This window comes from Microchirus variegatus, assembly GCF_963457635.1.
Source record: "Microchirus variegatus genome assembly, chromosome: 1".
Taxonomy (NCBI): Eukaryota; Metazoa; Chordata; class Actinopteri; order Pleuronectiformes; family Soleidae; genus Microchirus; species Microchirus variegatus.
Window position 1 is genome coordinate 13,221,907 of NC_139802.1, and position 72,089 is coordinate 13,293,995.

The 72,089-nt window shown below is 40.4% G+C and overlaps 1 protein-coding gene across 1 annotated transcript; it reads right to left on the reverse strand.

Moving 5' to 3' along the window:
* Window positions 1–39,669: 39,669 nt before the first annotated feature.
* irx2a (iroquois homeobox 2a) lies at window positions 39,670–43,271 on the reverse strand (the record flags this gene model as incomplete). Its single annotated transcript, XM_083885927.1, has 3 exons — window positions 39,670–40,601; window positions 41,404–41,806; window positions 43,032–43,271. 3 exons carry the CDS (start codon window positions 43,269–43,271, stop codon window positions 39,670–39,672), a joined length of 1,575 nt encoding a protein of 524 aa, XP_083742053.1.
* Window positions 43,272–72,089: the final 28,818 nt, after the last annotated feature.

Here is a 72,089-nt window from a genome sequence, read left to right on the forward strand (position 1 = left end):
TTAGTTTTTCATTTGGCCCTGAATGTTTTGTGTCAACACAGGTAAACAAGTTGGTCGAAAGGATTTTCTGTGTGCATTCATTATACCCAGATATATACTGTTTGTCCAATTACATTTTCTGTTGCCCTCATTTACAAAATAATAACGATAGCGAGGTGTTCATTCGTGCTAAATTGGTGCTAATATTCCCCTCGTAACTAGCTGCTGTATCAACTTTACTCCAAAAATCAGCAGCTGACTCTTTAAACGGAATCATTTAAATGCATGTCTTGGATCTGTTGTGCCCTTGCTTGTATGGAAGTGTAATCACTTTTGATCTCACCCCAACCCAGACACTCACAGAGTAGATGTGTCAAAACGTGAAGCTCAAAGAAGTAAGAAATGCTAGTTTGCAGCACGGTGCTGATCTGTGTCAAGGAGGAATACATGTGTCAGCTCTCAAAAAAAAAACACACAAAAAAAACATATTAACTGACTATACATGCAGAAGTCTATGATGTCAAGCCGATCGTGAGCTCGTCTCATAGGTCTGCACATTCCTTTACACACTCAAATCTCTCAGAGCTCCTCAGTTTAGAAGTTGCATTGCTTGTTGGAAGAAAATATGCGGAGGCAATTAGTGAACGTAACTTTGTGTACACTTTAAATCGTGTTTTTGAAGTTTTTGAAGCTGTCGAGGAGTGGCTGAGGTACATTTGGTGATATGTATCTTTTTTTTTCTTTTCTTTTCCAACTGTACTGTCACTCTGTCCTGATGATTAATGTAAGAGAAATTGGCAGAACCCCAGGCCTCATGTCCCTCCTGGGCGACAAGTGGTAATCTGCCTCATCCAGGCAGCTCTTTGAGCAGGAAGGAACGCCATGCTTGGCCTCCTGTCCCAGGTGAAGAGCCCCGGGGTTAGGGTGTAGAGCCTGGAGGCTACCCAGGTGTTCACAGTTATTATTGAGTGTCTGTCCCAGCTGGGAGGAGAACAGCACAAATATTAGTGAATGAAATATGTTGCGGTGGCTGTCAGCGTTGTCTGTCTGATTTGCTGCCTCTCCCTCTCTCTTCTTCGTAACACCTTTCTCACACAGACAGAGACAGGAACTTTGTTGACATGACATTTTCATAACTTTCGCTGCTTAGAAGCATTACTAACATTTTTTTCTGTTTGATCCTCCCGTCTTTAAAGGCTTTTTTAAAAAGAATTTGCTATATGTAAACGATACCTGCCTCGAAATTGTTTTTGAGGTAACAAAACACCTTAGCCTTTGCTGTGAAAATTTCACAATTCTTGGAGGAACTGACATTAGGGACCATGTGAGCTTAATGTTTTTTTTTTGTTTTTTTTTATTGAACACTGTGCTATTGTAGCTGTGCTGTGAAGCAACGAAAACTTGCAGAGAGGCAGCATTATTTCTAGGGCACAAAGCTGACACTAGATGGCTGCAGATAATGGAGAAAAGACGCTAATGATACACACATACTGTCGGCAGGGTGAAAGAGAGAGAGAGGTGCGGGAGGAGGTGGGGTGTGAGCGAAGAGAGTCGAGTGAATAAAGCCAAGGGGGAAACTGAGTTGAATAGAGAGATTAAGATGAGCGAGAATGTGCAGCAATGGAACTGAATTTATTCACATATTTTTCCAAATACCTGCTCATGCCAGCGGTCCACATCTGAACATGCAGACAGGTCATTGTGTTTTTATGTATTTATATTGGGATGGGGGGACGGGACATAAGCAATATCAGCCCACTTTGATTATGCACCAGGCCACTCCCAATAGATGTAGGCCAACATATGGTGACACATCGTATGGGCTGATGTGGTACAATGCCAAACTGAATTGTGTTAGAGTTACGCCTGTTTTAAGTTATTAAAAAAATTGGTGGGGGTGGAGGGTAGACGAGTCTGGATGATCTATTAGGCCCATGTCATACTTTTTTGCCTCAGTGTGATTCCGCATGAAGTACATTTGTCATCCACACATTTTCCGCGGTGGTCTGCGTGGACCCTACACAGGCAAACGCCAGCATATCTCTAGTGTGATTCCCCACAGACCGTATGTGCTGACCTATAACACAAAGACAAACCATGGAAAGTAACCATCTTGCTCGAGGTTATGCGAGAAGGTCCGCACATGTACAACTCGGCACTCAAAGAGTACAAGTATACACAAATGAGGTCAAACTCCCCAAAGAAATCACGGCTACTGCAATAAAAGATGAGAATAAGTGCTCATAGACAAACAGTGATCCACTTTTTTGTCCAAAAGTAACATGTAAACGCATGCAAACATTCCAAGAGTCTCTCTGTGGACACTTTAGCAGAGGTTCCACTCAAATTTGACAAGAAAAAAACAAAAAAATGTAGTTCACAATGTCAAGTTCCACAATTTAACCCAACTTAAAGTCTATGGTGACTGACTGACTGGGATATAGTTTGTCATTATAGCTGGGTTACAGAACAATATCTTGCTATATATATCAAAACAAAACATTACATGAAACACACATATGAACAGTAATATTTCAAATGTTTCTAGAGCGAAATGGGTGGCATACTTGTCTTTGTCCACGGGAAGATTAAGCTATTTTACAATCAATAGAGCAGTCTGAATAAATTGTTATTGGGCACATTACACTGCAAATGAATTGTAGAAAAAGCCAATTGGACAGGTGATGGAATATCTGTACGCCTCTGTCTGACAATTGGTTATATTTCCAGAACATGTAGATTAATGGCGTTCACGGCATGCCAAATCTCGGGCATTCATTACACATATACACACACACGCTTGCACTTCATTTCATACCATTCAACGCAAAAAGGCTGTAGCGAGAGGGATAACAAGAGTCATTGATTATCTCTAAAAGGCGAGAGGAGGATCATAATCTCACAAGAAGGGGGAAGTCTTGGATGTGGTTTAAATATGTTCTCAGCACCTCTGAAATATTTATCACTTTCAAAATGCAATTGGTGCATTTGCTTGGAGTTTATAGCGTTTTTCCTTTACTGCTGCTTAGGGAATAAATGGGAGAGGAGGGAAAATAAAGGGTATGTCTTTATCAGGATTGGCTCAGACAGAATTATTAAGGGCTGCAGTGGAGACTCTCATTTAAGGCGCAGATCGCAGCGGAGAGATTGGCGTTATAAACTGTGGGTTAGACTGTACATCTCCATGGCATGGGAATATACAGGATAGAGACTGGTTAAAGTATAGGCATGCTATATAAAAATTATAGTTTCGCTATTCTTCATCCATCTGAGAGGAATGAAAAAACAACTACACAGGCAAGCAACCAGCACAACCTATATATGGTGTTATTACTTATATTGATTATGGTATAAACTGTGACAATATAAGCTACGAAGACAGAACGGTTTAGTGTTCGGCCATCAATTATCAAACTTATCATGAACTCACATCTCGAGTTATCTTGGTGAACATAAAAGAGATGAATATTGGTTGTTAAGTTAAGTGGCTAAGAATGTTCGCCCCTGACTTTCAAATCAACTCAACGCGTGCAGTTGGCACCTTCAGTCAAACATATATTATATAGTGCAATGTTTGGGAAAGCTTTTCCAGGCAGATGAGTGCGGGTATAATTATCTGACAGGATGAGGGAGGAAACTCATTTTAAAGTATATGCTTCCAACAAACAAATGCAAAGTGATAGCAGCTGAATAACAAAGGGTTTTTGACAGGAGGTGTGAGGCAACTAATGTAGAGGCATCTACACCAACTCACACATGCACATATGTTGAAGAGTGGGTTTAGTGTCTAATATTTGTTTGTTAACAATAAATCAGATTTAATTCTAAACCAAAAGTAGCCTAGACTTCACTAAAAAAAATCATCATTGTTGTGGGGTGACCCTCATGCACACATGCACAAGGTATTTCTAGCAAATGGTCTTCACATCGTTCCATATTCTGTTTCTTTCTTACACTTTTTGTATTCAATGTGTAATTTTTAGGGATTTAATTAATCCATATTGCAGTGAACCCATGAAGAGGAATTTGAGTTTGCACACGTTTGCACTATTGTTTTCAACAATGTAGACTGCTCATCTGTCTCAACAGCCAAAATCCACGTGACAGCAAACATGTAGAATATCAGACAAATGTCATTTTTTAATTCACTTTACTAGACACAAAATATGGTCAAAGATCACAGCGAAAGCTACTCAAAACCAAACCGGCCGACATAGTGCATGCTCTTTTCGTGCATGTTCACAATTCAAATGCAATCGCTCAGAAGTTAAATGAAACTCTCCCTGAATGGGAATTTGATTCTTATTCCGGGACTTCAGAGGCATGTTCATTACATCTGCAAACAACATCCAGCTATGGGTGATCTGACATCGACAGGCTTTGTTGTTACAAAAATGCAAATAATCACAACGCAGGACGGGTGCAAATACAGAAACAAGACACATTCCTCCTTTCAGTTTAAATTAAGGAGAAAGCGAAAGAAAAGTGGTTCCACTGGGACGTGTTATCCTTTTCTCTGAGTTTATCCGGGTAAACAAATAATCAGAGGAGCTTCTTTTAGACAAAAATAAACTGAATTAGAGATGGTGATACAATTGTATTTGGGCAATAAATCAATGTATCATTAAGCTTTAGAAGTAAAGTTTTTGGTGGTTAATTTCAACTCACTTTCTATAAGAAAAGAAAATACTTATTTAGTAAAAGTAACACTCTTTTTCTTCAAATGCTGAAAACAACAACAAGATCATTGACCTAGGAAATTTTTTTTTGTTTTAGTAACATGTGGCTGACTTTTGTGGGTGTTGATGTATATTATAAAACACAATCAAACTGAATGAATGGATTTTATCTGCAATATAAAGTATAACCCTAATAAACACTTTGGACCATACAAACAAGGAACAATTGATGGATTTTAATTTCATTAAAAGGTTTGTCTTTTATGTACATGATACAATTACAATTTTACAATAGTTTGGTGACTTAAAAGTTATTTTCCTCAATAGAATACAAACCGATTTTTGCAATTGTTCTGTATTCAGGCAAAAGTAACACAACAGGAAAACGTGTATTTATCTCCTGATGTCAGAAGGAGGGCTCCTCTAGGGTTGGCCTGGGGCCTGAGTACCAGGGAATAGAACAGTTGAGTCCCCAGTTACAGTGCAGTTGGCATATTCAGGGGGACAAAACAAGGCACAGAAAAAAGAAAACTGTTATTTGAGGGTGCCAATAGTTCCTCACAAGGTGCATGGTCACATGTGAAATTTTGGATTACTTCACTCATTTCAAAGTCAAACGCAGGATTTGGCCTCATATCGTATGAATGTCTCACCAATCAAATTAAATATAAACAAACCATCCGAGGTGATTCAATTGAATTTGGCCGTAAAGGTTAACCAAAGAATCACGCTATGCTTTTTTTCATGTCATATGATCCTCGTGTTAATGACCCAAATAACTCACACAGGCACACATAAACCTCTCCTACTTCACACTTGGCTGCCTAAAGAGATAGAGAAACGGCCTTAATTCATCACCATGGGACTCCTATCGAGCCCTGCGGCGTAATAATATAGAATGCATATGACCTATGTTAATTAATGATACAGTCTTTAATATTAACATGCTGTGGTCAAGGTAAACGGGGATCAGAGTTGATTTAATTAAGTGCATGGCTTCACATCGCTCTGGTTATGTTTCAGCAGTTTCATCTAATTCTAGGTTAGTCATCACCAATTATTTCATAGCACAGGTTGGACTAAATCACTTAGTGAGGAAAAGCTAATTAGCATGAACACCTTGCAGAAGAGGTTTCTGAAAGCCCTCAAAGAACCAAACTACATTGAATAAAGGATTGATACGATTTTTTTTACACAAGTTGTACTTACATTGTGGTATTTTAATATCTTTCTTTGATGTTATGAAGTTTAAGGAACAGTTAAAAAAAAAGAAAAGAAAAGAAAGAAAGAAGCACTTTCAGCAGAGCATATGATCAAAAGGTCAACCCAGGCAACTCTTACATTATAGAACAAGAAGTGTTTTGTTCCCTGCGTCTTTTTTTTTTTCCCCTCCTGGGGCATTTCCTTAAGCAGTTTTGACTAGAAACATGTTTAGGAGCCATCTACATCCAGTCCAGTCTATAACTTGATTTTACAGTAGACTTATTCACTGATTGACCTTGTTTTTTGTCAAATCCCTGGAACAAAACCATACCTGACTAATCCTTTCTGACACAAATGACCTTCCGTTTGCTTTAAAAACACACATGCCTTCTGAGTAAAAAAACAAAACAAGACAGTTCGCACCACGGCAACTTTCTGTAGCTTTTTTCCACTGTGCTGTTCTACACATGCAGGGCGGCTAATTCCCATTACTCATAAGAGGTTACATGAAAGATCCTATAAGCCGAGAGAGGAGAGAGAAGGACAACGGTGATATTCTGACACAGGCTTTGGTTTCCAGACCATCTCGTGTTTTCTCTACGTCATGTTAACACCGCTATTTGATATGTTGGGCAAAGTAGAGATATTCGTTACAAACAACCTGTACAGCTTCTAACACCCGTGGCTAAGATCTAGGGCCAGATACCGGACCACGGGAGAAGCAGAGGGTGTCTTGTTGTTGTCTTAACGCAATCATTATAACATTTAAAGGACAAAATAGGAGCGCATGACTTATCGGCATGGTTACATTGTCAGTCATCTTGTAGATTAGTAGCACTAGTAGAGTATTTGAGGAAAACTGATCATTAAACCCCACGTGGGTTTAAGATGCTCATTAAATGGGGGCTTGAGCTCCCATTTAAAGGGACACTGTGTAGTATTTATGGGTTTATATAACCCAAAATCCACTCTTTTATACATATTATGTGCTCCTGCATTGTCTAGTCGCTGTATAATATTTTTTGTTTCATTTTCGTAGTGTTTCAAAAAGTCATGTAAAATAACATGGTCGCGGGCCGTGGTTGCATAGCCACTGTTAGCAGCGAGACGCCATGCTTCTACTGGAGCCTGTAAGGACAAACGCGAGAGAACAAATCAAGCGTCTCTTTATTTGTAGCGGAAGTCCCGCCTCCACTCTCTCCACTTCGTCTGCTACGGCCGCGGTAGCTCGCCCTCTCCCTCCCCTCACGAACCTCATCTGCTGACACGGAGAAAGACGACGAGGACGACATTTGACCGGCTGCGGATACCGTAGCGCTCAGGGAAGGGAGGGGGTGAGCAGAGGAGCAGTTCTTTGTTGTAAATTTCAGCCTCTCCTCTAGATGGCACTATAAACTACTTACTTCACCTCTAACATATATCTGTATCTTTTTTTAATAAAGCAAACCATTATTGTGCCTCCCTATATTCACTGATGTCCAATAGCAACTTATACATCCATTTTTTCCACTTCTGTTTTTATTCTGTCCAGTGTCATATAGTAGGAGCTAGAGGTCAATTCCGCAAGTAAGGGAGCAGCAGAGGTAGTGTCAGCCCGTCAAGCATTGTCTGAGAGGAAATAAACATGCATATTCATGTATTATTTTCTACAGTCTTGGCAATTAAAATGTGTAGTACCCCTGTATTCTACTGAATGGCAATTTAGTAGATATATCTACCTTCTTTGTTCTTTTCTAGTGCTCTACTAAGAGAATCAAGGCCCAAACAAATCAAAACAATTACTCATGCTCATTGAAAGCGGTGATACAGCAGCATATTTTTTCCTCCCCTTCACTCCTTCAGTGAAAAGCGCATTTGTGCATATCTATGCATGGTTGGTCAGCCATATAGATGCTCATCTGTGTCTTTCATCAACTTGACAGCTTTTTTTCTCCTCTGAAAGATAACATTTATTATAAGCGTAAGCAATACATATTGGCCCGGAGTAAGTTTGTGGCACATTCCCGCACCTCATAATCATGGCTGTCTGCCGTTAAGTATCCCCCATGATCTATTGACTCCATTTTTATTCACTGCATTTCTGCCCTGGTAGGTAGAGGCAGTCAGTTAAGCACGGCATGCAGAGTGGCCATAATTCATAGAGTTAAATAATAAGAGGTGTCCACGTTGAGCACTCAATTTACCAGATTTGGTTGTCAGAAAAATTATAAATGAGTTAAAAATCTACTCTGAGCTGTGAGTGTGGTACAACACAAGCTGTGGAAAACGGTAATAAGTCATATTGTGGCTCTGGAAGATGACGAAATACACACATTAAACAGTGATACATTTTCAATAATACACACTAATATTATTCTTAGCACTATTTAAAGAAAAAAATATATATATGAAAGAACAGTGGTGAAATAAATCCTTACATGGCTCACATTGGACTCGTTTGAGTTACCCTTCGTTACAATTACAAGTGATTCTTTTTTTTTGTTTGCAGAATATGCAAATAAGGCCTTGAGAGAGTTGATCCTACAACAATGAGAAAATATAACAGAATTCACCAGTAAATTAATGTTTTATTAATTATGTTTAAGATATGATAGAGCTAATTGTATGACTTTCCATAAAATAAATAAAAAGAGAAAACCCCACGAGATGAACCGCGGCGTTCTTTAATTTATCATGAAATTAGCTTTTCAACGCTAACTGCCGTTGTGCCATGGGACTTCACATTGTGTTGTGTTCCGTTCTCATATTTTTAATCACTCTATTGGAAAAGCCTCCAGCATTATGCTAATATTTATTTTGGTTTATAATACCCCGGTGTTTACAGCAAATACACAAGGGTCAAATGAGAGTCAGTTTTACTAATGTGATCAAGTTTCATATCATTTTCTTCCTTCCTTTTCTGTTTATTTACAGTAAACTGCACCGGTAAATAACGCGTAGGATTGCGTCTTTACTCTGACATTGAAGCAAAATTCCATGGTTTTGAGAGTTTTTCTTGGGCGTGCTTGTGATGGGATTACAAGAGAAGACAGGAAACAAAAACTTGACAATCCACTGCGGTGTTTCATGCACTTAAAAAAAATAAATAAACATAAATAAAGAATGTTCTCAGTCTATCGCTCATAACATCAAAGCCTAATTGCCATGTGGATATGCAACATTTGTTTGGATATAGAGAGGAAAAGCTGCCAGTACGCCATATGGCTTGTGCTGGTGAATCACACAAGTGTCCCTTTTGTATCCCAGTCTATCGGCTTTCTATTACCTAACTGTGGCAGTTCCTTCCCCAAGCTGCCATGACTTCTGGCAGATTATAATAAAGATGACTCTTTCTCAGCATGAACTGCTCTTTCATGCCCAGGAAGGCGCACATACACGCACACTCACATGTGGTGAGCATAGGCTTATAGGACACATAATACACAACTCTATTCCCCCCTCATGCAAAATACACTCGTGCACATCACACAGCGTTAACAGCAGGTTGAGTCTGAGCTGGTCTGCGTGATGACTGACTGGATGAAATGTGAGGATTAATGGATATTTATATTTCATTATGTTTTTATACTGGCCACAGAATAATGTATGACTCTCTGGGAGATAGTGAAACATGTGTCAACCCCTATCCACTTACAGATATAATTCAATTTGATGTTAAACGCACAGATCAAATTTTATTAACGTCTGAAACTGCTTCCAAAAAAAAGGCACACAAATACAATATAACTGTCCTGCATTTATCAAACGGGGAGTTGTAATCCGGTTTAGTGCATCACTTTGGTTGTGTTGAATGACAGAACAAAAGTGATCATGGAGAGCAATGTTAATGTGATGGATTTTTCCTAAATTAAGATGCAGTTGCGTGGTTGTGGACTGTTCACTTTGGATCATATAAGGACCATAAGTGTTATTGAAACAATACTTATTTTTCTATTTATTAGTGAAAAGTGGTGCAAATATGTCTTACAAGTCCCCAGAATTGTACATCAGCAATCTAAAATGAAAACAAAGCCAGGTAATTATCAAAAGGATCATCTGATTATGAAATAATAAAATTTTATTGCTAGAACTACTGGGTTTGTTTTGATTATACACTAACATCAATTGCATATATATGTAACATCAAATATATATATATATATATATACAGTATATATATATATATGTATGTGTGTATGAAGACAATCTTCGTTATATAGTAAGTCAGTAATATTTATTTTAAAAAAGCAAAAAAAGGCAATTCTCTTTCTGCAAATCTATTCATCCTAACACAGCACCACCCTAGGCACCAATACTATTTTATAATATTTCCCTCAGCTCAGTGTCATGAACTCAGCACAATGCAGATGTTCATAACCTCAACCTGCATGATCGGCATCACAGTGCCATATCATATTCCTGACTGAGTGTAACCTCAGCCAAATGACTCACCTCAGTCAAAAAAAACTATCACCAGCTTGCACAATATGGTTCAAAGGCAATGTCAATGACCTTTGTATATGGCTATGGTCTGTTTGTGTGTGTGTGTGAGAGTGTGTATGTATTCATGTTTTGTTCAACCGTCACACTACACTTGGCTCCTGGTGTTGCCAGTAATCAATACAGGCCTGAAATCACCTACTGTTACCCGCCTCCCATACTGCCTGTTTTGTCTCTGACTTAATAATGAATTAGATCCCCCTTCAAATGCAGTGGTGACTCACTTTGTAGCCTATCATGACACAAGCGTGCACACACACACACTGAATGCATAATTTGTAAGTGCACACTTGCAAACACACGCTTGGACTTGTGACTGTGTGTGTGTGTGTGTGTGTGTGTGTGTGTGGAATCCTACTTTCTGTAGCTGCACACGTGTTTCTGATCATACAAAAACAAACATGAAGAACATTGTTTTGTTGTAGATGCTTTAGAAAACGAGGATGAGCCAAAATGACGTTTCAACACTGTCCTCACGCCATTAAGTTTAATAATCCTCATCACACACACACACACACACACACACACACACACACACACACACACACACACACACACACACACACACACACACACACACACACACACACACACACACACACACACACACACACACACACACACACACAGCCAGCAAACATCAAGCCTAACATTGTGTTTTTACATTTGCTAATCACTAATCAATAATTCAAAGCCCCCTCTCATCGTGAAGGGTCCCTGGCTTCCTGAAACATATGGCAGCTTAACATGTGTGTGTGTGTCTGTGTGTGTGTGTGTGTGTGTGTGCGTGCACTTGTCTGACATCTTTTTATTCCCTGTTCAGGTTACCAAATCCTTATCACACAGGCCTGTCTGCTCTGATGGCCAAATAGCGAGAGGAAACAACTCAGCTGCATTTTTTTTTCAGAGCTTGACTTTTGTTCCCTCCATGTTACATCTAATGATGTTACATCTAAGCGTCTAATGCCAGTTATAACAGCCAGCCCAGTAGTTTGCTGTGCAAGTCGACACGATGGTTATCTGTGTGCAGGGCACATTTCATTTCCTCCAAGCTGGGCTTTGCCTCATTTCATGCTGTCGTTATCTTTTTCCTAGGTCTTTTGGTAATTTGTCCAGCATGGGTTGATTTGCTAAAGGTCTCCTCTTCTATCCTCACCCACCCGCACTGACCCTTATTTCTTTATCTGTGGAAAATTCTGATTAAAAGGCTTTTACATATTTTACATCGTCGGCTTGTGCATCATAAGAATTGATTGGTGTATGAGTAATTTAAGAGATGGATCAACTTTTACTTAAAAATGTTTTTTTGTATAGGACTCATCATTTGAGGGCCCACGGTTGGTGTAGTGGTTAGCACTCTTGCCTTTGAAGCAGGTTCCTGGGTTCGAGCCCCGTTTGGAACAACTCTGGAACAAGGGCCTTTCTGCAAGGAGTTTGCATGTTCTCCCCGTGTGTGCGTGGGTTTTCTCCGGCTTCCTCCCACAGTCCAAAAACATATGGGGGTTAGGTGAATTGATCACTCTAAATTGACCGTAGGTGTGAGAGTGTGAGTGAATGGTTGTTTGTCTATATGTGGCCCTGCGATGGACTGGCGAACTGTCCAGGGTGTACCCAGCCTATTGCCCAATGTCTGCTGAGATAGGCACAGCACCCCCCGCGACCCTCTGGTGGAGGATAAAGCGGTAGATAATGGATGGATGGACTCATCATTTGAACAGTATAAGAGTCAAATGAAAGCTTTAGACCAGGGGGCCACTGAGTGTAGTTTGGTCAGTAAGATGTCAGTCAAGTGGGAAAAAAAAGTCAACAGCAAGTCATCAAATTAATGATGATATTTCACATAATTAGTGTTTGTATTGATATGAAATGATAAAAAGTTCATATGTATAAACATATTTGTGATGCAAAATAATAATAATGTCATTGTAATTTAATATTAACTGGTGCCACATGAAATTATTGTGAATTATTATGGAATTATAACCTTTAATCCTTTAATATTTTTTTTTTGAGCTACTATCAACTTGAAGCATCATCCTCACAAATTGCGGACTTCTGTAAATCAACTGATTGTGCTTGTTTTCTTTTATATCCTACTGTAAGTATCCCTGTCTTCCCTCAGTCCTTATGTCAATGCATCATTTCTCAATTTTTTTTTATTATATACAGTATATATATATTTTTTTTAAGAAATATGGATTAGTTGCAAAGGAAACATGCTAAATCAAAAGCACAGCACCTGAGGAAGGTCTTTTAAAGGACTTTAAAGTCTCACATGCGCCAAGTTGTGTCAAGCAGTTTTGGCTGGGTGTTTTATTGTGTTGTGTATATTTGTGATTGCCTATTGAAAAATGACTCTTCTCAGGCCGGCTTACATCATGCTGTGCACATGATAAATAGAGCGAGAGAGAGAGAGACGGTCCTTGTGTTTCGGAAGAGATTGTGTAAAACTGTGACCCAGCAGCTGCCCCGTGGTACTACAGTGTAGTGTTTTGTCCTGGAACAAACAGATATGAACAATATGCGGGGTAAACTTTGGTTGAGAAGCTTGATTGAATGGGGCGATTAGAACAGAGAAATAGATTTTTTCGACATGTAGAGAGTTTAATACACTGCCACTGATTGATGCCACCTTTCCAAAACACTGACAAAGTTTACACTGTCACAGCAAAACAGCTGGATTTCATGCTGTTTGACCTGTCAAATAAAAGCAACTATAGAGATAGGCTTTATACTGCATGATAACTTTGTGATACCCAACACTTAATACAGTGTTTGATGACGAACGATTGATAAACTTAGAGGATAATCACCAATCCCCTAATGTGATCTCCTTGGATCGATGCATAAATCACTCCACAAAGATAAGGAATTATAACGGAGAAGGAGATATGCACACAAATAATGTTATGAAACTGTATCTCGTCGCTTAATTATTTATTTCCCTCCCTCTCTTCTCGAGCTAATTCTAATGAAGAGGCCTCAAATGACTTCATTTAGAGTGAAGTTAATTGGGTTTGGTCCTACACGGCTGCACTTCCTGCCTGGATACTTTCCAGTTTCCCTCCCAACTGTAACACGGGGAGGGGCAGAGAGGCACAAAATTATGAAAGAAAAACAGATAGAGATGTAGACTATGATCACAAATTACAGAAAGAGGGTGAGGGTAGAAAATTAAAGTGAACAAAAGAAAACAGGAGGAAGTGACAAACACAGAGAAATAGAGATGAGTAAGGGGTTGGGGGCCCTCATATCAGGCGCGTTACCCCTGTTAGCCCAGGACTGTAATTAGATTTGGCAGCCACCCCATAATGATAAATACCAGGATGATGAATGGAAATGCAAATGTGTGTGAAGTAGCCCCAGCCATCAAAGGGGGAATATCATTAACACTTTCCTCTTGTCAAATCCATCATTGTCAAGGGTGGCTCCCTGCATCCCCCATGTCCCACAGCTACACGGGGGCAGCTTAGGAGTTAAGGAGCAGGTAGTGGTGAGTGAAGTGATGAAGAAAGCCAAAGAAAAAAAAGAGTGCGACTGGGAGCTCGTGAAGGATTTCAGCCAGCTGTGCGTGTGTGCTGGCAAACTCACATTATGACTGTGTTGCACACACTGCTTCGTCTTTCACGGCATTTGCACCACAAATTTCCCCCGGAACTGTGAACTCTTACAAGGAATTAAATATTCCCACGGATTGTTATTGTCTGTGTTTTCACCACAGTGAAAGACCAGGGAAGCTTAGATAAATAAGTGTGAGTTGATTAAAGAGATTAAAGGAGAGTGACGGAGAAGATCGGCTTGAAATTGCGTCAGCAATCAGCTGATAAGTGTCGCTAACAGCTGAGCTAACTATAACAGCAGAGATCATGTTATTAAGTACGGAATATGATAACGGTAAATATGAAGGAGATTAAGCCATGCTACTGTTAGTGAGCTATTGTAAAGAATGACCAGCTGAATTAAAATAGTGGAGCACAACTGGGTTTGTTCTGTGGTGCTGTATGATAATTTACTGCCTGGTTCCTGCAGTAAATGAAGTAAATAGACAGTTATGAGTGGAGTCTATAGTTGTCGAAGACAAGGAACAGGCATTACATTGACTCGGAGTATTGTATGCTATGCTGTTGTATAATGGGCCGTAAGATTATTAAGAGTTTTATATATATGGTGGATTCACATCAAATGAAAGGAGAATTTATCTCTGCATTACCTGCATGACTTTGGCCGCAGGATCATTTACAGTATGTTTTGATTTACATCATTTCTCATTTGTGTTGCCTGGTGTGAAAGATGCTGTATTTAAGACAAATACACACACGAGCTTTTTAGTAAGAAATGATCTCCATCCATACTAACATGCATACAGACAAACATACATGAGGATTATTTACTCTGGAGTTTTCTGGGTCATCATTTCCAATGGTTTGGTTTTCTGTCTGTCCAGATTAGATACACAGGAACACAATTTATAAATTTAAATGAAGTCAGCGTCGTTTCCAAAATAAATCTGGTTTTGGGATCAGACACGCGAACACGTGGAAACGCACCTTATAAAAATGAAATGCATTAGTGTGGATGTAGCCTTGGGCACATCAGTGCTTTGAGTTTATATGCTTGGAATGACAATGTGGACAGTCTGAAAGCAGATTATAATTTCCACAATGTTATCTTTGTTTTCTTTATCTAGCTAACATATGCTAATAAGAGGTAAACACACCAGGACCTGGAGGGAATGGTTTATATTTTGCATGTATATGGACATAAGCCATAAGCCATTTCACAACACTTGTCAGTTTGACTTTAAGTGCTTCAAATAATTTGGCTAAATGTATTTGTCTTTTATGTCATGATTTGTCAAAACATTGTTCATGTCTTCGCCTCTTTGTGTGATCACTGCAGCAGTGTCTTTACGCCCTTTAATACAGCAGAGTGCTGGCAATGTTTCCATCATCAGCAATCCTAATGACTAGTGCAGTGTCCGTAGGATGTAAGGCTAACATAATACAAACACTGGCGTGGCTGACAGTCACAACGTTTGCGTTGTGCCAAAAGAGGTTGCACAGTGCTTGTATTATGTAAGCCCTATGCTAATGCTAATAGTAGCCTCGCTAGCTTACCTTTGGAAACAGGTTCGCCAAGTCAGCCGCAAAGCAGTAGCATGCTAATGCAAAATAAATATGTACTCGCGCATTGGTGAATGGACACCTCGTCGTTTCAGTATAACACCATGTTCGGTGTTATTATTTATTATAATTTCACCGTTTATACTAGTGCAGTGCTTGTAGGAAGTGTGTATCCCTATAGTGGGAGTTGAAAAAGATTGTTCAGTTATGGTAATGCATGATAAGGAATGTAAAGGCTAACATAATACGAACACTGTGCACAGTTTTGTGACTCTGAGCCAATCACATTTTTTTTTAATCTGTTGTGCCTAATGAGGCTCCACAGTGTTTGTATAATGTTAGCCCTACGCTAATGCTATTCATAGCCTCGCTAGCTTACCTTTGGAAACAGGTTCGCCAAGTCAGCCGCAAAGTAGTGGCATGCTAATGCTAAATAAATATGTGCTCGCGTATTGGTGAATGGACACCGACTTCATTGTTTCAGTATAACACCATGTTCTGCTGTGAACTGTGTAAAAAATGTCTCACCCACCGTGAGGACAGCCTCTTCACTCCTACCTCCCAGCTCCAGACAGCGCAGCTGCTGCTGATGAGCCGCTGCCTGCCTGGTGTAGCGTGATAAATCAGCAATAGTGCAGCGTGATAAATGAGCAAAAATTTGAATGAATCCAAAAAAATTGTTGTTTCTGTTCTCCAAAGTTGTGACCTCATGATTATGTTGCTAAACATAGATTAAACACAAAAACAAAAAAGTATTGGCAGGTGAGACAAGCAATGCAAAGAGCCAGCGGATGTTTTCCTCTCTCTCACTCTATCCCTCTCAGTTCCTAGCTTTGCCCCCCCCACACACACACACACACACTAGAGCGACATCACTTGAGCATCTTGTCCTCTGCCCCTGCCAAGTCCCTATACTGTGCCAAAAAAGGAGCTACTCATGCATTCAGGACAGCAAGGCCTTTACTCACATTATACCAGATTTGATTACAGTGTACTTGCGTTTGTGTGTCCAGACAACATGTGTCTATAGCCTTTGTCAGCACATGCTAAGATACCTTCATGTATTCAGGTGTTCACATGCGTCGAGTGCCCTGCCGGTGTCCTCCTGTCTTGCTGTATTTACGTTTGTCCGCCTGTACATGAAGTGATGCCTGTCTGCCTTTTGTTTCACTTTTATTTATTTATATTTTGTCTAAGTGCATTAACTGGATTGACCTCTGAGACATCGTTCACTTACTGGCTGACTGGCTCAAGGACGAGTGTCTGAGTTATACATGAGTAAAACTACAGTGAAGGAGCCAGGAAAACAAACTGTTCACTGGTACTTGTCGGTGTCCTAATCAGGTTATTGGAGTCAATTAATTGTATTTATTTTTTCCTTTGGTCTGCAAAGTATGTGTGTGACTGAGATTCATGGTAAGCAAGCAAAATGAGTATTTGTTTGACGCATGGCTGGGTTCCAAAAGGTCTATATGTTATGATTTTAGAGCTGGGATTTCACTGAACAGATACATAAAAAAGGGCAAAACTATGGTGCAGATGTACACTACAGTATATGCTTAATTGTTTGTATGTTGGCCTAATCTCCGTTCTCTGTGTCTAATGAGATTTTGTTTGCGTGCATTCACTTCTAAACACTTTCAGAAATGTTTAATTGTGACAAGGAGGTGGTAGGGAGGTAGAGATGTAAATCAGTGAAGCAAGCGGTGGTGTCTCTTCCAGGGCCTAAATGAGCCAGGGCAGCTTTGTCTGACACCTTGCACTAAATTATTGAGTAGAGGGGGGGTAATGAAACAGAGAGGAGGACACTGTGACATTTGTGCTTGTTGTGGCTGCTGTACACTGGTGTGTGTGTGTGTGTGTGTGTGTGTGTGTGTGTGTGTGTGTGTGTGTGTGTGTGTGTGTGTGTGTGTGTGTGTGTGTGTGTGTGTGTGTGTGTGTGTGTATGTGTGCATATGCACATGACAGCAATATATTTAGTGACAGGAAATGGAGAGGAACTGCCTGGTATAGGTTAATTAATGCCTACTGTGTAGAGGCAGAAATTGCCTCCAAATATCCTTTGACCAATTGAAAGATGAATGATGATGACCGTGAAATTTGATTGCTATTTGCTGTTTCATACCATTGGTACAGGAAATGGTTCGGCAACAATGCAGTTTCATTGCGTTTTCAGATGTTGTACAGAAAAACAAATCAACTGCAAAAACATGACCTTCTGTCACCCCGCTATCCTCCTCCTCCTGTTACCCAGACACCGATCTCGTGTGCAGTAATGGCGGGTGGGGGTGCTTTGTCCTAATCAGATCGCTAATTAACTATTTAGTGGATCAAAAGTTCAGCCTCCCATTGTTGCCGCAAGTGTCTGCATTAGCTAAACCACTCGAATTAAGCACATGATTCCATGCAAAGACCAGCAGCAGCTAGTGAACACATGTACACTTAAGCCACAGATCCCTATATGCACTCACTACCTCATTCACACAGAGACAGACAGAGAGCAAGAGACACACACACACACACGGAGACTTTGATGAAGCCAAATAAGAGTACAAGGAGGGGGTGGTTGGCTGGTGTGCAGCTTATAAATAATTTGGTATTCGAGCGACTCTGCTTACCGGCGTCTGTCGGCAACTAAGAGGTCATCTGTGCAACTCGCAGGAGAGCAGCTCGACGTCAGTCAAATCAACAACTTTTTTTTTTTGTTGTGATTACTGTATTTTTTATGAAGGTATTTTCAACCTTCACTTCACTTGCTTGTTCTACTTGATGACCTTTACTTGCTTTTCTTACTTGTATCTTTGGTTGCTTTGAAAAAAAGAATCAGTCGGAATTCTGGTTATTCTTTTTACACATGACAGACACTCTTTCGATTGATAAGTGTCAAAATCAGAGAGCAGAGGTTGGCCGTATAGACATGTAAAGCATGTTCTTTGTGTTGCTGCTGTTAGAGGGTAAAGCACTGTCTCTGGACACCGTATGTATCCCACTGACAGGTTTAATGTGAATGGAAGTGACAAGGTCTACAGTGCAGTCTTTTCATCCACCTGTCCATTTTAATGTGCGAGTGCTCCTATTGCAAGGTGAATCCTTTCTGACACAGCAGAGGTTAAAAAAAAAAAAAAAAAAAAAAAAAAAAAGATGCACACAACACGACTGACCAGTCTTGTTTATGTTCCAGACAAGGATAAATCTTGAGCAGGGTTTGTGATGGAAGAGTTTCAGGGTTTAAATCTTTCATGGACAGATGTCCACAGAGGTTTGCTTAACTGTATCCTCAGGACATAGCCCGAAGCTAAACACTCTCTTACTGTAGGTGGCCACTGCTGTACTACAATGGTTTTCCTTGTTTATCAGCCCCTCTTGGCTCTCAAAGGCAAGGCCCATAAGGAAAAGTGAACTAACAGCAGAAGAAGTTAAAGAGACATGAAAGACCATTTGTCATTTCCAATAAAAGGGACTTGTAACAACCACAAAGAACAGTGTTTTTTGTTGTTGTCTGTTTGTTTTTTTGGAGTATGGCTTGTCTACAGTTGTTGCTCAGTGTCTCTGACCCCAGGGGAAAGTTTCTTCAAAGGTGCATGGCATTGTGCATATGAACTTATGCCTTACGGATGGCATTCGGTTTTTTCTTGATAGTGTTAGTGAGGAAGTACCTGTTTTCTCACTGTGACACCAGATGACTACTTGATATATGCTAATTTAAAATGGTTTTTGGTTGACTGCATCTTTTTTATTCATGAGTTTTTCTGTAGTAAGTAGTAGTATATGGAATTATGAAGTGTTCCATTACAGAGGCTTTACTTATTTACTTTCCAAAAACCTTAGAAAATCAGTTACAGATCAGTAAACTACTTCCATAGATGGTGCTTTTGCGTGTGTCTTATTACTTATTGTGTCTTTATTGTTTATAGCACTTTGACCAACTGTGTTGTTATTGAACGTACTTTATAAGTTGAATTGAATTGGACGGATAAGGGCTGTAATTTTAAAGCAGCTCTTTGGAAATACACAACGTACGTAATTTGTCTACAGCTTGTGATAGTGATTGCACACTCTAATGGGCAGTGTCTTCCCGTATTTATTTGTGTCTATACATTCTACACTAGGATACGCGATAAAGCATATTCAAATATGAAAACATGAAATAACATTTTTATTTTTTTCTATGTGCCATTTGAATACTTCTGGGTCTTTTCACTGAGTTAGGAAGCTTCCTCTGAAAAGTTCAGCTGCATCCTTGCTCTACCTGAAGCACACACACACGAGCACACTTGACCTTCAACACTGTAAATGCCTATTCCCCACCTAGTATGCTTTAAATTTGGACCTCCTTAAAGCTTTACGCACACATTACATACACATCTCAATGAAACACACTCTATATCCCCTATTCAAGGTGCACAGGCCCGATATATAAAGTGCAGTGTGTAGCCCTGAGGACAGGACTGGACAGTGGGAGCAACACAGCTCAGCATGTTTGCTGCAAATCCAATTATTACTCCTCACCTTTGAATTCTGGCTCAGATCCACAGAGTACTAAAGCAATTATGAGACTTGGTGATGGAAGGAGGGGGTTACTCACAGTGTGGCACGTGGAGAAAAAGAGGAAAAACTCACCAACAGGTTAAGTCTTTATTGCTTTTGTTTCACGCCAGCATCAAGTCAAAAACTGACATATCCTCACTAAAACATTGAAAATTAATTCTAAAAATACATTGAAACTGTGTTGTATAGCCTAAATCTAGCTCTATCGGAGTGTAATCTCGATCCATGGAGGACACTTAAAACTATTCACATGCACTAGCCATTTGTGTGCCAGTGTAAACATATTATCAGCTGCTAGCTTATTTCCCTTACACTCACTGAAGCCAGACATTTAGCTTTGCTAACTACAGCAGATATTGACGGTTTATTCAGTTAAGTCTAAACAACAAAAGCCCTCCTCTCTGAGACAAAAAAAAATGTAGTGAATGTGCTGCCACGTCATTGCTGCCTAATGTGATGTTTTTTAAACCAAGTGATTTTGTCATGATTAATTGTATCTTATCTTGTCTGCAGATCCATGAGAGATGGAGAAATAAAGAAGAAGATGACTGTGATTGTGGTGGTTGTCGTACATAGTTTAACTTTTAATTATTTATTATAATTTCACCATTTATACTAGTGCAGTGCTTGTAGGAAGTGTGTATCCCTATAGTGGGAGTTGAAAAAGATTGTTCAGTTATGGTAATGCATGATAAGGAACGTAAAGGCTAACATAATACGAACACTGTGCACAGTTTTGTGACTATGAGCCAATCAATTTTTTTTTAATCTGTTGTGCCTAATGAGGCTCCACAGTGTTTGTATAATGTTAGCCCTACACTAATGCTATTCATAGCCTTGCTAGCTTACCTTTGGAAACAGGTTCGCCAAGTCAGCCGCAAAGTAGTGGCATGCTAATGCTAAATAAATATGTGCTCGCGTATTGGCGAATGGACACCGACTTCATTGTTTCAGTATAACACCATGTTCTGCTGTGAACTGTGTGAAAATGTCTCACCCACCGCGAGGACAGCCTCTTCACTCCCACCTCCCAGCTACAGACAGCGCAGCTGCTGCTGATGAGCCGCTGCCTGCCTGGTGTAGCGTGATAAATCAGCGAAAGTGCAGCATGATAAATTAGTGAAAATTAAAATTCCTCCAAAAAAATTGAAAATCAAGGATGCACACCATTGGGCCAGGCTCAACCCATATTCAGAATCTTAGGGCGATCTGACTAACAGTATCGTTATAGATAGAGTTGGGTGTTTGGCCAGGATCACAAAGAACCCGCTGCTGAAATAATAGCAGCGGACTGTTTGGCACAATTGCATCCAGCGTGGCCCAGTGAGTACAACTTCTGTGTCGAAACCAGAAGGCACATTGAGGTGGAACCTACAGTGGAGTGTGTCCTAAAACACAACACAAATCCTAATTCCAGCATTGTGAGGGGAGAATTGCTCCAAGAACACACACGAAGATATGCATGCCGTGTCGGCAAGTCACAAATAAATGTAGGCTCAGTTCTGTGTAGGTGGGATTTTTAGGAAATGCCATTGTTGATTCACTCATACACCAAAGACAAAGCTAATTTCTCCATAGACAATATTCAGACATGTAACATGACTGGGGCACAGAAGACAGCCAGAGGTCTTATACAGTCAAAATCAACAACAGCTGCAGTACATCGTGCTTGTGAAGCATAACAAGCAGCCCTTTGATGATGGTGAGGCAATCATTGTTGTACAAGCTTTAAAGAGCTCATAGTGTCTCGACAAAAAAAATATTTGACTTGGCACCTTTTCCTACTTTTGAATCTCCTCACTGTATTTGCATATCAGTTGGGAAGTGGTGAACGAAACAAAGAGTATTTTAGAGAGACTGGCAGTGCAGGTACATCAGATGATCAATCAAACTGACAGAACTGAAATAAACAGAATGGAATGATACTGTGGTTTGTTTAAGAGCCCAGGTGTTTCTCTCCCTGATGCTTATCACTTAACCTGTCATTGATTTTTTTTTCTTGTCTTTTTTTTCTCTCCTTCTCTCTCTCTCACCTGATCCATTCTCATTCCGTCCTTCATTGTTCTGCAACATTAAATTATACTTAAAGCAGGGAGTTTCAGAGACAGCAGTTGATTTAATGTGCCAAGACTTAAAATCTTATTTTCTTTTACAAACAAAGGCAATTCTTAAGGAATGATTACCAGTTGTCAGTTGTAATTGGTTGATTATTCTTTTACAACCGTTCTATTTCTTCAGCAGGCAGATAGGATCCTTCCTGCACAGGGGGATGATGTATGATAACATTCCAGTAGCTAGTTACTGCATGCATGTATGCAAAATCCTGGGCTAAATGTACACCTGCTGTAATAAGCTGCAGAGGATTTGTTGAGGTTGTTCTGCAGAGACCTTAAACCCTGCACATCACCTGCCTGAACAGAAACATAGACATCATCAGTAGAATTGTATGTGACTGGCAGCTTTTCATATACTTTTGCAAAAAAAAAAACAATACACAATTATCTCATAAGATCCCTGAAAAGATTTTCCATATCCCTAAAATACACATATAGGAAACACATTTGTTCTTGGAGATGAGGAGACACATTCAAAAATGTCCTTTGGAATAATTACTATAAGAGCTGACGATAAATATGCTTCAGCCTTAAAAGGATCACAGCCTCACTATTGGTAAAAGGTTCAGAGTGGCAATGGTGTGACAGAAAGACATGTGTCTTGAATAGCAAGACCCCACATTTTCATTTCCTCATACATGATTGGATCATCTTGTTTATCAATTTCTCAGTGAAAGGTTATCAACTACTTGCCAACACATGCATTTATATTTTTCATGCTTCACTAAGTTTTCAGCACAGGTCATTGCAAAGGCAGGGCTGCTCGCTCCATGCTGACCACAGGGAGTGCGGTGTGTGTGTGTGTGTGCGTGCCTGTGTGTAAAAAGTGTGTGTATGAGCTGTGTTGCTCTGGGCTGGCTGACTGCTGGGAGTCTCATAAAGCTCTCAGTTTGACGACCAACTGAGCAGTAAATTAATTAATCATCATTTTATGCCTCATCAAGTGCTTTGCCCGCACCTCACCACGGGAGCCAGTCCCAATTAGCCAAGAGTGGAGCCAATTGTTTTGTTTATCTTACGTATGGGGGAGGGGGAAGAGGAGTGAAAGACATAAAATAGTAAAAACAGGAGGAACATGAAAGGGACAGAAAAAAAATAATACTAAGTGAAACATGAGCGTTAAAGTTGGCAATGGTATAACAGCTGTTCCTTAATTTGCATACATATGTGGATTGCAGAAATTACTCTGTATGTCACCTGTGCATATGTGTGTGTGTGCGTGTCTGTGTGCAATAGGGAGGGAAAAGGAGGATCTGACAAGCTAATAAATATGTCATACGTCTGTGTCAAGAGACTGCAGGACTGTGAGTCGCAGAGACCAAGCAGCCATCACAGGTAAAGATTAACACACACACACACACACACACACAGCAATATCCTCAGTGACCGGAGAACATGAGAAGACGATATTACATAACTGAGTGATATTTCCAAACACCTATGCAATTTTTAGTAGAGTTCATGTAAATGTCATTTTTGAAAAAGATGAAGTGCAAGCAAGTAAAGGAAAGACAGCAGATTCTTTACGGGCTTAGACTAACTAGGTGGGGGGAGAACAAGGACAGCTGTACAATAGTCCAGTAGGACCTGACGTGGCCAGTGCCAGTTAATCAATTACATCTTCATGACAAAAAAAAAAAAAGTAGGACCCATCATATAAAGTCTGAACCGGGAGGATGCTCCCAGCAGCCATGGAAGATGACACCACATTGTTTCATCAGGCCACCATGCAGCCTGGATGTCTGGTCCCAGGCTGATGTCAGGGAAGGGGCCTGTGTACCAAAAAAAAAAAAAAAAAAATCCTGATTGTCACTACACATTTTAGTAATGGGTGACAGTGAGGCAGACAAGATGACATTGTGGCAGTTCAGCCAGGAGGAAGCCAGCAGCCACGCCAGGGGCAGGGATGCAGAGATGGATAAGCAGATGTTGTTCATCACCCAAGGGTGGTGGGGGTAGACCGTGTGTGGCCTTGTGTGTGTGTGTGTGTGATTGAGGATTTGCACAGTGAAGGTGGTGCGTGAGTGTTTATGAGTGAGTTTGTATGTACTGTGTAGTTGCATGCATGTGCTAGTATGTCTGTGTGCACACTGCGCTGAATGTGTGTCAATGTGTGTGTGTGTGCGTGCTGGTGTGTGTCCCCACAGTTGCAAAGTGCTTGAGTGAGAGGCAACCTACAAAAGGCATCTGGCAAGGAGAGCCAACACAACAAAGGTAACCTTGCCTCTGGTGATGTATTGTGTGTACAGCCTACTATACTGGTGCAAAGTATAATGTCCTTTGTGTGGATAATGTGTGCTTGAGCATGTATGCAACTTATTTTCAAGTGATGCACACAAAGATAAAAGCCACTGTGTACATTTTATGCCATACAGAAAATAGAGCAGTAACAACCCAACTATTCAAATCATGGTTTATTTAAATAGTAGGTTATGTAAAATATGTTGAAATAATCAGTACAGACGCTAAATTGTTTTTTTCCCCAACTAAAACGCTTGACTGACATAATCTCTAAAGAAAAATGATGCTGTGGACTCCAGTATTTCAGACTAAAACACATAGCAACAAAGGTTTGATTGTGATGTTACAATTCAAAAAGTTGGGGGGGAACTGTGACTTTATATGTAAGAAAATGGGTCAGCAGAAAACGCTTCCAGGAAGTTGACAAAACAAAAATGTGCTTTGAAAACCATGTCCCGTGATGCCACCACAGACAGGTGTACTACTAAGTAATTTGAAGTCTTTATAGGTCCAACTAATCTCTCTGATGCCAGCTCACATTACTAATGGACTGCAAAGAATGTATTTATATAATTAGTGTTTGAACCACATCCGTCTTCATTTGCATAGTAAGGTTCCACTTCAAAACACATATGTTGGTGTTTATGTCGAAACATGATGGCACTAAAGTACAGTACATATCATATAAAGGGTTTATTCTAAAGCAGTGATAACACATATTCTGCCAGTAAAGCCTAAATGTTACACACTCGACCTTTCACTATTAAGTTACAACATAATTTTATTTGATATGTGATTATGGTGCAAAGGTAGATGTACAACCGATTATTGCTGAAAGGGATGTCTGCATGGTCTGAGAGCTTCTTCATTCCCATCATTATGGCAGAGTCACCACCAGCCTGAGGTGAAGTCACAGTAAATTTAGCTGAGTTTGTCATTAGCAGTATTTAGTTTAACCGCTCCTGAAGCTTGGCTCTGTTTCAACATGCGCACATCTGTGCCAGTGTGTGTGTTTCGTAAAAGCTCGTAAAAAGGAACGCTTCGGATGCCTCGAGGTGATATGACAATTCGCCTAGGCCTTATTTGAATGGTCCTCCCCGCTCATACATCACACGTCGTCTCACATGTTGCCACTGTCGGTGACGAGTTGATGGGATGTGAAGGGAACAAACATTCAATGGTCTGTCGTTATATTTAAACTGGTGCTTCCAGTTTGGTGCTGTGCAACTTGTGTTTTAATGACGAACGCATGTTTATTCAAAATGTTCTTTGGCTTTTAATACAAATAGACACTCACTTGATGTTTGGCATCTCATTACATACTGCATTATTTGATCTGCGTAACTGTCATTACAAAAAAAATAAAAATAATAATAACAAAATACCAGACTGAAATGAACAGGTGAAGCTCATTGTGCAGTAATCCCTCTCTCGTTGTATTAACACAGCTGTCACACGACTTGTTTGTTCTTGTGCTTTATTAATGTTTTGGTTGATGTCTTCAAATGCTTTTGGAAACGGCTCACAGTAAACACAGAGTGTGATGAGTTTTGTGATCATCTCAGGCACATCAGAGGGAGGTTTCATCTTGTGTGTGTGGAAAAAAAAAAAAACATCAGATTCATTTCTCTCCACCATTCTGAGTGATTTTTTTTGCAATTTCAGAGGGGTGTGACTTGACCCTCATCAAAAGTCCTAAACATCACTCAAGTGCTTCAGAGACAGATCTGCTGATGATAGCATGACATTGAAAAATAATTTAAGAAGACTGTTGAAAGAAAACGACACCTGACAGTTCACTAATTGGCCATTTCTAATTTCAGAGAGCTCGAGTTTGACCCACTTATCTTCCCCTCTGTGATTGACATTCAGTTCAATATATGAGAACTGCTCCTCCTGCATTCTCTTCATGCTTATGTTATCGCCTTGAGAGTCTTCTTCTCCCGCTACAGAGAAATATTCTGAGAAAAAAAAAAAAAAAGAAGTATCTTCGCCATCTGAGCTTATCTTTCCATCAAATATCCTGGAGGTGGGGTGTTGGAGGGAGAGCACACGCAGGTGGGAGGTTATCAAAGTCTGGGTGTGAGGCAATGTTCGACACAGTCAAACTACCCTGATGCCCTGGAAAGTGATTTGTCAAAATGAATTGTGGTCAAGAATCTTATTAATAACTTTACAGGGGGGGAAAAAAAAGTCACTGATCCTCCATGTCTCCACTTGCCTCTCTCTCTCTCTCTCTTAGAGACACACACACACACACACACACACATACACCAATTTGTCTTCATCATTAACTTTTACTGGGCTGTAACCAATCTGTCATTGAGCAGAACCCCTAAGCAGAGGTTTTGATGTCTTTGAGTGTGTGTGTGTCTGTGTGTGTGTGTGTGTGTGTGTGTGTGTGTGTGTGTGTGTGTGTGTGTGTGTGTGTGTGTGTGCATATACTGCTTGCTTGCTAAATCCCCTCTAATTGAGGGGGGGCCTGAGGCGGTTGGTAGAAAAAGTGAACTTTCTTTCGTATCTTTGTTGTAAGTCATTGAACTTAATGTCACAATGACTTGAAGCACCATTGCGCTGTTGTTCTTAACATCGCATTTAACGCTACACCTGTATATACTATATGATTTTCTTTTTATTATTATTTAAATCAGTTTCTGTGTGATTGTATGAACATCATGACTTAAGGTGGGATTGGCTTTGATACAATGGGCATCGGCTAAAATCGTGCTCGCACAGCACTCGACTGATGAAGTGCCACAAACTGACATTCCATGCGGGATAGACGACTGTCAAACCTGACCTGCAAGTGTTTCACAATTTGCTTTATGAATGTGTTTGCAGTGGGTGGAGGCCCGCAGGTGTCTTGACGTGAAGTATGGCAATGGCAACCCAGGTGTTCATAACGTAAGTGCTATCAAGGAGAGATCTCAGACAACTATAAGGATGTTAATATGTTGCACACGCGCACAGGCAGACCTAATTCCCTGGCTTGTATGTGTGTGTGTGTACGTACTCGTGTGTCAAGTTAAGGCAGAGAGGATTTAAACAGCCTCCTGCTCTCTTCTCTGCATTGCAAAGCTCACATGGTAATTAACAGCGAAGGGTGAAAGGAGGGTTCGAATGGCGCATGGTACGCAGGGTAGTTGCTTTCTTAGGCTGGATGGTTTGAGTGTGGACAAATGAAGGACAGAGATATTGTTGACACTTCTCGCAGGGCCTGTAAGTGCTTGACATCATGAGCTTTAATAATCAGGGAAATAAAGTATTGAAATGGCATTTATAACTGTAATTCCTAATTTATTGATTTTATTGATTTTATTTATTTATTAGGTATTTGCTGAACCACTTTTTCTTATAGTTTGATGGACATCGTGTGTTAACATACTTTGCATTGTAATTTATATTCCAAATATTTGTTGAATTTTTTAACTAGGTTTATATTCTGTATATTCTATATGATCTTAAAAAAATTTATCTGTTGTTTTTTTCTCCTAAACATTTCTATTTCATTAAAAAAGTATAATGTTCCAAGAACAAGGTGTGTACAAATATGTTAATCTTGAAAGATATACATTTTTTTTTTTCAATTTACAATACACACATCCATCTAATTCTGTGAACATTCACAACAAAATTAACCATCACTTGTATTATACTGTACATGGGTTTAATTGGGGTTAATTAATGCATTAACAAGGTTGTGGGAAAACATCTTAACAAAAATTCTTCACATATTAAACTTTTTCTTTTTTAATTCAGCTTTTTTTTTTTAATTAACTTTTGTGTTTTAATCGTGCAAAAATGTAAAATGTAATCATCGACTGTGTATTATGTTTTATTTATTTATTGACTGATTTAGTGTTTCAAGCATGAATGCTGGTTTGTTACAATATATGTGCAGAGCAATACTGTGTTTTCTTTGAACTTTGACCTTGTTTAGCCCATCTCCGTCATTATTGGCATAACAATGGTAAATTAAAAACAGCACAGTGTGCCGTGGTTTGAGGATCAAAGCGTAACGCTGAAGACTTTCAGAATATCAATTATTTATTAAACATGCAAACATTATCAAAGAGGTAACGCGGCGGTACGTGATGAACTCAAACAAAGGCATTCTCCCACCACTCTGTTAATCGGCACTGACGCTTAATGAAGTTTTAATTTACACCTAATCACATCCTGTAAGACATGCCCAGTCGCCTTGGACTGTATAGGGAGCCAAAGGGTCCAAAAGAGTGTCTCCTCAGAGACCACCACTCTACTCTCATTAATGTTCACAGGTCTGTGCTCCTCCTTGTTGGCACAGGCCTTTCTAAATGTTCGCTTTGTGCAAGTCAGCGTGCAATTTCAAAGTTATTTTTACGTCGCATCCTATTTATTAATTGGTTGACGAATGGGATCGACAGATAAAAAGGGGGAAAAAAACACATTAAGACTACATGTATAGCACTAGCTGTATTTGCACTTAAAGCAGACAAGTCTTGACTAATGAAACCTTATTCTCCTGATGTTTGACAGTTGAGCCAAAATGAAAACAGTGGCTGACCTCTCACTGCACTTTCCCCAGCTCTTTTATTATCTTATAATATAATCTCATAATAATCAAAAAGTTCAGTAACTACAGTCTTAACTGTACATACGACATAATGCATGGGTGTATGCAAAAACTATAAGTATAGAACACTATATATTGTCATAAAAGTAGCAAAAATAGGAATAAAACAAAAGAAACAAATGTAAAATTACACTTTGAAACATATGTATAGAGATATAATAGTAACAATGTGCTCTTGCAATATTAAAAAATAGAAGGCGTGTGTAATTATTGTTCTCTACATTTATAAATTGTAAGCTGTATATGATCTATATTACTATTATATTATCATAAATATGTTTCTTGAGTTGTTTATTTTATATTATTTTGAATATGAACTGCTGCAGGGATTCATGCCCCAATTACTACTAATACCACAGAGTAAGGTCACTTAATTTAATTATTTAATTTAATATTTATTTATTTAATATTATCTATAACTCTCTGTCTCAAACTTGTTTTCTTGTTTTTTTGGGGTTTTTTTAACCCCACCCCCCAAAACACACACACACACGCAATTTACCCTCATCCCAGATTTAAAATACCCCACCTCGGTTAGCTTTAAAGCTTTAATGAACACTGCTACTGACATCCCATTTTAATACAAAGCAACTGCAGCCTCACGAATAGGTTTTAATTTAGTTTTATTTTGCATGGTAAACATTTGTATAGTGTAGTGTTGGCTCGCAAAAAGCCAGCACTACACGGCGTCAGGTGAGGGAGTTTCACTTGAGGTGATGCTGACATACTTTTAATTAAAGCTTCCAAACATGTCTGTGTTTCAAGAACCCGCAAGGTAAAATTAATCATTACACACTGTCTGTCTGTGCGTGTGTGTGTGTGAGCGAGGGAATGGAAGTCAAAGTCATATTCTTAAGGGTTGCGGGTTAATTTTGCTGTGATTATTGTCTGCATGTGTAATTTGACAGCATGTATCTCTTTGTATTATTACACTATATTTTTGGAAGAAAGACACACTGCTATGACGTTGAAGGTTAAAATTTCCCACACTTATTGTTGACGAAGTATAACAAATATCACATTTCCCAAGGACGGACATACTGCTCAGTGATTGTGTGACATCCCAGTCACCTAAACTCATGCTTATAAACAGTGTGTGTTTTTTTTTTTTTTTCGATATTCTATCTCCACTGTGTTCTGACTCGCCAATTTAAGTCTCCCCTCAAAATATGATTCAGGATCATATCATAAGTCATAGCCCTCATAGGCCAAATGCCCTGACCGCATACTTTCTCATGAGAGGGCGAACTTAATCTGTGTGTAGTGTGAAATCTACAATATGGCATAGCAGCACCATCAGCTGTGCCGTTCCTTCACATACTGTATTGTTGACTCAAAATAAAGATGGTTTGGTTTCACTCTTCATAAAGAAGAGGAGAGCTGCGAGATCAGATTCCAGTTAAGATACTGTCAACTCCCAAAGTGTATTCCCAAAACAATGTCACATTTGTGATGTTTGAGATTGGTAGGTGGAGGAGATTGGTTTATCAAATGCAACGAAGCCCTTTGCTTAGTGAGACTGAGATGAGAAAAGACATGCGCCTTTGTGGTTCACTGTTATATTTTGCAAACAGCAATAAAAACCAAGTCAATCATATCCTCTTGGGCTGGATCCGAATGCAAAAATGTATTATCATATTTCAATTTTGAGAGGTATTGTATTACTCTTTTTTTTTTTTGATATATATACTTCCATGCACAGCTGCAGGTCAGATATGGTTTGCTGTTACTATATTCACTGTTTAGTCAACACTCTAATAAGGTCATGAGAAGTTCCATTGGTCTCATGGTTGATAAAATACTCGTGCTTTTGGTCTTAAAGAAGAGTCATTGAGACACAATGCAATGTTGTGGTGGAAAGGACTCATCAGAGTACAAAGGTTATCGTTGGTTTAGTCTTAATTATGCGTTTGAAAACAAACATAGGTTTAAACCAGTTCAGTTTCACTGCCGTCTCCCTCTCCCCTCTCTCTCTCCCTCACACACACACACACATCTGCTCATTCAAACAGAAGTAAAAGCAACTGCCAGCAACACATTTTGACATCTGCTGTTGGTGGCAGTATTTCATGACAAACATACCCACCGCCTGTCTACATCCACATTTGACACGAATGTGTAGCCGTCATCACTTGCCTCCACAAAGCAGCTACAGACCACTAAGCCGCAAATCCTATTTTTTGACCACAGCCGATAATTCTTGCAAAAACTAGAGAGTCAATATTTTATCACAGGGGCACAGCAAACACATGCAGACGCATTGTTGGTATGTTTTCCTCTTAAATATTGATCGCCGAGCCACTCTGCAGCCATCTGCTCTGTGGAGAATATTCTGCATAAAATACACACACACACACACACACATGCAAACGAGCACAAACACGTAAAGGTGCTCGAGCGTGCACGGACGCACGCACGCACGCAGCTCACACACAAGTGTTCAGCGGCTCTTCCTCAAAAGTGTGCACTCTTAAGACACCCAGAACCCACACGAACACTGGCACTTTGCCTCACACACGTTCCCCTTTCCAAAAAAAAAAAAATGACTCACAAAACACATGAAAGCAACTCAATTTGTTTTGTCCTCGACTCCAAATGTAATTTTCGCTCTAAACCACTGCCATGTTGCCTGCAACAATGGCCTTGTTCCACTCATTTCCCTCTTTCTCTAGATGTCACCGCTGAAGTGCCTTTTTTCGACAGCTTCAAGCTGCAGATGTTGCTACAGCACCTCCTTTCTCCTATACAAGCACTTTTTTTTTCGTCAGCGTAATTGTATTAGAATGCACCTCCAATCCTCTGTAACAGAAAGATGTAAGCCGCTTTGCTTGCTTGTGGACGGATCAACAGCCTCTTTTTTTTTTTTTTTTTTTTTTAAGCCTTGCAAGCTACTGTATGTGTGTGTATACAGTATGTGCATGCACAGTTACATGTGTACACAGACTGTGCACTCTTGTGCACACATTCCTCCTCCTCCAACACACACACACACACAAAACCACAGAGTATAAGCAGAACCACCTCTGTGTAGTGTGATTAGGTATAGCCATTGCTGAATTGTGCTGAGCACAGCCAGGGCATTGCTTAGAATTGGGTTGAGGCAGAGAGAGAGAGAGAGAACACACACTCACACACACACACACACACACACACACACACACACACACACACACAGGACCTGTCTGTCTCCACCTTGTCTTTAGCCAGCCACCATGAAGCAGCTGGCCTGAATATCTGAGTGCCTTTAATGAATTGAAATCTTTTGGGTGCGAGGATTCAGTGATTAAATGCAATAAGACTAATATTCCTGGGTGGGTTGAGAGTCAAAAGAGAATCGTCCACAGAGAGAAAGGGAGAGAGTGATGGAGGATGACAGGGGGGGAGAGGAACGCGTGCTTGGCTCAAAACACAGCCTCCTTGCTGCCCTGCTTCCTCCCTCACCCACCTTTCGGGGGAATAACCCTATTTAGAGCAGAGGAGTACAGTTGGAGCGCCGAAGAGGGAAAACAGGGGGTAGGGTTGATCGTGGGTGGTACAGATGGAAGGGCATTAGTGAATATACTTGAAGATTATGTTTCATTCAGATTCCGATGGTGATGTGAGGAACTTGGGTTTGACCTCCCAAAAGTGGTTCCTAAAACTATGGCAAGGCACTGGTATGCAACAATCTTGTTTTCCTTTTAATTAAAGCTAAAAAAAAAAATGGTATTCTATTTGACCATTCTGTTTCTTCTGTCTAACTCAAAAGGCTTCACATGTCAAACTCTGTTCCCTTTGTTTACCTATTTAGTTTTTTTTTTTTTTTTTTTTTTTAAAGCTGTAGTGATAAACCCTACCCCCTAACCCTGAAGAACAATCGTATGACCTGAGCTGTAAGTGTACAATCCATCAGCCACATGACGACAATTGTGCTAAATTCTAAATTTTTAAAGGCAGATTCTACATTAGAAAAAAACTATATTTGGATAATTTCTGATACAAAACCACTGGGAGAAAGTTGTGCAGAAAAAAACTAAATAAAAATATTTCCATTGCCTTGGCTGACATCTGGTTGCACATGGTTAAAACTCGTTCTCAACAGAACTGCCAACTTGTTATTGTGCAAAGCCACTGATGGTTAAGATAAAACCTCGGAGGACAGATGAGCCGTTTTACCAGCTCAGAGTATGTGGTTTTATTTTATTAATTTATTTAAGGATTGTTTAGTTAGTAAGATTTTATTTTCAAGTACTTCCAGGAAGCTCAGGTAAAACTCAGCAAATGCAGACGACTATCCTTGTCTCTGAATGAAGTTTGTCTGCCTCCACTTCACTAGGGGGCGGAAGAGGAAGATCCCAGCTCATAGTGTGCTGTTAGTTGAAAAAAAAAAAAGAAAAACACTTTTGTCACTGTTGTGCTATTCTTCTCTGTATCTTCTTGATGTTGACTCTGGTCTAATTCAGGGTATATGCAGTAGTAGCTTGACTCTAAATCGCATTATTTGGGTGTGTTTTTAATACTTTGAGAATTTTAATTTAGTACAATTTTGTTCAAAATAACATGTTTCATATACATGTGTTGTAAAAGTCCACTTTTAGTCTGACAAACACAATTAATTTTTTGATTTTTTAATTAGTGTATTAATTTCTTCTAATAAAAGCACAATTTATCTTTGTGATTACTGCAGACCTCGTTTTCTTGTTGCTTACTGTGATTTAATTGCAACTGCTTAAAAAAAAAATTAATATACTACACAGAGTAATCTAAGAATAATTTTTAAAAAATGCTTTACAGCGGATGTAAATCAACATCAGATGCATAAAATTGTCCAAGAGTGAGGTTCTTGTCTTGGCATTCATTTCTTAAACTTGTTCAATGGGGCTTCTTCAACTGCCCATGATTTATTACATCTATACTGTGAAGTGATGCAAAATGTTCAAAGAGTGTTACCTGGCAGGTAATATAAACTGTGGCTCAAAGCTTATATTCTGGGCTATACTTCTTATCAAATGAGCATCTCAAGACATAGTATTTTGATTAGCATGCGACTCCATTACTCTGTGAAAGTAGCTTAGGTGTAGAATGGAGTAAAAAGTCGTGACACTAAAGTGCATGCTTAAAGCAAAGCTTCGCTTAATTAACCGACAAGTCTGACAGTTACTATTTAGCATGAATCACTTCCCTGATATGTCTCGCAGAGTACGGTATGGCAAAAAAAAAAAAAAAAAAAAAAGGTACTGTGCCGACATGTTGAGCTCATTTATAAAACAGACAGGAGAGGAGAACCACATTCTCTCTCGTCTGCCTCGTCCACTTGTTGGACTGACTAATCTGAAAAGCTGACAGAACGGAGTTCAGGATGAAGGTTTAACTGCGTGTTAACTGCACCCAGGCACACGTGTGTCATTTACCGTGGATATACAGACGGAAACTATACTTAAACGCATGGAAGCATATGAACACACACGCGCACAAAGAGAAAGTCAAAGAGGGAGAAAGAGCATTGATCATGCCAGTGGTTTTCATATATTGCATTAAATGTCCTCGCACCTCACCTTTTACATTCACCTTTAGGCCTACAAGAGTTCTCACGACTGCCTCCGACGCGGGCCTCCAGTTTTGGCCTGATTTATAGCTCGAGGGTGCAGTCCAGTACTCTGAAGTGTTTACTCACTACAGGCATTAAACATAACTGTCAATTAGGAGTGGAAGTCAGAGCTCCTAATGGCCTTGTTTAGGCTGTCGTGTGGACAAGCATTAGTGTCTCTCAGTCTGAGAGAGTGTGTGTGTTGGTCGGATAAGGGAGTGCACGGGCATCGGCGTGCACACGTGGAGTCGTGCGAGAGTGCGCGTTTGTGTCAAAGCGCACGCACGCCACACTCCCCCTTGATCATCCAGGCTAGTGAACATTTCACCCGACACCTTTACGAGAGGACAGGACGCGGTGCTCGTTTTTAAAGTCCCCCCCCCCGCCCTTTCCCACTTTGATGTGTGTGTTATTGAACACACCTGTACCTGATTTGTACACCACTCTCTTTCGTCTAAATAGTAGTGGTGCTCACAGTTAAAGCTCTACAGCAGCAGTGGTGGGTCTTAATGAGTGGATCAGCGTCAGAAAGAGTTAAAGACAGGTTCAATGAAAGGGCACAAACTATTTTGTAATTTGTTTTGACACAGCTAAAAATGTCTCTTTAGGTAAACTCTTGTTTTAGATACCTATACCCGACATCCCAAAATATAGACAAACATTACAACTTGTGTCTGCTACTAAGCGGAAGCCCACAGAGATCGTCAACCGATATAGAAGTTGACATTCAGTATAATTTTTTTTTCTTGTGAAGTCATTGGCGTCAACATTTCCATCATCCTCCTTGACTCTCGCCCCAACCTATTAGTTGCTGTTTGTGAATCAATGACTCCTTTGTTGCCATAATAAAACTTAAGCTGCATTAACTTTGGTGTTGGAGTGGCACACAGGTGCGTCAGAGATTAATGTTTGAAGCATTTTGAGGAGAGGGGGCTGATGGGAGGATAAAGAATACAAAGAGCTTGCGAATTATCTGCATATACGAGCTGCTTATTTGATCAAAGATAAGTGCAATGAATCCACTTTCTCTGCGCTCCACACTCACATTACGCCTATGAGCCTTCGTGATACCATCAGTTCAGCTTTCAATGACAACTAGTCCTTAGCGTGGATGAACACATCCTCATTGGTAAGCTATATGATAGGATTATGTATTTGATATGCGACGCATGGAATTAAAGAATATCAAGATAAGTTAAAATTAGTCCCTCAGTCTGAGGCATCAGGTTTAGCAGGGTGGCTTTATACTTGACAATACAGCAAAATCGTATGTGTTGCCCTTGAGGATCAATATCTCTGCTGTGTCAAGGGCACATCCCCCTTCTCCCTAATAGTTTAACGAATGTGAGGCAAAGAGCGGGTTCTTCAAAAGAAACAGCGCTGCCTCTGTACAATTGAGACTAATTGTGGCATAAATTCACAATCATTTCATAACAGGCTTCACACAGCTTGGGGTTTGACGTGCAGTGGAGGCCTTGCTCCCATATTCACCTGCTGCTGCTCTCAATCAAACAAAGAGAGGGGTGGAATTTTTCTTTTCATCTGTTCAAAGGTTGACTGGCTGCTGAGCTTTTTTTTTTTTTTTTTAAACAATAACTCGTTTTATTGAGAACAAATGTTGACATTTGGAGGGAGCAGTTTGTGTTGAGCGAAAGAAGGGGTGGTGGTGGAGGGGTTTGTGGGTGGACTGTGTTCTTTGGAGAGTGCCTCTGGTGCTATTTGACTACAGTGGCGAGTCCTCGGGGGAGCCCACCTGAGAATGAAGCATGCATTTCAATAAATCAACTCATAATGAAAGTGTTTGGGGTGAGGAAGAAGAAGCTGGCCAGAGGCTACAGCGTCCATAACTTCCTTATACGTGTCTGCCAGTAAGGTAGAGATACAGTACATGAAAAGGTAGGTGAAATACATCCACTTCAGACAGCAAAGATCAAAAGAACAGGGGGGTTTATACACAAATCAATACTACTTTTAAAAAAAATGCACCCTTAAATGCTGATTTTTTTTTTTTTTTTTTTCAATCTTAAAAGACAAGGCAATGTGGTACTATTCACTGCAAAGTATACCATGAAAACACCACAAGAAGACAAGGTTAACTGAGTTTAGGTGCATGGGTTTAACCTCCACCACCTCCCTATAGTGACAGTCAAATATGAATTCTCCAAGAGGGAGGAAAGAGGAGGGGAAACCCAGGCTGAACAGGAGGAGTCCAGTGAGATTTGAGCAACACTTGAGCTCAAATTCAACTGGAAAATTAAGGATTAGCTTTTAGTCTGGCTCCAAGCAGTGATGGAGACCTATGAGAATGGAGATATTATACATGTATATTTCACACACCGCAGGCCACAGCTGTGCATGACACAATTTGACTTTATATATATTATTTTTATGATTATTAATAATCATAATAATAATAATGAGGATGATAATGATAATGATTATTATTGTTGCCATTATTATTTAAAGTTTCCCCCCCCCCCCTTAATGTGCTTAATTAGCTGTGTCCTAACGCTGCTATAATAACCAAGCCATGATGAAAAGCAGAGGAAAGCCTGTTCGATTAGGGCCCATCACACAGCCCATTGGAGTTGGCAGATGCTAAGATAGACTTATATGGATTGCTCACTGCCGTGCCGTAATGAAGCAGGCAGGCCTGACCCATCCTGAACCAGGCTAAAAAAGCTCCAGGGACGCGGGCCCCGCTGGGATCCCATAATGTCCAATGCGACCCACGGCTGTATTAATCACACTGAAAAATAAATGCGTGGCGGAGCGAGGGGATAGAGAGAGAGAGAGAGAGAGAGAGAGAGAGAGAGAGAGAGAGAGAGAGAGAGAGAGAGAGAGAGAGAGAGAGAGAGAGAGAGAGAGAGAGAGAAAAGAGAGGGGGGGGGGGGGGAAACGTGGGTAAAAATGAAATAAGTATGTCGTTTATCCCAATCAAGATCGTCAATGTGTGGCCGAGGGAGAATCTCTGACCAGAATGAGGCACTAAAAGAAAAATGATGGTCCATTTAGAAAGAATGGATTGTGCAGTCTGTGAAAACTCATAATGTTTATGGAAAGCGAGATTCATCAAGCATTTCCCATCTGCGTGTGACTAACAAAATGACTGAGAACAAAGAGCACAGTGAGTAAAAAATGACTCGCTTTTAAATGCAGGTCTGTTATGATTGGAGAAAAAAAACAGAAGAAGAAGAATGACGCGCCGAGATTTATGTGATAGTTGGGAAAACAGTTTAATATTTTCTGCTTTGAGTAATGGATATCATAACCCGCCAGTATGCATCTCTACCGGCGCGTTGTCATTTTATTTACATTCAAAGATATAAATTAGTAAAAGTACTCCTGATAACAAGATTGTGTAGCTTTTTTCCCCAAACGCGTCTCAAATAAAAACCGTCCATCATATATATATTTACAAAACAAACAGACGATGTCAGTTTCCCATTTTTTTGCAATACAACTTGCATAAATTATAGGCATCATTTTCGCCATCATTTAAAAAAATAAATATCAAATGTAGGCTCATCCACTCTGAAGTCCTCAAGTTCACTCCGGCTCCTTTCGTCCTGCGTCCCAAGAGACCTCCTCTTACAAATACGGTTTCACAGAAAGGCCAAATTATGATTTTTTTTTTTTTTTTTCCACACGTAAATATATACTAAAACAATATACCGTGGCAAATAAGCAAACTATAGGAACCTGAGAAATAACATGTAAATCACATATAATGTGGGATATTTCTTTCTCAAATCAGAATATGAAATTATTATCCACAATGCGTCAAAAAAAAAAAAAAAAAAAAAACACAACTGTAAATAAATAGTGATCTGACAAAAAAAAAAAAGCGCGTGTGTGTGCTGTGGTGTCTCAGCCTGCATGTGTGGAGCTGAGAAGGCGGTAGCAGCGTTCATCCAGACTGAATGTGGTGGCACTAGATCCGGGTTGGAGTAAAAGGTTATGGGGGGGGGGGGTGATGACATGAGGCTAAAAGGTGGTGCCATTTCTGGGTTTTATAGTCAAAGCAATTGTGACACCTACCTGCAGACCATGGAAATAATAATAAAAAAAAGAAAAGAATCCCAACTCCTCTTTTCAAAAAAAAAAAAATAAGCATATAGTGGAACCTCACAGCTTATAAGAGCCGAGAAAAACGACATAGGCATAGTTTTGAAAGTAACCAGCGCGATTATCCAAGTGACATTTGAAGATGTAAAGTTGCGCGATGGATTGACCCAGCAAACGAACTGATCTGTTTGCTTTTGGCTGACCTGGTGTAATTATAATTACCCTATGCTGAAAGATAAGGTTTGGGGCCCGACCGTGTGTGTGTGTGTGTGTGTGTGTGTTCTCTCTCACACACACACACACACACACACACACCAGAGGAAATATTGGATTCCTGCGCAAAGCTATGGCAACATTTCTCTTCTTATAGTAGCTGCCTCTGAGTGTGTGTGCACGCGCATGTGTGTGTGTGTGTGTTTGTTCAGACATCCATACCTGTGGGCTATAGTTGTTCTCTTACACATTTGTTTGCTATATTTTTTATTTTATCCCTTCGTTTGTTATAATGAGAGCTTTGTTGCAAACGAGGCCTCACACAAGCAAATATGATTGTATGAGATTGCGCAGGATGTGCATATAGTTTGACTAAAACATAAAAAAAGTTATAACTTGATTATTCCACAAAGGTAACTGCACTTAAAATGAATATTAGGCCTTAGAACATTTGCTTATAGGAGAATGTCCATCGTATTGACTCGTTTAGTCTCATATTCAATCCTAAAATGGTATATTTATTAAGTGCAAATCTGTAAATGGTGTCAGCTCGTGCCACTTGTTTCTCGTGTAAGTTTACTTGGAGGTGAGAGAGAGGGAGAGGGAAAAAAAGAAAAAAAACAGCCCAATCATGAATGTGTACGTGAGAAAGTGACAGAAAAAAAGCAGTTGATGGATTTTGCTGCATGGAAACAAGTGGGCTCGCTTTACCTCCACCATGAATAGATTTCCCTTTAGTGCTCAAGAGATTCATTTTTTTGATCAAATAAGTTTTCAAATGTTTTATTTTTTTGGAAGGGAGGGGAGGGGGGGGGGGCAGTGTTTGCCTTATTTTACGCCATTACGTACCTTTCTTTGCCTCTAAATGTACTGCTCTGAAATGTTGTTGTTGCTGCTGCTGCTGCTGCTCGACAACAATAATCTGGTTTGGGTTATTTTTAACGAGAGGTGAGTCTGGCCTGCAGTGTTTGGGGTTTGTGCTCGCCTCCAGAGCCTGGTGCGAGGAGCTGAGACCCTCGTTTGCAGCAGCAGCAGCAGCGGCTGCAGCAGCGGCGGCGGCGGCGGCGGCAGCAGCCAGACTCACTCCGGACGAATTCGTGTAGCGCAGGATCCCTTGACCCTGCAGGGGGCTGAAGTTGCCATAGTTTGTGTAATTGCTATAAAAGGGAGAAGTGTAATAAATAGGTCTTGCAAGGATGGAGGAGGCCGAGTAGAGGGAGGGGGAGCTGGCAGGCGGGGAGTTGGTGGAGGGCGTATGGGGAGTGAGCAGGCCCCCGCTGGAGGAGGGGCCATTTGGTTGCTGTTGCTGATGTTGCTGCTTTTGGTCCGAGGTAGCAATCTCCGCCAGCGACCACAATTTGGGCTTTGCTGTCGGGTTCTGAGGCGGCCCCGATGGAGCTCTGCTGTCAAGGCATGAAGTCGCTTTACTGGCGTTAATAGTGTTGCTGTTGACGAGGCTCCGGGCCAAATCCTCGCGTTGGCTGTGGAGTTGGTGGAGGTGATGGAGGTGGTGGTGATGGTGGTGATTGTGGTGATTGTGGTGGTGGTGGTGGCCGAGGGCTGGCGCTTCTACTCCCGTCAGAGGCGACGACGTGACGGATTTGGGCGAGAGCGGAACCCGCACCGGGTCGTGGTTCTGGTCCTCGCCGTCGTCGTCGCATTTGTCGCCGCCTTGGTCGGAGCTCACGTCGCCCACGTGACAGCTGACCTTCTCCCCGTCAGACTCTGCCGAGCAGGAGTGGTCCGTCAAAGTGTCGACGTGCAGGCTGATACCTAAGGAAGGAGGGGGGGGGGGGGGAATTCAATAAATTAAATTATAATCATAATTTGAATAAATAATGATAATGTCATTAATAATGGTGATAATAATAGAAACACAGGAATTGGTTAAAAAAAACAACCGCAATAATACAATAAAATTATAAAAAAAAGAAAATAGAATAAAACTAAATCATAAACACTACACCCACTGAATATTAATTAGACATTAATGTTTCTAAAATATACACACGTCACGAGCTGAAATCTACTAAAACAAATTACCAGAAATCGAAATGTGCCATACAACTTATTTCCCCTTCACTGTTCAAATTAATATTTCATGAGTAAAATAATAATTGATCATTTAAAAAAAAAAATCAATAATTACATGGTGATAAGTGTGAGTTGTTTTTCTTTTTCTTAAATTAGTACAACATTAATGTCACAAAAAGAGAGTGTAATAGTCTCTTGGTGACATGGTCATGTTCAAGAGAATAAAGTATTCGTTTTATACATAAATATAAGTGTGTGTGTGTGTGTGTGTGTGTGTGTGTGTGTGTGTGAGTTATATATCTACTAAAACAACACGTGACACCAGATTTCCTCCATGTAAATGCAATGTATATTCAGAGCACGTCTATTATTTTGTATTTAAAACGTATGCTTCTTTATCTTTAACGTGACATATTGCTCTGCGGCACTAAATAACTTGAGCAGTAAATAAAAGGCGACACCCGCCCCCCTCCTCTTTCCCTTCATCCTTCCCTGAATTGTTAAACGGATCATGGGCTCGGTGACCAGATTATTACCCCACCTTCATCCTCTGCCGATGCCTCGCTGTTGTCCAGGGTTTTGTCGGAGCGCTCCACCTCCTTCCGCTCTCCGTCCCCGTCCTCCTCGTCCTCGTCCTCGCTCTTATTCCTGGGAGCCCAGGTCATTTTGTTCTCCTTCTTCAGCCTCCGCCGGGCGTTGGCGAACCACGTGGAGACCTGCGTCAGGGTCATCTTGGTGATAATGGCGAGCATGATCTTTTCCCCTTTGGTCGGGTACGGGTTCTTCCTGTGCTCCTGCAGCCAGGCCTTCAGGGTGGCCGTAGCGTCCCTGGTGGCGTTTTTGCGGTACGCCGGGTCGTTGAGCTGGTAAGGGTAACCTGGACTCCCGTACGGATGGTAACTTAAAGCCCCGGCCATTCCTGTGTGTGCGTCATATGGAGAGCTCTGGAGAAAAAGTTGAAGAAGAAGAAAAAAAAAAAGAATCCTTAAATCCTTGAGCGTTGTGTTTCAAAATGTATCTTCTCCCTTTTAATGATTATTGTAATTGTGACAACAATAACTTTAAATACATGTCAACACACACATCACATTAAAAGAAACAGAACAATAAAATATTAATAATCAATGTCGACTTTGTTTAAAGGTCAAAAGAGTGACAGCTACAACATATACTGACAGATGCTATCTTCACTTTATTTCCTTGATAATATCTAAATTATTATCGTAGAGGCTTTAATATAACCTTAATTATATGTCAACTAAGCAGCTCGAGGAGTGCATGTGTAAGTTAGGGTTGCATGTCAAAGAAGGCCGCAAAAAAAAAGCTATGCACTGATGTTAACTAATGGTTAAGATCGTTATCAGATTAACTAATAACAGAGTTATTACAGCCGTTAAGGTAATAAAAATGGGGATTAACAATCTTCTGTAATCACCCATTAACTTGCCCATTTTCTTTCAGTGGCTGAGCTTTTTTTTTTGTTTTGTTTTGGCAACCACAATGTGTTAACATACCCTTCTCTTTGCAGCATTACAAATCCCATTAGCAAATCACTTGATATGCACCTTTGCTAAAACGCTTGAAGTGCTCTGTGACATTAGCAATGCGAGTCATGCTTTCCCATGCAAAATTCCCGTTTAGTCAACTAAAGTCGGCGACTCCTTCCCCTGGTGATTTTTAATGACTGTCGCAGAAGAAAGAGTTGTACACCTTGTGTTGTATCAATTTACTCTGACACGTTGGCTACATCCACGCCTTGAGAAGCTGGCGGTTCGTATACAAATCTTAGTTGGTGCTCACTTTAACATAATTAGCTGCGCAGCGTGTGTTAAGCGTTGGCCAAAGCCATTACAGTCCACAGCCCACGCGTCAAAATCCCATTTAAGCCAATGGTTTTAAAGTGAGGACGCAGATGAGGCCGGTAGATATGAAAGATGATGCACTCAATAATAATAATAATAATAATAATAATAATAATAATAATAATAATAATAAAAAAGTTCAAGTGTCATTCACAACAACAACAAAAAAAACACACTGTCATTGACATGAGATATATGCTGAGATTACTGTGCGCATTTACAAACTTTAACGCAGCGACACGCTCGTCTGCGGTCGGGAACTAAAACAATCACACAATCACATCGGTGAATATAATGGGATATTTACCATGTACGATGGGAATCCTGTCGTTGGATCCGTGGAATATGACAGTGGACTGGAGAAGCCTGCGCCGGCCGAGGCGGAGAAAGCAGCCGATCCAGGATAAGGGCTGAAGGCTGAGCCAGAGGACGACCTGGCCAAGTCTTCATTCCGCGGGGCAGCCAGCGCTGAGGCCCCGTAAGCCGGACACGAATAAAGAGCCAGAGAGCCCGGGGGCTGGTAGAGGTAACCCTGAGGATAGGACATTGGTGAGCGCGCGCTATAGGTCGCCGATTCCAAAAAGGGAGGAAAAAAAAACGCGCAGGGCGGCGGACAAGAGCAACCAAAAATAATAAACAATCAAGTCAGTAATCGGCCGTGCAAACAGTCATCAAACAATGGTCATGGGAAGTCCTCCCTCCACAGTCCCCTTACTGGGAGAAAAAAAAAAACCCCGAAAGATCTGTTAAAGTGCCCACATTGAGGCAATGTGGCATGCGTCTTGATCCCCTAGCGTCCGATGTTTTTAGTACGCAGCACTATGAAGTGAGGAGTTAGGAAGGAAGGAGCCACTGGAGTTTCTGACACACACAGAAAGCATTGGGGGAAACTGGAGCTGTCACTCCAGCTCATCTGAATATCTCATCCCCGCCCCCTTCTGCCTCACAGAAATGGAGCCTCGGAACAAAACCAAGACTCCACACTGTAAAAAGTGGGCTCTTTTTTTTTCCCCCACCTTATCATAGAGTATTGTTTCAAAAGAAATAAACTTAATTACGGTGCAAGTGATGTGACAGCAAATGGAACGCTCCACAACAACTATCTGTAATATGTTGCTTTTTGTTTATAAGCAAATTCAAGCAGTGGCAAAAGTTGAATTTTCTTTTCAATCACATCATCATCATCATCACATTTAGACTCCAAACATAAGATAATGCACATATTCAGGGTTCCCAGTGTGGAAAAATACTTTTCCTTGTCTGTGTAAGTTTTTATGCAGCCATGTCATTTTATTTTGAATATGTTCAGCTTGATTGTAGAAGACATGCCTTGAAACGTGCAGAGACGAGGTCCAGGTCATAAACAGTCATTTTGCCAGTCAAAGCTATTAAAAACACGGACTCATTCATGGAAGTGGCGCCGATAAATATGCGCGCTCATCGGGCAGTGCGCGCTCTGGCCTGCGGGAGGCGTACACGACTCCTTAATTTCCACCGTTTAGCACACTCTCAAACACGCTCATCCCCTATTATTACAATTACAGTCATTCACTGGCAATAATAAAGCTGCTAGTTGTGTGGGCGACTGGCGCTTTATTAGGGGCGGTGCTTCCACTCCACGCAAGATAATAACCCGCCGGCACTGCTGAAGTGTGCGTGGCGGATTTTTGACAGCCTTTGCTCTTGCTCTTTTGCCAGTGCGTCTGTGCACTCACCTGTCTCTGCGCTGCTTGCGGAGGCTTTAGGACTTGTCTGCGCGCAGAATAGGGGCATATCCTTGTCCTTTATGATTGTGATTACAGGCATTATGACCTCTGTTGGAGACAAGCGATACAGCGCAGCATGGTAGAAACCTGACACGGTGACAGCGGCTGTGGAACGGGCAGTCAAGGTGGCAACTGTTGTGAAGAAGAGTGGCCTAGCAGCGTTTCTCATCAGTATTCACCCGAATGAATGTATTCATCCATCAGGTGCTTCCTCTCTTCCACTGCGGTGTGGTCTGACAGTGTTGTGAACAGCAACAGCACATTCTTGGATAAGTGCAACACAGCTTGTCTCATATGCATGAATCACTAATTTGTATATTACAGAGAATATATGCATTATGCAGAGGATAAACACTATTTTTTGTTGTTGTTGTTTAATATGCAATATTCCACAATGTATGGTTATACTTCAGTAGAGGAGTCATGTCAGATTGTATAATATTATGTGCAAATGCAATAATATGCATACACCTATGACAGATAATAATCTATAATTCAACCTTATTTTATAATAAAATGTTGCCATCCTTTTTTGGTGATTAAATCCATCCACATGTTGGGAAAACAAATCTGCTAAATTTTTGAACACAATGGTGCAAATGTTATTATTCTTTGTGTCTATCAGGTCCCAAAAATAATCTGCATAATGTTGATAGTAAATATAGATAATAGTAATCTTATCGTTTTCTGACAGCAGTGTAAATATAGTCCATAAACTTAACTTTGATTATTACTTTATAATAATAATAATAATAATCATAATAATAGCAAAAAAACTAAGCTTGAAACACATTAACTGTGTTTTAGACGCCATTACTGATCTAACCCATTTCTGGAACTTGACATTAACACAAACTGTTGTCAAAAATATTAAATTGTGTTTGGACATATTTGTAAATATGAGTAAATATTTTCTGTATTCATACATATTATTATTAATTATATTTTGTTTTATTTTGTTGTTTTGTTTTCAAGTAATTTATTTTTTTAATATACTCTCATGCCATTGTACTCTTCTGCTTGCTGCTGCTTAGACAAAAATTATTTGCATTTGTCAGAAATATCTAGGTAATTCCTCGGTTTCAGACAGAACTAATCAATCCAAGAAGACTAAATTAATCGTCTCTATATAGATTGGGTCAAGATATGGCTTACAGGGAGTACTATTCGACCCACAGCAGGGGGCACTGTCTCCTCTACACACAGACCAAGAGCTCACCATCAGAACAGTAATCACATCAGTTTTTTGTTGTTGTTTTTTTTTCGTGTGTGTGAGTGTGTGCGTGTGTAGAATATATATGGATGAATGTACTGTATATGTGCGTGCACGTAAACGTCTGTGTCTGCATATAGTTATTACTTTAATGCGTTGAAGTGCACCTGTCGGTCCACTGAGGTGCAGAACTGTGTGTGTGTGTGTGTGTGTGTGTGTGTGTGTGTGTTGAAGTCCACAGTACATTCCAGGTCTCAGTTTCAAAAAGGCTGAAGCACTTAAGATATTTTAGTCCCAAGATGATGGAGCTATATGAGATGGGAGAGAAGAGACTGGGAGCTGGAAGACAGACAAACGGAGAGACAAGGCAGTCAGAGAGAGAGAGAGAGACAGACAGATAAAGACTGTATAGACAGTGTAAAGCAGACAGATGCAGAGACACAGAAGCACACTGGGTCAGATAGACACAGTGGCAGACAAGGAAAGAAGATGTAGAGTCAGACAAACGGATACACCTTCCCGCTGTGATATCATTATTAATATTTAGGCCAGTGTTTCTAAAACTTTTTGATACGATGACCCACCTTTTAAAGGATGAACCATCACCTCTAAAATGTGGAGTATAAATTGTGGAAAGAACAAATTTGGGCATCTGTTTTTGGACAATTTGACGGCATTTCTGTAACAATATGATTTGGAATAGATTAAGCGTACATTTTTGAAAGCAAATTGATTTAGTGATCGACTGTGGTTGTGCTTCTCAAACCAATGTAAAAAGCTAATTTAGACTCTATCATTTAATTGTACGTGTGACTTTCAACCCTTTTGATTAATAACCCACAAAAAAAAGTTTTGTCTTTTATTTTTAATTACGACCGGCCCTCACTATAAATACACTCTGCACTAACACAACTAAAACAAATGCCACTTTAGCAATACAGCCTCTGTCTAAATTCTCTCAAATAAATCCATATTTAATATCTACTAAAAATTAAACTAATTGATGCCTTGTTATTAATACAGATGCTTTCTAATTTTGCTGCTGCTCTCTAATGATAAGTCCACACCAGAAGGAAACAACGGCAGATTTCGCAAAATATCAACTACTAATTATTCTGGACCAAGTGTAAACAGCTCGGAGTGAAACTGAATAGCAGGAAACAGGAAATGCAGCAGGTTTGATTTTTATGCCCTTTGTTTATTACACACGACTAATAAAATGTTATTTGTTTTCTTAAAGGCTTCTTCTACCTTGGACGTTTAAATAACTTGGTGTGGCAGTAGAGTATGGGTTGTGTGTGTGTGTGCCGTCTGTCTGGGTGCATTTCGGGCCAGTGTGGGGTGGAGCTGGGTAAAAGTGTAAATGCATGTGCCTGTCAATCACTCTTGCTATACGTAGGTGAAGGTGCGGCAGTGTATACCGGAGAAATGTAGCAGTTTTTTCGTCATACTGAGCTGCTCTGAAATCAATATGGGCTGGAATACAGCAACATGATTAAAGCCTGAGCCTATTGTTCACAGTAACCACCTTGCTGTGACTTATTAGAGAGGTACATTGGATTTGTCCACCTTGAAAAGCAATTTTTGTCTTTGGGCTTGTCTCCTTGTTGCCTCGGGCTGATTCTAGTGGTTTGATATTGAGGTGTTGTACTCATCTTTGCCGAACAAAGTGCCCAGTTTTGTATCAGTTTAAGAGCTGTGTATTATGCTGTAACCACACGACAATTTACTCTCCTGAATTCCGCGACACCCAAGGAGCTCAACGAGGTGTTATCCACTGTGGGCTGGCAGAATGTTCAGTATTCCAAACTTGTGCAAAGAACAGCGCGTACATGTTTGAGTGCTCGCGATTGTGCGTGGGTTTGCAGAGGGAAGGAGGAAAAACTGCATTGTGATCTTTTCATTGTGCAACTTAGGGTAGCCGGGCTTATTGTCAGCCTCATGTGATCACAGCAACTCCTAAAACCCCTCAGATCTGTCAAAATAATTGGCAAAATGATGCACTACATGTCTTTATGAATCGGTCTTACAACACTGTCACATTTGCTGCATTTTGATACAAAGCACGACTACAATTCACCCCTCCCCCCGCTTGGGTTCATTGTGAAAATGTCTTTGGTCTTTATTTGTAGGGAGAAGGTTGGTATGAGAAGGGGGTGGTGAGGGGTTGGGTGGCAGACTGGCGACAGGCCGTCATCTCTCTCCCCGCCTGGCATCTGCCCACTGCTGCCAACCCTCTTCTAATCAGCAGCCGTCCATGTGCTTGGCAGCAGAGGGGGTTTCAAATCTGCCCCTCGCCCCGAGTTAAAAACCCTAAGCCCTATCACTTTGTAAACGGGTACCTTTAGGGCGACTGAAGCAGGGACACCTCTGATGTGCTGAAGTGGAAACATCACTTGCCACGTCGCCTTGCATATGTTGTGCTGCTAGCACTGTTGTCGCTTTTGTTCTCGTTTATTTTTTATTTTTTTCCCCCCAACCAAAATCACAAAGCAGCGCTCTCTGTAGTTTTGATTTGTTTAACATGCTGCTAACTGACATGGATGTTGGGAAAACAGTTCTTGGGGAGTAAAGTGAAGCAGTCAACTGATGGGCTTGAAGTGTAATTCCTGTAGAAGAAAACATGCAGACAACAACTGCACTTGTAGAGAAACACAAGTCTGTGTTTTATTTCGTTCTGACATGTTTGTCTAAATTGGCGAGACAAGGAGAACGATGCACCTGCTTCCCAACTCATCGTGAGAAACAACTTCCCTTACAAGCTTCAAGTCGCAAACTAGAACCGAACCCAGCAAAGATCTTTTTTTGTATGTTTCACAGATTTGAACGATAATGGCAGTATTACATAAATATGTTGAAGGATAATGACACACGCACGACGCAAAGAAGAACTACGATGACTACGATTATATAACAAGTGTTGATTTGAGGACAAATCATGTGGTGTACGGCATGAAGTTACACGGCTGGTTCATGTGCAGGGCACAGGGTGAGGGGATTTAGGTGGAAAAGGCTTCAGATGTAACAAGGACAAAGAATGGTCTATGAGGAAGGGGAAGAAGAAAAAAAAAAAACACATCCACAAATTATTAGAATTATGTGCAGCATGGGTTTCAAACACACACACACATCCAGACAGGCTGATTGATGAACCAAACGAGTCTCTGTAAATCAAAGGGAGGAAATAAAGGGAGACACAAAGGGGGAACAATTTGAAATGGACTAACCCTCTCCGGTGGCTCTCTAACCAAGGGTCGGGAAGATAGGGTTGCTTAGAAAGAGTCTGCTGACAGCCAGTGTCACTGGGCTTTGTAATCATTGTGCTGGACCTGATAGGGTTACTAGCAGCTAATCCAGGCTGACCTTGGTTCGGTACCCTGAATGAGGATGGCTTTGTACAGTCGGGACAAGCTAACAGTATGATGGTGATGCTGACATATAATGTCTGCGTGGGGACTTGCCACCACAGCTCTTTTGTTGTGCTATCGAGTTGCAAGTACACTGACCCAACCCCCCCAACCCCCCCAACACACACACACACACACACACACACACACACACACACACACACACACACACACACACACACACACACACACACACACACACACACACACACACACACACACACACACACTAACACAAATGTGTTTTTCTCTCTCCCTGAGTGGAAGAAAGGTGGCATTTAAATCGTCACTGGGGAGAGGGTAAGGTTGTATCTCAAGGTTCAAGAGGTCAGCTCTTGTGTTGGATGGTGTTCAAGTGACTTCAAAACAAATCCTATCATGATGAAATTTCATGTTGTGGCCACGTATTAGCCTCGTGCGCGTGTTGCTGTGCAAGTGTGTGTGATGTGATGTGATAGAAATGCCACCACACATCTACTTCATACAATAAAACGAGTAAAACAAGGTCAACTGTTATATCTGTTTTTTCTTTTCTCCCCCAACTGAAAGAGCACACATTTTCAGTCAAGGAGAAACGGGGATGAATGGACTTGCTTGTCCAGTTTTACTAACACATATATTGTAATGTAGTTACAATTAAAATGCTTACTTTATTAACATTAAAAAAAAAAATATCCCTCAGTATTATAAGTGGTTACGCACTGTGTATTACACACGATGAAACAATTAAACCTGTGAATTAATCATGTTGCAACACAGATAAGATGAGATGTTGATGACAGGCAGAAGTTGAATTCATTGAACTATACACCTGCCACTATTATTCCACATGTACACAAGTGTACACACACTCACACACGTACACATACACACACACACACACACCTTCAGGCTCCAACCGGTGTGAAGGCAGTAGAGAGAAGGCATCCTAGCCTTTTTTTTTCTGCCAGGGAGAGCTGTAAACGGGAATGGGATCCCCATCCCCTGGAGCCTGCTACTAATCCACAACAGGCCCACTGCTGGATTACTGGGGACATCAGCTGGCAATGCCAGCGAGTGCACAAATATGCATGCACGCACACACACACACACACACACACACACAAGACACATACGCAGTGACATTGAGACATGTCCACACTCACCTAAACGCACACGTATGAACTCATACACACACACACACACGCACGAGTGCAAACAAACACACTCAGTATATGCCAGCTACAGCGGTGGTCAGTGGTCAGGCACACAAGAATGCATAAAATCGCACACAAATCATACACCCAATCGAGACCTGGAATGCAGCTCTTGGCATTAATACATTGGCAGGACAATATATAGAATGTTGTATTTCTACAGTCAGGAGTTGGCAGTAATGTGTAAATCTCTCCTCTATTGTCCCTGCTGGTTCTGGATGCTTATTGATATAATATGCTTGGGGAGTTCAATTATACACATCTATTCTACATGATGTATAATTATGTGCCATGTGCATTAAAATCAAGTTGGGTGGAGTTTGCTCGCACACAATATCCACAACCATTGTTCATTATAATACTTTAAATATACTTGAAAATAATTATGTATCAATTAATATAGTATTTAAAACAACAACAACAACAAAAACAGCACTCAAGGCCCAGGAATGGCATAATTATTTCAGTTTTGAAACAAGATATTACAGTTAACTGCATATTTGTAACGTATGGTATGTTTTGTGGAAGACAAAAAGATAATGTGATCTTGGACATCTCCTGCTTTGGAGGCCAACAAACAACGGTACAAAGAGCAAATATTCAGTATCAATAGATGCACACATGTGACCAGATACTGAAAGCATTGGTTTGTTTTTTCATCATGCCACCGTGAAAGTTTCAAACAGAAATCGTTGTCTGGCAGTTATGTGGGAGATCAAATGCAGCACTAAGTCAGGATGCACAATGAGCTCATTTGCTGAAAACATCAGCCCCAACACACAGATCAGTGCTAACATATTTCGAATGCAGTCAGGTAAATCTCAGCCCATGATTAGGTCAAGCGTTGTGGCGGTATTTGAGGTAAACACTGTTCCGCTCTGGGGGCTAAACGTTTGTGTCAGTAAAGAATAATTACACCCTTTGCCGTTGTATCTATCGTGTTAATCTCAGTCCGCAGCAGCCACTTTATTCTCTCGTTTGTTTAATAGCTCACCAGCAGCTTTATTGTTTCAAAGTGCTCGATAGCAAACCTGTAAATTCTCTGTTCAACATTTGCCCCCGTGGCGTTGTAGTTCACCAGTGCTGAATGTTGAAATAAAGCAAACAGCCATTGATCTGCAATCAAAGATCCAGGACAGGAGGTCATTTACATGTAGAGAAGAGAACCATTAGGAACTGCGCTGCAAGGCATTTGCAGTGTTAAATTCAGTTAGCAGTGGTTCGTTGACACCATCGACTTACCTCGATGAGGCATGCGCTTAAAAGAAATCACTAAGCTCTTCGAAAAATATTGTGTGCAGCTGTAGTAGATGCTGGCTTTTGCTAATTGGAAATACAGTAGCTGTTGTGCACAAAAAAAGGCCAATTTAACTATTTAGGCAGCGAGAATGGCCGTTTAACATGGATCTTGATATGATAGAAAGGAATCGGATAGGAAGCGATTGCTAATAACAATTCAGCAGAACCACTTTTTGGCAGTATGCCAAGTTGTCCCATAATTCCTAGGTTCTTACGCCATGTGTTGCTGCTTCTGTTAAAATTTGATGATGAAATTGGTGAAAATACAACCCTGATTTGTAGACAAAGAGTGTGGCCTGTTTCTTTTATTTATTCATTACGTCAGTATGAATAATTTACTGGTCGACTGTTTTTTTTTTTTTTTGTCAAAGGAGAATATTATTGTGTGTGGCGACTTTTTTATTGTGGTAACAGCAGCCACTTATAAAGAGGTCAGTTTGTCATATGATAAAAAAAAAAATGTTATCAGTTAAAAGCAGTTGTGGACATAATCATATCGCCTAGGGGGTGTTAATTGACATAATAGACATATGCACCTTCTTTATCTGGCCAAATTTTTTTGCATTCAGTTCAGTCAAATTAAAAACACGTTAGTATTTCACCTCATACGACCTCACAATCGTGTTACCTACAACACACTCTTCCACCCCCGTAACACAAGTGACATTTGTGAAAACAGATGGGCAGACAGACAGTGAGACAGTTTCCTTTACCCTCTCCCCCCTACACTCTGTCAAGGTCAATTGAGTTCTCCAGTCTGTTATCAGTGTGGTTTTTGATGGAATATCGCCGATAACGGAGTCAGACGTAAGGAAACAGGAGATCAAGAGCTGCTGGTTCTGAAGTAATTACTGCACTTTTCTCCTCATAGAAACAGATTTATTTCTAACCTTTAGCATACCATATAGCTTATGACACACTCAGCTGCACTCAAAGTGGTAAGCAGTGGGATGGATTTAACGGACTATTGGTTTGGAAATAGCTTGAAGTGTTTTCACAGAAAAGTGAAAATGGATGTAAAATATTTACTGTCCGCTCCGTCCGTACCGTCTGTTTTGATTTCGCTGTGTCTTTACCTGTTCTGATTTCCCGCCCCGGATTATGAGTTATTGACAAAAAACCTTAAAATGAAACAATAAAATATACCACCAAATTTTGGAGTTTAAAGATAAAACATTACATTCTTGACGCTCAAAGCTATTCAGACCTCAGAGAGTGATTCGAAAAAAAAAATTGACTACTTCCACATCCTGAATAAGAGGGGGTGTAGGAAGAAACTGTGTCTGAGAAAATGCTCTCTGAGTTCTTAAAGGTAATCACCATGAGGATATACAATTGAATGACTATATCAATTACCCAAAACAAACACAATGTTTTTGGTGGCATCCTTTAAGGAAAAAAATAACAGTAAATAAATGTTACTGGCGTGTGTTTACAACCACCAAAAATGCACAAACACACTCACACACACACTTGCAATCAGGACCGTGCCTCAGTCGATGGGATCATCACTAAAAAGTACCGACAACACTTTGACGGACCTCGATCTAACCAGGCCTTTTCCCATCAACGTACGATTATGTGACTTGCCCCGAGTTACAAGCAATAAAAGAAATGTCTCTCTTTTTTATTACACCTCCCAATCGTGAACAATGGAACGTTTGCCTCTGAGCCATTTATTCAGCTCTGATGTATGATTAGCACGGGGCAAATCAATACCATGTTGGATGATCCTAACGGAAAAGTACTGCGATTTCCCCTCCGTCACAGGGCCAAGCGCTGATATTTGTCTGTCAGCAGTGACATGCTATCTCTTGCAGGGGCACTGGGGCCAAAACACAGGTATCGATCCTGTCAACATTGATGGCCCTAATGGTATGGAGGATGAAGGAAACTGCCTGCCACTGGTAATGTAATGCACTGCATGGAATGACCTCCTGGACCAATGGAAAGAACATGATGTTTATCTGTTTTTATAGCGGGTTATACTGCAGTTCCATGCTGAAAAGTGAGCAAAGTGAATATGTTAACAAGGATAAACTTGAATGATCATTACTTAAGCTTAACTTTTTTTCTACGTTTTTCCTACTTTGGCAAATGCACCAGCTGCTCTCGCTCCTGCTCCGACATTTATTGGATCATCCAGGGTAAATATACTTTTTTATAGATCTCTTCTAGATTCATTTAGTTGATTTTATTTGTTTTGTTTTCTCCATGGCACAATGTTGATCCTCCACTAGCAGCTACAGGGAAAATAAGCGTAGCACCTTTTGAAGAATCAGAAAAGCTCATTGACATGTCTCCGAGTTTATTTCTTTCTAGGGTGCACCGGTACAGCTTTGTTCTACAATAAGACGAGGGATGTAGGACTGTTATTGTGACGCTGTTTACAGGCATTGTTGTACTACTGAAACCGTGTAAACTGAAACTACACTTGCTCCATGGTGTAGTGAAGGTCAGACTATTGTAAAATGGGGTTGTCACAATCTGGCTTGACTCACTGTAGAAGTAAAGTGACATGAACAGGCAGTGAACAAAATTAAATAGCTTAATTAAATACAAAAATGAAAAAAAAAAAAAAAAATGAATACAAAAATACCGTGTTGGGCTCATAAGCTCAATCCCTGTGCTGTTAACCAGGTGTTGTTAGATTCTCGAGAGGGAAATGGTATCCAACTTATTCGTAGGGATGTTTTATGCATATTTATTTCAGCAGCTTTTTATTTGAAACTGCGAGGAAGAAATACTTTAAACAGATGTGAAAACAAGCCTTTATCAATAGGCTGCAGCTGCATTTAAGAGTCAGGCTGTACCCCGACCCAATACACACACCTCCAATTATATATTTATAATTGAAAAGCATTTTTAAAAAGCCTGGCCAAGCAGTTAATCCACTAGTTTGGCATAACTTGGGAGAAATATATGAAAGAGCGATAATAATAAACCTGACCTTCCCTCAGGACCCAGTGTTTTTCTTCTATGGACTCAAAACCCAACATAGAACCTCTAATTTCTTTAAACTGCCGGCTTAACCTTCCAGCATGTACAGACATTTGTGTGTGTTTTTGTGTGTGAAGGGAAGACTGTGATAGTGACAATGCATAGCAGTTGGTTATATGTGGATCTCTCTCTCACTCACTCCCTCTCTCGCTCTGTGTGTATGTGTGTGTGTGTGTGTAGTCAGTGCCCCTGGCTAAATCTCTTCAGATCTTTTTTTTGTTTATGTATTTCCCTTCCTAGACTGATACCCCAGGAACACGCTTGGGGCTATACAGACAGAGAAAACGTAGGAGCACAGTTTATTTATTTATTGTCAAGAATTATCACTTAGCATGAATATCAGTAAAGGGCCAGAGCATGGGGAAGCTGGAGTTCTAATACTATGAAACATTATTGGAAAGTGTATCAATGAAGACGGTTTGATCTGTGACGCGCAGACATTGGGGGCACTCAGGAACACTCAGAAATGATATTTGATTTCGGTAGGAATCCACCAATACCACTGTACCCTTCCCAGTATTGCTGTGTCCTGTGTGAAATCTTTTTAGGGGTCTAGAAAACACAAACTCTCAGAAGATGGGAATACAACATCAACTTAGTAATTAAAAGGATCCACCAGAGGATGTACATCCTGTACCAGCTCAGGAAGTTCATTCTGCCTGGGTAGCTGCTAATCTAGTTCTAGACTGTCTGTTGTCTGCACAGCATGCCACAATCTTCCTTTACTCAGCCACTAAACAAGACAAGTTAAATAAACAATACAGTGGGTATCTAGGATCGTGAATATGCTAATTTGTTTCAACCTGCCCATCATCCAGAACACTTCACTGTATACTTCTCCTGCATCAGGGAAATAACCCAAATCTGACAGAACCAAAAATAGTCTCCAATGGAATAAAAGCAAACAAACTCTTATGATAATTAATCATTTTCCTGGTGTGTGTCGTTCTGTAGTTCAGTAGTGTGTATACTTTGCAAGATGGCAACAGAAACTAAGTGCAAGTTTGCATTTGAGCTAATGGATGTGAACTTTGAAAAGACTGCACTACAGGGAAGAAAGACGATCAACATCTGAGCTGATTGAGTATAAGTATTGAGCTGCGGTAGACGGTGTCATGCAATTATGTCGTGCAACAGTCACAATCAAAACAATGTTGGATTGGAACCCACAGGCAACGGATTTTGTGTGTGTATTGATCACTTCACATCAGGGACAGAATCCAATGCTTAGTGGCTTTATTATTATTTTGTTTATTTTACATGCATTTATTGTGATGTTCTGCATACTGGAAGTCTCTTTCCATGGATTTGCAGTGCATAACATACACCGACAACTGGAAAATTTACATTTTTGTAGTCGTTTTTGAGTCTCAAGTCAAGATTGAAACGACTGAAGCCAAAGGAGGGTGAGGTTTTGTACTACAAAGCGTGGACAAAACATTATACCAAAGCTCACATCCTCGACGATTCCTAAACTTGCAAGTCAGGCCACAACTCAAAGTATTAAAAACACAAGTGTGACATTAAATTGATGTTAATGGCAAAATGTGTGATAGCTCTTTTCATCTCGAGTATCATAGGAACAAAACGTAGAGCAGCACACAATTACATCATCATATACCTGCATGTCGTCACACCCATTATAGCTTCTCAAGTGATCAAGCAAACGCCATCGCCCTGCAGTTAAGCTACAGTACACAACACAGAGCACAATACCATTTGATAACTTGTCAGTCACGGACAGCTGAAAACGGCACATACACACAAATGGACACGCAGATGTGCCAACAAATACTCAGAGAGCTTTTGGATAGAAACAGACAGTGACAGTGATAGAATTTACTGTGATGGTATCAGCAAAGCAGTCATCACAGCTTTGGCAGATTGGAAGGCCATCAGGACCTATCTCCCTGGCTCTGATCAGTGTTCACATCCTGACATCAGCCCGCAATGTTAACTCCAGGCCCTGAAAAGGGGCTATGAACCATGATCAGCAATATCAAGCAACCAAAAATAGAAATCCATTTTCTTGCCTCGAGGACAACGGGGTTGAATGAATATCAGTGGCCTTCTGGTCTGGACTGGTCAGGTCTTATACTTGGGTGTCTGTCTCTCTCTTCCTCTGCTTTACCACGTAAGGCCCCTCAGCTGTTTTCCTCTCGCCTCTTGTTCTGAAGGTTAAAGGATTAGGAGCTGTGTTTTCAGACCGGATTGCTGTCCTGGCATGGATTTAGATTTTGGCCACACACACTAGAATCTAGAGCCCAAACACACACAAGTACACATATGTACATATAAACACACACAGACTGTTTCTCACACACGGTCACACACACACACACACACCAACTGCACCAGCGCTGAGCAGGAGGTTGTGGGGATTAGCAGGAAATACCACAAGATGGTGGCCAAAGCATTTTCCCTTTCTTTACGGAGCTAAATAACAAAATGAGAACAAACCAGGGGTGCTTGTATGAAGTTGTTTTGCACTCTGGCCTCCATCTTCCACCCGCCTTCCTTCCTTCTGGTCTTGTCTGAACATGCTGACCAAGTGCCTAGTGGCAACTCCATTAAATATAAACAGAGCCTCTGTCTGTTTCCCCCCCCCCCCCCCCCGATCTGTCAGCTTTCATTTAATTATTTTCTGTTTTGCTTAGAAACATATCGAGATGCCTGTATAGCCAACCAAAGTTGTGATGAATTATTGATCCATGACAGCTTCATCAGAGCACCTTGTTGTACATGGACGTGGCATTTCTTAACAGTGAATTTACAGAGAACCGACACTAATGCGCTCATGTCGTCCAAAGTTGTTTACAAATTGGGTGCGAGTCAGTGGACCTTTTAAAAAAAAAAAAAGTCAATGTCCGAGGACTGACATAACTGCCTTGAAAGCATCAATGAGTGCAGAGGGGAAAGTATGCCTGTGCGCAGGACTGTGTGTGTTTTGGTTTGCATGAGGGAACATACACCAGACTTTAAAAAATGTATGAAGAACACAGCCTTTTTTCTTGCTCGGCACAGAGAAAGAGAGCAAACGGTTCCCAGAATGCCAGGGGAAAACACAGTTCAAATAGTGTGAGGTCGAAGGGAGCAGATCAGAGAGAAAGCTGTTTGCAGTTCAGGCCTACAAGGCAATTCCTCCCCTGACTCCCAGGTGAGAGAGCTCAAAGAGAAATAAACCTGAGGTACCAATTTGCTGAGTTTTGTTCAATAGATAGGAGAGAGTCTAGAGAAATTACCCAGAGTGCACAGAAGCTACAGCCGGTAAACAAAATAAGGATGGTTACATATTCGCTCTCTGTCTTTCTTCATGCTTCGAGGTGACAACCTCTTTGTCTTTGCCTTACTTGTGTTGCATATGAGTGCAAGTAGACAGAGCACAGGTGACATGTACTCTATTGTTTTAATCCTGACAACTTCTGTGCAGCTTTCCGTCTATTTTTTTTTTTTTTTACAAAACATCTTTTCACTTAGATGAAGAGAGCTGAATGGAAAAAACATTATAAAAGCGGCTTTAACTTTGGGTGTTATTTATTCTGAATTATCTACCTCTTTCCAGGTAGCAAGTCTTATCAACACTGTGGTTTTATGTAGCTGTGTGTTGATTTTCATAATGTGATGATGAGTTATGTGCAGACAATTGCGAATAACTTTCCATACACCATATCCTCTCTTCGGTACACATAAACACAGACAGGAGCGCTGTGGCTTTGAATAATTGCAGCAATAAATATTCCACAGTAAAGATAACAAACAGTATTATTTCAAATCCAACAGACATGGAAGTTTCATCATAACGCCCATGATAAAACTGACTGTGACATACATCGCAGGTCACCTCTCACCCGTTTTACAATATGCCCTTCCATGCTAAAGTGAGTTGAATTCCCACACATCACCCAACCCGGAGCCCCTCTATTTGCACCAGTCCCTTCAAACAATCTATTCACACAGATTACAATCTGCACAGATTCAATTATTCCTGAAACCATAACCACAATAAAAGCAATGACAGTGCTATATATTAACACCCACATTATATTTTTGATAATGCCAGCGCTTCCTGTTTCAAAAGGTGCCGAGTGAACTTGGGCATGGTAGATTGAAAGGCTTTTATTTTATAAGCATTTCAAATATGTTCTAAATGTTAAGTTTACACCTTTATAATATACTAATATACACCTTTCTATGTTGGTATGCAGAGGCTGTATAATTTCAGCACATTTAAACACAGGGCTGAAGACAAGAGGTTTATATTGCATATGTTTAAATATTTTGACAAAGCCTTCTGCACATTGGTGATGCTTGAGAGGCCAGCTTAAGAGATGGGCATATTTTTATGACTGACTGCAAAGGAGAAAAGACAGCAAGAAAAAAAAAAAGGAAAGAGAGAAAGAAAGTGAGTGAATGCCTCAGAGATTCACAATGTAGAATTTAGATGTATGGTACCAGATGGCAAGCCATGCAGAAATCAAAAAAGTGGTTTTCATTTTCCTTTGATTTTGCCGTGGTAATATTAGATGCAAATGGAACCCATAGTACAGGACGGCTGGTCTCAAAAACAAAGACAAACATTTCTTGAGGTTTGCTTTCCTTGGCACCACTTTTTTGTGAAAATAAGTGCTGCAGATTGCTTTACCTGTTTGTGTTGAGCACATTCATTTCTGGGAGCTGGGAACTACAGAGGAGCAAACTCCAAACAATCATCTGTCGAATGCAGAGAGGGCCGGGAAAAAAAAAAGTCATCATTGTTTCCACATGACCAACTTCATCAAAGCCACACGAGTAAAAAAAAAACAAAAAAAAAAACATATATCCTGTGCACACTTCTATGCCCACACAATGCAATATCACTCCCATATAATTCAACAACTGAGTTGTTTGATCCTAATTGCAATATGTTGCAAAAGCAGGGCCTGGTACCACCGAGCTGTTTTCAGAGTGAGGGAAATTAATTTTCATTGTGTGGCTGCTGTAATGTCACAGATGAGGACCGCCCTGACCTGAGCTTGAACTCATCAGTCGGAATGAAGTTGTTCACTCAGCTGTAGAAGACAAACCATAGTTGCTGCAGATTAATCAACCCCATCAGAGAATGTGCGATGAATGGCTCCTGCTGGAAATGGTTTCCACTCACTTCCACTTTGACCTTAAGAAATGTGGGATTAGAGGGAGTGTGCACGGGCACAGAGCAAGACCCTGATGTATGTATGATATACGCCATTTTATAGAGATTTAAATTAGATGTCTCACCTAATGTGTGATCCTGGATTAGTGTGCCTTGTGTGCGAGTGTGCTTTATGAAGTGCACTACCTCACAGTTATTCTGTCATTGCGTGTGTTTATATAGGGACATCTTTACAATGTAATTATGGCGCCAGGCATTTTATGTTTTCCGTATGATTTCTCTTCAGTGCCATATGCAACACAGCTGTCGAAAGAGTGCGGCCATGCAAAAGACACTGTAACATATTCTACGGTCGGCACTGCTCTCCAGATGTCCTTGAAAACACACTTCAGACACGCACACACAAAAAAAAGAAGAGAGATAAGACAAGTTGGTTTTGGAAGGAGTAGTCATTTCTGGTGAAGCTGGAGTTGTATGCTGTCTGGCTATTTATCAGTCAGAAAGAAGTGCCTCTGCTGAATTTGACTGCAAACAGTGAAGCCAAACGGTTGTATTGTCGACAGCGATATCAAGACAGAATTGTAAACATTTGGAAATCCCAGTCAAGAAGGAGCTTTTTGACAAGAGACAAACAATGTTTGTGCTTCCTGGAAACTATAAGCTGCAATGTTTTGAATCTCTGATGACACAATTCTGAATTTACATGAGGGATTTTTATATTCAAACACATGCAAACACACACACACACACCAAGGCCATCAATATTCCAGTGCTTGACTATTTTTCATACATTGTAAACCTTTGGGCCACATGGCGGAGTAGTGGCTAGAACTGTAGCTTTGCAGTAAAAAAAGGGGGGGGGGGGACTTTTCTCCATGGAGGATACATATTCTCCTCATGTGTTTCTCCGGGTTCTCCAGTTTCCCCGCACAGTCCAGACAAATACACACAGAGGTTAATTGGACACTTTAAATTAGCCGTAAGTGTGAATGTGAGAGTGTATGGTTGTTCGTCTCTGTATGTTTGCCCTGTGATGGACTGGCGATCTGTCCAGAGTGTACACGCCTTTCGCCCTGTGTCAGCTGGGATTGGCTCCAGCGACCCGTGATCATGAGGAGGATGAAGCGCTGGACATTGAATGAATTCATATGAATGTAAACCATTAGCAGTCTTCTATTGCTGGCAGTACACTGTTAGAAATGTAAAGAACTGGCAGCTGGGTATCCATTATGTTACTGTAAAATTAACATCTGTTTACGGTCACTGAAATTTACAGTTGTGTCCTATAAATGAAAAATACAGTGTAAACTGATATTCAAAATTACTTTCACTGTATTTTACAATTAAATGATTATTTTGTTATAAAAAGGCAGCTTCTTATTGCACTTTGCTTTTATTTGAATGTAAAGATGACATGTAAAAACTTCACGTTGAACAAATTGCATGTTAAAAAAAAGTATTACGAACATACATTACATATATTAACAGTATCACGAACATATGCCGAATATTATGATGGGAAATTTCAAGTCATTCCTAGATACTTTTTGTTTTTGAGAAGAAAGTCAGCTCACTGTCAAAGTGCATCAGGGCAAATGGATCATTTCCTGATTTTCAAAAAATTATTAAAATTATTCCTTAAGAGGTTTGCAAATATTTTCATAACATCCTTGTTCAAGACCATGCCGACTATTATGATGGTAAATTTCAGGTCATTACGAGATACTTTTTGTTTTTGAGACTAAAGTCAGTTCACCGTCAAAGTGCATCAGGGCAAATTGATCATTTCCTGAATTTCAAAAATTCATGAAAATATTTCCTTAAGAGGTTTGCAAATATTTTCAACAGATCCTTGTTCAGAGCAATGCCGACTATTATGATGGTAAATTCCAAGTCATTCTGAGATACTTTTTGTTTTTGAGACTAAAGTCAGCTCACTGACAAAGTGCATCCTGTAAAATAGGAATACATGAGGGTCCTGTTAAAAAAAAAACTGTAAATGTTCTGTAATATTAACAGTAAGGCACTGTTTATTAAAAAAAACAAAAAAAACACCTTAATACTGTTGAAATTCTACCGTAAATTTACAGAAATTATTTACAGTGTACCTATCATAGGCTATGTAAAGGCGTTTCAGCAACTAGAAACTAAAAGCCATACATTATGTAGCTGTCAGGGGATGGCAATTTGTCAGAGACTTTACAGCTTCTTGGGTATTGAAACTCGAAGCTTTTTGCTTCTGTATGAAACTTTGATAGGCGGAAGAGAATGGAATACGATCCCATTATTTTCCGGCTTTGCACAAGCCTGACCATATGATTTACTCAAAAGCGTTCTCCGTGCAGAGAGAGGAGACAGGAGAGTTCTTGAGTCATTGCATTTGCATGCATTAGAGTTTGCAAGACTAATGTTTTGGAAAACAAGAATAGGGAAAAGTCTAAAGCTGAAAATGACTCTGCGTGACTGGATTTGGTTTGTATGCTTCTGAGGAAAGGTTCTCAATGATATATCCAACTGGAAATGTTTAATCTCACAGTTGAAAACTTTAAACACAAAAGCTACTCCTCAGGTTCACTCACTTAATCTGCATTCATAATCGCCACAACTTCTAAAACAAAACAAAACATACTCCTGCAGCTGTTCAACTTGGTGTTTGGGTTGACTTAGATAACAAGCAACATTTTCACCCTGACCCAAATGGATCATATAAATATATTAAAATCTGCTACATTTTATTGTAATGGAGGTCAATTGATTTAATGGATTTTACACTGAAACAAAAGCTGCTGCATTACAGTATACACATCATACGAACAATGAATAAACATTGGCAAAGGACAAGTGCATTTGGATTGTTATTTTCCAAAAGCTGCTGTTACAATACAAGAAGCAGTCCACGCCTCCATACAGCACCAAATCTCTCCCAGTGTTTGTCATACACACCATTGTCGAAGTGCTTACAAAGATTGAAGATTATCTTCCCCTCACTGGGCAAAGCATGCTTGCAGCATAAACTCACATTTATAATTCATTTGGAAAATAAATTGTCAAGACTTTAAGAGAACACAATGCATTTTGTACTGGGCAACACTTTGCTTTTTACTCTCCAAATTATTTATTGTTTCCTCTCCTCCCTTGGGCCCTGGCCTCGTCTTAAGCAACTTCAAATTGGCTGCACTGGTCTGTGAGTTTATCCACCGCTGTTGTGTTAAGTGCGTCACAAGCTAACATTACAGATGTAAAATGTTCAAATTAAAATTTTTTTTCCATCCATAGCCTGTTGTTACTTTTTATTAAAGCAGTATGCAACAAATCCGTTTTCCAGAACATCTAGGGTTTTTGCAAGGTTGGTGCTTAAGTAGCATTGATTGTTTGGGGCTTGTCTAAACTACCTCTTGACTAAAGTGTGCTTGCTACCAAACTGCAGCTCTGTGAAGCTGCTCATTTTCAAATACGTACATGTAACTATGTTGAAAAATGCTAGAACGTTGGGTTGGATTGAGTTAGCAATTGAGGCAGAGCTAGAAGCTTGAGCACCTGTGTTGTGGGCCACAGTGCGCACCGAGCGTCCACAGAGGCGGAGCTGATCACCGCCGACAACGTCGCTGCCAAACTATAAATACGTTATATCTTAATACACACAGCACATGTTTAGACTCTAAATGGCTAATTTCTCGCCTCAAATTATCTTAAAACTGCATTATGGGACACAGAAAAGTGAGAAACAGCCACCGTTTCAATGTTATTCAGCTGCAACAACAACAACAGTCTTTCTCTCTCGGACGCCATTGCTCACTGTAGCCAGAAGCACAACAACCTTGCGTGGCGACCCCTACTGATCGGGCGGGAAATTGCAGTGCGTATCCGTCACCACGACAGAGAAGTATGAAGGCTCGAGGTGTCTCTGTGGTTACGCAGTCGGATAACGCATTACGCAGTCGGAGAAGTATAATGTGGCCTTTAGTTTTGATGGTAAAGATCATTGAAATTGAAATGCACCTGTATCTATAATAAGAAACAGTGTGCAAGTTGATTTTAAGTTGATAAGAAATAAAATAAATATAATGTGATTACAATGGAAAATCATTTGATCACACTGTTTATTTTACACTATAAAAATGACTAGACAAATACGTGGGATTTTAAGTCAGCTATGAGCTTTGGAAATTGCCCAAATAATAGATACATGATGATCATTTTCTAAATAATCAGCATGTTAATCTTTTATCAAAATTATAACAGTTGCATTCCATTGTTTTTGTGCGTGTTAGCCAAATAAGCTCAATTTAATATGTAGGCAAATGGACACCGTTACGTGTCTCAAACACCACACGACGTGTGTGTGATCTTTGTATAAAAGAATGTGAGGGATATTGTCCTGACATAAAGCAGTAGAAGATGGATGGATGATAAAATAATCTAAAAAAAAACAATGAGGTGATAGGAGGCATACAGAAAGTGGGTCACTCTATCAGTGAACACACACACACACACACACATACATAAATGGAACATAAATGTTTTCTGCATATCTCCAGGCCATACGATTAAAAACTTTACTGGCTAATAGAATTATCTGCACTGTTCTTCATCTATTGTTTGATACAAGAACTCATCAGTCATGCTGCCTTTATGCTATTACACACACAAGTAGGGGGAAAATAGGAGGGCTGTTGATGCAGCACCTCACACATTGTAATTACATAAACAATGGTGGCATGTGATATGTTATTAGGATTGGAGAGGGGAGTTTGGGGAAGCAGGGGTGGAAGTGTGGGGGGAGTGGTGAGGGGGTTGCTGGTTGACTCCTCTGAGGTCTTTGTAATTCCATATTTGATAGTGAGGCTTACAGCAATTAAGATGTTTAATTTAAGGATTTAAGGGCTAAGAATTAAGACAAGAAAAAAAAAAAAGAATCATTGGTGGCTGAAGTTTTGGTTGGATCCGACTACATTTGCATGTTGATATATTTTTCTCTCTGATTCCACCCCCCCTCCCTCCAATGTGTCGTCCTCACCCTCCCCCCCCCCCCCGACCCTCTCCTTGAAATGCAAGGGACTGAAAGGATGTGAGGGGAGTTGATCGTTGCATTGCACTGATAAGCAAAAATGTTTCCAGACCGTAAAAGAACTCTGTGGTGTGTGAGAGGGATAAACTATAATCTGCCACCACACACTGAACTTGACTGCTAATATTTGCATTGGAAATCAGACAGAAGTTATGCTAAGCTTTCCCCATTATAGCTCAACATGCGTGTGAAAGGTCTTCCCCTCCTTCATTTGAATATGGCCTCTCATGCATCAGAAAAATACACTTTTGGATGAGTGGAGGATGGGATGACAATTTATGAGGATGCTTCTTTTTTCTTTTTTTTTCAAATGATCTCTTAGTAAGGTGCAATCCCCAGCCCACTTGCATTTTCAATGTATATAAATGAAGGGTTTTACTAGGGTGTTTGTACGTGGATTTATTTTTTCTTTCATCAACAAACTGAACTAAAAATTCATACATGTGTAAATAATTACAAATGTAAAATTTACATAACATATTATAAAGAGAAAAAGATGAGACAGTATGAACCTGAAACTTCTAACTGGATGTTTATCTTTATTTGTTTTGAGTTAGATGAAAATGGAAATCTTATTATTTTAGTTGTATGTGTAGGTAACTGGAAATGACAGACCATCTAAAAGTCATTGTGTTCAGGTAAGGTGCAGGCAAATAATAACAATAATAATAATAAAAGAACAGTTTTCCTCTGCTCCTTAACAATCATGAAAAGTGTCAAATGAAAATGTCAAATGAAATGTATTATGAATTTATGTTTCAATTTCATATTGTGTTATTGTGCACTTTCATGAAAGGAATAAATAAATAACAGTTCAATCATTTCACACAAAAATACACACATTCATTTGCTGGTGACTCTAACCTTACCCCTAACTTGTACTGGCCCAACTCTGACACTGACCTTAACCTAACCTCATCCAAACCATACGCCTTTTTTTCACCTGAAAATGGAATCATCTACTTGACGGGGACTTGCTTTTTAGTCCCAATAATGTGGCTGTGTAAACAGATTTAGGTCCCGACAACATGAGGAATACCTGGAACACACATGAAACAACATATTTTCCTGAACTAAAGCTCGATGTCATGAATCCAATCATGTTTATTTTCCATCAATTCAGAAAAATCGGTTCATTTGATCAAGCCAGTGTTGTGCACGATTGATAAGATGAACAATCAAAAGCATACAGTAAGTACATCGAAGTGTATCGATTGTTCAATTATTGAAAAACAATGATTTAAGGGGATTGTTTCTATATAGGGAGATATCACACTGCCACCATCATGCAAATCTTTAAAGATTAAGAAACACACAGCAGAGAGTGAAGTTGAAGGGTGACTTCATGTGGGAGAAACCCTCTGATTTTTGTCCATTTTATCGGTGATATTATTTTTTTTTTTTTTTCAACCAGACAGCTTCTCCCAATTTTCCCAGTCATGTGCTCTAATTCGGGTGCAACGGCTATTTACACCTGCACATAACAACTGTTTATCATATGTCCACAAACTGTGGTTTTAGTTTTTGTCACCGTGTTAGACTAAGTGTCTTTGGACCACACAGGCAGCTTCCTATATGCTATATATAGTAATTTCCCCTGTCAATTTATACCATATAATCATTATTTTCAGTCCTCTGCCCTCAGGATGTCTATAATGTCTTTATGTACATTGGGTGTAATTATAATCTTCAGCCACCTTTTTACACGTGAATGTAAACTATACCGCAAAACCTTTCATCAGCAACATTGCTCGCACACGCACAGAAACACACACAATATTTTATGACTGAAATCCCAAGTCATGCTCATTTGTGTTATTAAATCTTTCTTAAAATGCTCATTCTAAAAACAATAATAATATTTGCAACGATATATATATAAAAAAATAGCCTTTTACCCAATAAATGTTTGAAAATACAAATGAAACATTATCACTTCTCACATCCGTCCATTTAGAGTATCTAATATGCTCATGGTGGTTAAACACTCGGGCATCACATTGTTATGTGCAGTTGAGTTCACAGGCATTTAGCGCATTTCCACATGACTAGACATTAAGAAGAAGATCATGTGAACAGGCTTTGCATGGAGCCGGGCTTTGAAAAGTGATTTTAAAAAGAAATTATAATGTAATGTCATTTAGTATCACACTGAGGGGAAAAAACTGTGTGAAATTGTGCAGATAATCAGCTAAATCTCTCAACATGAAAAGATAATTGCTCCAGAAATTAGCTGTACCTGAGGTCCATTTGTTTGGTCATGGCTAGTTTCATATATGGCAATGATCGGATATTAGCACTAATTAGAGCCGGGTCAGAGTTCTTGAAGGTCGGACATTAATGTGTAGAATCATTGAAATGCTAATTATAAACAGATTAGAAAGTTACGGTGCTTTATGGGGAGCTATTTAGTGATTTAAGGCATGATTTTTGTGTAGTAAAGGATTATCCATGAGCAGAGGAAATTAAGCCTCACTTTCCTTTTCCATTTTAATTGATTTATTCTTCTTTCTTTTTTTTCCCTTCAATTTTTCATGCATTCGTTTTTAAAGCTACGATTACATACACACAGGCTGACACAAGAAGGGAAAAAATGGGATACTTTTAGAATCCCATCCAATGAGGATTCCTCATTGATGTTTATTTAACTTGTGTCCCTCTTCCATCCATCTTCGACCACTTTAACCTCCACATGAGGGTCGCGGTGGGGGGGGTGCTGGTGCCAATCCCAGCTAACATAGGGCGAAAAGGCGGGGGTGCACCAGGTCACAGGGCCACATAATAGACAAACAACCATCCACTCTCACCTACGGTCAATTTAGAGTGTCTAATTTGCCTAATCCCCAAATTTGCATGATTTTTGGGACTGTGGGAGGAACCCGGAGAAAAACCCGAGCATGCACATGGAGAACATGCAAACTCCACGCAGAAAGCGTCTTGCTCTGACCGGGTCGCAAATCCGGGTCTTCTTGCTGCAAAGGCAAGAGTGCTAACCGCTACACCAACCGTGTGGCCCTCCATTCTTATCTGCATCTACTAAAAATGCCCTTCTGACCTGATTTTGGATGTCTGTGGGTTTGTTTCTTGTAATAGCAGCATTTGTATTACAGCTCGGTGGAAACCGACTGTGTCGTCTCCGACTCAATTCTCTCTCACCTGGCCTCTCTGTCAGCTCATCGCTCGCCTTATCAGTAAAGGAACTTCCCACTTAGGGCTAACTGAAAACCGTTTATTCACTGCTTCAGCCAAAGCCTTGCTATAGCCGAGGAAACCACACACACCATCTGTGTTCCTTGCACACGTTTCCACACAGACGCGCGCGCTGAACACACATCCATTTACAGTCAAATGAAATGTGTACTCATGGTTCATTTGCAATCCACCCAGTCTATTCATCTAAACTGCCCTGTTCTTATATAAACTGTGTTTTTTTATCAATCTCAAACAAGACCAAGTCAATAATCTTTGTTTCAGTTTCACATCCAAATTTGACTTTAAATATCATCAAAGTCATTAGAATGGCAGACAGTTGCTGTACAGTGGTAAAACTGGATACTTGTGTTGGGAGGCAACTTCTAATTATTACCATATTTTAAAAAAGATATGGCAACGCAACTCACAACACAAGAACTGACAGCAATCGTCAAAGAAAAAAGCTCCTTCAATGTAGGTTCTGATGGTGTGAAAACGCAGACCTAACAAATTCATAATGCCAAGAAATGGCTTTAAAACACACAGTGAATCCAATGTCAGGTCACTGCCTACCCCTCATTCTCCTCCTGGCCAACCAAATCATTTCTCACTTGTGTCACAACAGATCTTTAGGAATTGGCCTCAGATGATATCTTTTCTCCTGAACCCTCCCTCTCTCCCATCATACTCTCCTACTGTGCATCCTCTCTCTCTCTGATATTTAGTAAAGGAGAGGAAAAGAGTCTTAAGGGGCTTGAGCTGACTCAGCAGATCAGAAGAGAGAAAAGCTCTGCTCGTAGCTGGGAGGTTGTGTGAGTACATATGTCTATGTGTGTGTGTGTATGTCCGAGCGTGCATGTGTGTGCATGTGTTTGTGCCGTTGCACCTTGTCCCTCTTCTTTTTTTTTTTGCACATCCATAAGTTCATAGCCAGGAGGTTTGAACCATGCTGCCCCCTCCTCGATAAAACTGTCGTCAGAACATGAAAGCATCAAAACATCAAACGGGACATTTAATTGTGCCCGAGAGAGTGCACGTGCGTACGTGCATGTGTCTGGAGAGGTGGTGTTTGGTATCACGTGCACATGCTTTTCTGCAGGTGTGTGATTGTTGGTGCATGCGTCCTTAGGCCTGAGTGAATGTTTGTGCCTCCACAAGCAGGTCTTTGTGTTCGGCACGTGTGATGATTTGTTTAGGATGATTTGTAAGAGCAGTAAACATCTGTGGCCCATTAACTCCGAATAAGTCACCAACTTATCACAAAATACAAAATGCTCCTCTTCCTCGAGCGAACTGTTGATGCAAAAAACAAACAAAAAAATTAATAATGGACCTATGAAATATAGTATGAAAATACAATCAAAAAAAAAATACTATATACAGCCTTAGGTCAGATTCATGTCCATATTAAAACATTTCCTTCACGACAGAAATTTGGTGACACATTTTCAAACATTTCTCTCGCCTCTCTCATTGTGTCTGTCAGTCAGCGCTGACTTGTCTGCTTTGGCAGCTTGTCTTTTCCAATCCCTCTCTCTGCCTATCATTCGGTCCTTCTGTCCCTCCATCCCTCTGCCGATGCATCCATTTGTCTGTCTGCGACAAAGACAGACAAGCCCGCGCATCTCTGAGCACCCCACCCACCCCCCCACCCCCATCACATGCACACGAAAAAAAAAACAAAAAAACACCACCCACCCTCCCACAAGTCCTGCCGAGGCGAGATTAAACAACAAAGTGGCTCGATTAATCCATTTGAAGTGATGTGGCATTAGGGCTTGGAAGGAGATGGGCTAACAAACACACAGTGCCCCAGCTGTGTGGGCTGCAGATAGAGAGAGGGGGTAGTGAAATTAATTGACCTCCACGGTAGCAATTAAAAACAAAGAGGGGAGAAAACAAAACAAAACATGGGCTTGTGCCTGTGAAACATCATGCCACTGCTTGGATGAAGAGATGGTAAGAGAAATTGGAATGAGTCTGAAGTGTGGTTGATTGGCTGGGGGGGGGAGGGGCTTGTCATGTATGAATGCATGTATGAACAATATTTCCTAATAAACACTGTATATATATATATATATATATATATACTTATACACACTGTATATACAAATAACCAACAAATGACAAAGAGCAACTATGCTGGTTTTTTTTCCTCCCCGACACCCAAAGCACTACATTTCACTCACTTCAGACTTCCATCACGGATCACCAAGCACACTCACCCAAACTGTCTGAACAGAAAAGGATCTGAAATGTCTTCATCATGACGACATGGCATTTATTTGAGGTTGCTATCATTAAATACTGGCTCCCACACCAGGAAAGTGTGTCAACACCGTACCTTGTTCATTCCTTCACATCACCGCAGGGTTTTTTTTTATGAATCCAAGTTGAAAAGTGCTCTTTGACTGCACTGTCTGCATCTCTTCAGACTTTTTCCACCGCATCTCCTTCTGACTGAGCATTTAAATTGAAATACATGGGGCCTCCCACATATCCAGCTTGTTGTTTCTTGTGTAAATGATGTTGTGTGTTCAAGCATTTGTTTATCCTTAATCCTTACTTTATCCTGCCTGACATAAACCTAGTGATTTTTTTTTTTTTTTTTTTGGCAGCAGGGCCGGCAGCACTGCAGAGGCATGCCAGTGGCAGAGGCTGCCTTTGATCCTCCATCTCAACCACACACCTGAGTGATGATGGCTCTGCTTGTAGCTTTATCCCTCTGTACTCCAAGTCTTTCATTACGCACCCCTCCCATGAATGCTGTCATTGATGGGCAGTGGAGACACCCATGTTTAATGTACTTATAGGTGGTTAGAGGAGATTATTTCAGGGGCTGATGTTTTGTCTTGCAAAGTTGAGCAGAGATGGGGGCTCCGGGGGGGAAGGTTTTGAAAACTCTTTAATAGCTCATGTTTGGTAAACAAGCAGCCTTTTTGCTGAGTATGTATGAGTTCTCTTGTAGCTCTGCCCTGTGTGTCTGGCTGTCAGACCCACCTTAATGTGCACTTATCCATTGAACTGTCTGGATTATTCATAAGCAGATCGGTATTGGGAGCAAATAGCAACCACTACATACAGTAACAACCTCTGTTTAATGTTTTACACATCCTTATGCCTATGGTGAACACAGAACCGCTCACGTCTCGTGAGCACACCGTGAAGCAGGGCAAATGTTACAATATTGAACACACTTTGTGCCTAACTTTTAAATCAAGTATATACAAATGTCCACTACATTCGAACCACTGTTGACTGAGTGTACACAAGCCCACCAGCTCCATACTCTATCGGTTTTTCAGGAGAGCAGTATTCTTACCGCTCTGCACAAAATGATTGAGGCAAGGTGGAAGCATAACAGCTACACGGCGGTAGTAAAGCAACACAGCTGCATACAGTTGGACTATGCACCCATGAACGATTTCAGAAGTGGATTCTACTGCTAAAAATACACCTGAACCTTCAGTAGGAAGCACCAACAGAATCAACTAACAGAAATCAATCGCTCCTGTCATCAACTGGAAGACTAAAGGCCACATTATACTTCTCCGACTGCGTAATGCGTTATCCAACTGTGTAACCACGGAGACCCTTCGAGCCTTCAAACTTCTGCGTCGTGGACCGATACGCGCTGCAAATTCCAGCCCGATCAGTAGGGGTCACTGTGCAAGGTTGTTGTGCTTTTGGCTACAGTGAGCAATGGCATCCGAGAGAGAAAGAGAGAGAAAGACTGTTGTTGTTGAAACTGTGGCCGTTTCTCTCTTTTCTGTGTCACGGAACGCAGTTTTAAGATAATTTGAGGCGAGAAATTGGCCATTTAGAGTCTAAACATGTTGATTGTGTATTAAGATATGACGTATATATAGTTTGACATCGACGTTGTCGGCAGTGATCAGCTCCGCCTCTATGGACGCTCAGTGCGCACTGTGAGCCGGCACCTGTTCGCTCGGCCTGTCCTGAGGACCAATCGCAGCCCTTGCCGTCTCCGTTGTGCAGTCGGAGACGACGCAGAGACTCTACGACAGGCTCTCGTAACCTACGCAGAGCACTTTACGCAGGAGTATAAATTGGGCTTTACTGTGTATGTGTC